Here is a 72,089-nt window from a genome sequence, read left to right on the forward strand (position 1 = left end):
GAATAATCATGAGTTGTATTACTCATACGGATAAAACTACACTTGGCATCTAAGGACATTTATGTAATTTCATCATAGAGGAAAATGTGAAATCACAGTTTTCATGTTGGGTCTGTTGTCATTCTTTTTTATTCCTTGAGTGCTCTTCTGATGACGTAGACTATGTCATCATCCCTTTTAACCTCAGCCAATGGATAGCGATTCTATAGGCTACGAATGCCTGCGACACTCACCTGGGCCCACGATACTTGTGACTTAGCCCTGAGCCAATGTTATCAATGAACTGTCCCTTGTCACTATTATTGTTGTTGTTGTTGATGTTAACATATAACTGACATCACGTTGCATTAATTTCAGGTGTACAATGGAATGGTTCAGTATTTGTATATATTGCAAACTGATCAGAGTAAGTTCAGTTAAATCCATCACAATATACAGTTACGAACTTCTTTCATGATGACAGTTGTGAAGCTCCCCTCTCCTAGCTACTTTCAAATCTACAACACAGTTTTGTTGGCTATAGTCACCATGCTGGACATGACAACCCTTTGACTTACTCATTTTATAACGGGAAATTTACAGCTTTTGTCACTTTTGCCCATTTCACCCACTCCCCACACCCTAGCTCAGACCGCTGCCCATCTGTTCTGCATATCCACAAGCTTGGTTTGGTTTGGTTTTGTCTTGTTTTTAAGATCCCACATATAAGTGAGATAATATGGGATTTGTGTCTCTTTGCCTGACTTATTTCACTGAGCACAATGCCTTCAAGGTCCACCCATTCTGTCACAAATGCCAAGATTTCATTCATTAGTATGGCTAAATTGTATACCATTACATATGTGTGTGTATAAATATGTGTATATATATAAATATGTGTATATATATATATATATATATATATATATATATATATATATATACATATGGCACAATTTCTTTTTTATTTTATTTTAATTCCAGTATAGTGAACATATGATGTTACATTACTTTCAGGTGTACAATGTAGGGATTCAACACTTCCATACATCACCCAGTGCAGCACACTTTCTTTATCCATTCATCCACTGATAAAAATCTAGGTTGTTTCCATGTTTTGACTATTGTAATTACGCTGCCATGAAATGGAGGTGTGCGTACCTTTTTGAACATGGGTTTTTGCTTTCTTCAGATAAATGCTTACAAGTAGAATTGCTGTATCATATGGTGGTTCTATTTTTAATGTGTCAAGAAACTTCCACACTGTTTCCACAGTGGCTGCAATTTCCATTTTCACCAACAATGCACAGGGTTCCCTTTTCTCCACATCCCACCAACACTTGCTGTTTCTTATCTTTTGGACCATTCCAAGAGGCGTGAAGTGATATCTCATTGTGGTTCTGATTTTCCCTGGTGAGTACTGACGTTGAGCATCTTTTCATGCACTTGTTGGCCATCTGTATGTCTTTGGCAAAACTTCTATTCAGATCATCTGTCCATTGTTTAGTCAGATGATTTGTTTGTTTGTTGCTATTGAGTTGTATGAGTTCTTTATATATTTGGAATATTTACCGCTTATCAGATATATGATGTGCAAATATTCTCTGCCATTCAGGAAGTTGACTTTTCCTTTTGTTGTTGGTTTCCTTTGGTGTGCAGAAGTTTTTAGTTTGAGGTAGACATGTTTATTTTTGCTTTTGTTTCCTTGCTTTTGGTGTCAAATTCTAAAACTCATTGCCAAGACCAATGTTTTCTTCTAGGAGTTTTATGGCTTCGGGTCCTACATTCAAGCCTTTAATCCATTTTGAGTTAATTTTTGCCTATGGTATAAGATAGTAGTCCTGTTTCATTCTTTTGCATATGGCTGTCCAGTTTACTCAATACCATTTATTGAAGACACCATTCTTTCCTTGTTGTATATTCTTGCCTCCTTTGTTGTAAGCTAATTAACCACATATCTTTGGGTTTATTCCTGGGTTCTCTATTCCGTTCCATTGATCTGTATGTTTTTTATGTCATTATCATACTGTTTTGATTACCATGGCTTTGTAATATACTTTGAAATCAAGGAGTATGGTGCCTCTAGCTTTATTCTTCTTTCTGTGATTGTTTTGTCTATTTGGGGTCTTTGTGATTCCATAAACGTTGTAGGAGTGTTTGTTCTATTTCTGTAAAAAATGCCACTGGAATTTTGATGGGGATTGCACTGAATCCACATATTTCTTTGGGTAGTATGGGCATTTTAATAGTATTCATTCCTCCAATCAACAAGCATGGCATATCTTTCCATTTCTTTGTGTCATCTTCAAATTTTTTCCAGAAACATCTGATAGTTTTCAGTGTACAGGTGTTTTGTCTCCTTGGTTAAATTTATTATTAGGTATTTTATTCCTGTTGTTGCAGTGGTAAATGGGATTGTTTCCTTAATTTCTCTTTCTGATTATTTGTTATTAGTGTATAGAGATGCAATCAATTTTTATATATTGACTTTATGTCCTGCTGCATTCATTAATTATAACAGATTTTTTTCTTTTAAACAATTTCTTGAAATACAATGACATACAATAAACTAAACAGATTTAAAACACAAAATTTTCTGATCATACAAAAATTAATAGTGCATATTGCAACAGTCCATTTATATATATGTCAAGACCAAAGTTTTTTTTCTTGTCTCTAACAATTACTTTATTTTTATTTTTTTAAATAATTTTTGTTTTGTTATATCAGGCACCATAGAGTACATCCCCAGTTTTTGATGCAATGTTCCATGATTCATTATTTGCATATAACATGCACAAAAGTTTTAAGAATTTGTTATGGAATTGTAAAAACTGTAATAAACCAGAAACCTCTGTTTTCTTATTTCTGATGGTGATGTGGGATAATAAGCCTAATTCAGGTGGATGTTGTTAGGAATAAATACAGTGTTTGGAAATAGTTGCTGTCTATTAAGTCTTTCATGGGTAAGGAGCAAATGTACATATATGTATGTGTGCATTTGTACATTATTTCATACAAATACACTCTTACACATGTATGAACAACACACACTCAGTAATCCCATCTTTTATGTTGAAAGGAAATTTGAAAGAAATTTGGAGAGGATAGAAATCAAAAGAGTGAATATTTAAATTAGCATGAAATTAAAAGGATGTAGAAAGTTAGACAAAAAGACTTAAGGTAGAATGGGCAAACGTAATTTAATTTTTGAAAGATTTCTTTATTTTAGAGAGAGAGAAAGCTCTAGTGGGAGGGGCAGAGGGAGAGGGAGAAAGAACTTCAAGCAGACTCCCTGCTGCACAAAGCCCTATGTGGGGCTCAATCCCACCACCTGAGATCATGATCTGAGCCAAAACCAAGAGTCTGATGCTTAACCCACTTCACCACTCAGTCGCCCCATGAACTTAATTTTAGTAATGAATTACTTTTTCTAATGTTAATGCACAAAGGGCTCAAAGTCAGAATTTATATTTGAAACTGAAGTCACAGGACCCCTAACTGGCTCAGTCAGTGGAGCATGCAACTCTTAACCTCAGGGTAGAAAATTCAAACCCCACATTGGACACAGAGATTACTTATTAAATAAATAAATAAATAAATAAATAAATAAATAAATAAATAAATAAAATCACATTTATATGTTAGCAATGGGGAATTCACTTTTTCTATTCCACTTAAGCAATGGAGCAGAAGCTCAAATTGAATCTACTTTGTTTTTTTTTTTCCTTCCATTTAAGCTTGAATTTCAACACAAAATGTCCTTACCCAAGAGAAGAGAAATGAATTAATTCGGAGACCAAAATTTGCTTTCCTCCAAAACAATTTTATTGCATAAATACCTGTATTTCATTCTTATTTCTGCTGTAACTAGAGGCTTCAAGAAACAAATTTATGCTCCTACAATTTTGGAGTTCAGAAGTCTGAAATAAGTCTCAATGGGCTAAAATGAAGCTGTCTGCAGGTCCTGGGTCCTTCTGAATGCTCCAAGAAAAACTCTGCTCTCTTGTCTATTGTAGTTTCTAGTGACAACAAGCATTCTTTGGCTCATTGCCCTTTTTCATCTTCAAAGGCAGCAATGTGCCATCTTCACATCTCTCTGATCCAACTATTCTGCCTTCCTCGCTCACATTCAGAGGACCATGATGATTACATTAGTTCCAAATGCATAATCTTGGCCAATCTTAGTTTAAGTTCAGATGGTTAGCAGCCTTATTCCATTTGCTACCTTAAACCTCTCTGTCTCTCTCTCCCTCTCTCTCTCTCTCTCTCTCTCTCTCTATATATATATATATATATATATATGTTTTTTTCTGTGCTACCCTGTGATGCCCTGTGGTTAGAAGCAATCCATGGCTACGGGATCATCTTTTTTCACATAGCCAGATAGACCTGACTTCTAGGACATGAAAGGAGCTAAGTTATAAAGCAAGTCCCAATTGCCTTCAGGTCTCCATACTCCATACTTCAGGTCTCTCTACTCCGTGGGTGTAGTATCAGCATTCAAAAAACACTTCTATCTTTGTGAAACAAACAAACACACAACACAGAATTTCTCACAACCCCTAGAATGACTGGATATACTAGTCATTCAACATTTTATGCAAACACAATTTTTTTTTGTGAAGAACACCTACAACCACCTGCACCTTACTCTATCACAGGACGACAGCTACTCAAAGAGTGGTGCACAGACCATGAGCTGCAACATCAACGTCACTCAGGAGCTTGTTAGAAATGCTGAACTCCTGGGCCCACCAGCACCTGCTAAAGCAGAATTTGCATTTGAGTTAGAATCCTAGGTGATCCACATGCACTTTGATGTTGGAGAAGTGCTGGCCTAGAGTGCATCATCTCACACTCTCAATTTGACCTATGAGGCAGAGTCTCTACTTGTTTTGGGAGCTGTCCTGCTCATTGGAGGTGTTTAACAGCATCTCTTAGATAGTGCCAGATATGCCCAGGGGAAAGGACCACCTCTGGTTGGGACGACTGGCACAGAGGTTGAAAACTGGGAGCATCCTGAGAGAATACAATTAGCAGCCATCCCTTTCTGCAGTGATAACTTTGAGAAGCTCACTAAATTCTTCAAGCCCCATTTCTCCATGGGGAATGGAGTTCACACTAGTGCTTCCTCACAGAATGAACTTTTATAAAAATTAAATAAGGCAACTCCTATAAGGCGCTAAACTTGGATCATAGCGCATAAAATATCTCTTACATTGAACAAATATTTTATTTTTTTTATTTTTTAAAGATTTATTTATTTATTTATTTATTTATTTATTTATTTATTTATTCGACAGAGATAGAGACAGCCAGAGAGAGAGGAAACACAAGCAGGGGGAGTGGGAGAGGAAGAAGCAGGCTCAGAGCAGAGGAGCCTGATGTGGGGCTCGATCCCATAACGCCGGGATCACGCCCTGTGCCGAAGGAAGATGCGTAACTGCTGTGCCACCCAGGCGCCCCTAAACAAGTATTTTATACTGATATTTTAAGTCATAGCCCAGAATTTGTGACAGAAGTCTGAAATTCCTAATTGTTTTGGCAAAATTGTCATGAAGCTACGGAGTGTAGAGTCCAGGGTTTTATATTAAAGGAATAAACATCATCCATTTTGAGAAAGGGAAAAGTAACTTTTTAGAGATATCAGGAGTTGTGTCTCCATCACACGTCAATGCTCTGAAGAACCCAAGGGATCTAGTCAAGACAGATTCCTCAGCCTTAAAAAGGAGAAGATGTTCATTGAGCATTACATCAAAAACAAATGATGTGCTATGTGTTGGCTAAATGAATTTAAATTTAAAAATTAAAACAAAAAAAAGAGAGAGAATATGTTCACTTGGGAGTGGGATAAGGGGCTGGGAGCTGAGATCTCTGAAAGGCAGACAGAGTCATAGAAAAAGAGTAAGAAAAACTGGCTTGTCACCTGGCTTGTCACCTGGTCTCCTAGGAAGAAATTCAACAGGAAAACGCTCCTTTCTGTCCACACTAGTGTCCCACAGGGAAATCATGTGCCTACAGGTGGGAGGAACAGAGGGAAATGTGCCTAATGAGCAGACTGAACCAGCTGTAAATACTCCTCTGTTGCAGTCCTGCAGCACAGGCAACCTCGGGCTGGACAAGACCTGGTCGTCTCTTGTGCAGTCCTGAGTCTGGATGGGGCACTGAAGTCTGAATCATTCCTGCTCTCTTGTCTGGGGACAGAGCTCCATCCTCCATCATCTTACCAACCAGACAGGTAGTTTGATGTCCATGTAGAGACCTTCCTCTCAGAGACCCCATCTAGATGAGTTTTACTGCCCAGTAGGGACTGCAGGAGAAGGTCAAGAGAATGAAAGTCAAGAGCATTTATCTGAGGTCACCTGAGGGCCAGTCCAGCCCAATCTAGAGCTGAGAGTTTGCTGTGGCTGTTTGCTGGCTTAAGAAATGTATTGATTGATTCATTTACGTATTTATGATGCTAAAAATAGAAGTGAATATTGAACTCAGAAATGCAAGGTTCAAACTTACCTACTAAATGATAATAATAGAAACCCAATTAGACAGGGGATGGGAAGCATGAAAGAAGAACATGAGACCAAGGATTTTTGCACTTAACCAGAGTAGAAAAGTCAAGTATTAGCTCTGGAGGGATATGCAGTCAAGTGAGGACAAGCCTTGTCTCTTTTAAGATGGGACATATTAGACTATATTTCCATACTGAGGAAAAACACAAGACGAAAGAATTCTCGCAGGTACTTCCTTGCAAGAGCAGTACATGAAACCTACGTATCACAGTGCCTCCTCTCCTTGAGTGTTCACATGAAATTTTTAAAATATATTATGTGAAAAGGGTGTGCTAATGAGCTTCCTTTCCTACTACCTCAGTACCTGTGAGCCTGAACATGGTCGGGGTTAGCTAGCCACACACTCTCTGTTGAAAATTGTCTGTGGGAGTCCTTGTGGTTTGCGTAGTGGGGTTGAAGTGGTTTTATTTCTGTTTTTTATTATGTTCTTCCAAAGAATTGCTGTTTATTTCACGAATTTAGCTACTTGCTATTTTGCTTTTTTATGTATGTGTAGAGAGAATGTGCGAGAGTGTATGAATTTTGTGGTAAAATCTGTGAGTTAGTCATAATATATTTCCTCCACTGATTTTCTAGAACTGAATGTCATCTTAATACCCTTTACTTGTGAATACCTGCTTTCCGAAACATAAAGTGAATGTCCTTCTTCATCCTTATTGTTCACAAATTGCCCATTATACATATTTCCAACTAGTGTCCACATCTCTGTAGTCCTTATTGTTCCTGTGGACTTTTATGATTGGATCTATTTCTAAAATACAAATGCCATCACTTGGAAAGGATTCTTCTTTACGTTTCACCAAGAATCACCTTTACCTTCCATAAACACACTGGTCCCATATCTCTTTATGTGACACGACACTAAAACTTTAGATACTGCTTCTCTCCACATTAAAAGACTTTTTCAAATTCTTTTATTCCCAAGTCCTTGGCAATCTTATTTGTTTTTGGACACATGTCAATTTCATTAAATTATTACTCTTTTAAATCTTTTTGTTCAGAATCTGGTTTTGGGTCTTCTTTCAAGTTCTTTTCAGACAGTCGTTTTGAGCCACTCTGCTTAACTTCAGTGCATTTTCACTGTTCTTTCTTCAAAAGGCTCCATTACTTTTAAAACTATTCTGTGTTATACACACTTACACATTCACGCACTTCCAATGGACTGTACGAAAAGACACCTGTGCATATCGTAAGTTCTCTTTACGTTCTGACACAATCTTTTCTAGCTCCCTGCCCCAGTCCTTCTGACTCAAGGACACCTTCTACATGTCCCTTTACTCAACCAGTGTGATGCTGACTCATTATTTCAGCACCTGCATGATATTACAGGGTGTGGCTGTGCCATTTACACTTCCGATGATCTTTCTTTTTTTCTTATTAAATTATGATTATATCAATGCTACAAAAATCTTCAAATAGTTAAAACTATGTTTCACAACCAGAGGTGATATTGCCACCAGGGAACATTGAGCAATGAAGACATTTTGGGCTGTCACTCCGGGAGGGGTGCGTGGAGGCCAGGGATGTTCTAAACATCCTACAATACACAGGACACAGCCCAGCACAGAGAAGGTTCTGGCCCAGAACATTCGTAGTTCAGAGACTGAGAAATTGGGAGTTAAAGAATATCTGTATTTTTTAATATTTTATTTTTTTAAGTAATCTCTACACCCAACATGGGGCTTGAATTTGACACCAAGCTCAAGAGTCCCATGCTTTACCGACTGAGCCAACCGGGTGCCCCAAAGATTATCTGTATTTTTAATATTTGTAATTGTCTTCAGAGCCTCCCCAAGACATTTTAACACTTCACAATTCTGACAAAAATTAGAAAGTACCCTTCTGCCATTTATTTAAAAGTTCCCACCCCAGTTGATGTGACAACCCTGTGAATGTTTTCTAAGTGATGGTGTGATAGAGATTTTTTGCTGAGTTTTTAAACTATTAGTGGGATCAGACGAAGATTCCTACATTTGATCACCATGTTTATTTGCCTATTATTATTATCTATAATTATCAGCATTTCAAATAATTGTTATGAATCACAGTTTCTCTAATGACTTTTAGCTAAATATTTTTGACTATCAACTACTTTTAAATTTTCATTAGTTAAATATATCTATCTTCTTACTTCTAAGATTTCTGCCTTAATTATGATGAATATCTACCATTTACATTGACATGGACAGAACTAGAGGGTATTATGCTGAGTAAAATAAGTCAAGCAAAGAAAGACAATTATCATATGGTTTCACTCATATGTGGAACATAAGGAATAGTGCAGAGGACAATAGGGGAAGGGAGGAAAGCTGAGGGGGAAGAAATCAGAGAGGGAGACAAACTATATGAGACTCTGGACTCCAGGAAACAAACTGAGGGTTGTGGAAGGGGAAGTGGGTGGCGGAATGGGGTAACCTGGTGATGGGCATCAAGGAGGGCACATGATGTAATGAACACTAAGTGTTATAAGCAACTAATGAATCATTGAACATTATATCAAAAACTAATTTGATACATTGGCTAATTGAATTTAAATAAAAAAGAAAAAAATTTTTTTTTAAAAAAAGAGTAAAATCATGGAATACTACATCAAAAACTAATGATGTACTGTATGTTGACTATCATAACCTAATAATAAAAAAAGAGTAAAATATAAATAAATAAATAAATAAATAAATAAATAAATAAATATAAATATCCATATATAATGAGACCTAATTCCTAATTCATTCAACAAATAATAAGGGCATCTGTTGTGTTCCAGAAATTTCTAAGAACGTTCTATGTTTTACTCTTCTATTTCAAAGTCTTGGGGAATTTTATCATTCATCCATGTTGATTTTGTGAAATTACTACTCCTGTAGATCCCGTTTCCGTAATTCTCTAAACTCCCTTCAATGTTGTTGAATATAATTGTACTGAAACTGCTTTCTTTAACCTGTTTTTATCTCCTCTGTCATTCTATGCATTTCATAATGTCTCATTTTCTTAAATTTGTTTCTATATAAGTGCACATACAGCCACACCCATAAAGAAAAAGATGAACAGCACAGGTGAAGTCCCTGCTCCTTTGGTCCTTGTGTCAGAGTGACAGACAAGAGAGCAGTGAGATAAACGTGAGTACAAGATAATGACTTGGATAAGTCACATGAAGAATATTCAGAGTAAAAAGGTGATTGACATGGGGTGTTTAGGATTTCACAGAGTCTATGGGGGGAGGCTTTCGCATGTTGGACAAGGACCAGACCATGAGTACTTGAGTTTGTCAGACTTGCCAAGAAAGTGACTAAAACACAAAGCCCATCCCATTCCCCCTGGTGATGGGTATTAAGGAGGGCACGGAATGGGATAGACTGGTGATGGGTAGTAAGGAGGGCACGTATTGCATGGTGCACTGGGTGTTATACACAACTAATGAATCATCGAACTTTGCATCAGAAACCAGGGATGTACTGTATGGTGACTAACATAATATAATAAAAAAAAACATTAAAAAAAAAAGGAGGGCACGTATTGCATGGTGCAGAGTGTTATACGCAAGTAATGAATCATGGAACTTTACATCAAAAACTAGGAATGTACTGTATGGTGACTAACACAATATTAAAAAAAAAAACAAACCCAAAGCCTAAGAATGTCAAATAAACAAAAAAACAAAAAAGATATCACATAAGAAAAATAATAAAAGGCTTCACCTCATCCTCTGTTGGACCAAATAAAAACCAATTGGTCAAATAAATATGGAATAGGCACAGAAAAAAACAGGTCTTCTGCTATCTGCTATCTGGTAATGAAAACACCTAATTTTGTGAAGTGTTGGTTGATTCTCTTTACTCATTTTTCTCTTGTGATGTTCAGTCCAGTCTGTAAGGTGTTTTACGTCATAGAGATGTCACTACTTTTGTCTTTTGGACAATTTATGTTTGCTCTTTTATTATTTTGGGTGGGTATAAATGGGATAAAGCCAGGATTGGATGCCACCAGCAGCATGGAAGTTTTCCTTCCTCATAGTCTCCAGGACAACTGAGCTTATTAGATCATTTTACTTTATGTCCATGTCATTTCTACCTCCCTCCATCTCTCTTTCCCTCTCTCTTTCTCTCCATTTATTGAACACAATTATTTATGTTTCCTTACGTGCAGATTGGAAAGTGGCCACCCCAAAATGGATCCCTAAGATGATTTGTCCCTGGGAAGGTATGAATAGGAATTTCTGGGTACTATTTCTACATTCCTTATGGGAAAGTTAATTTGATGTATATGCATTCATATCTTATACAGTGTGTTGGAGCAGATGGGGGAGAGGTGAGAAGGACATAGAAGTAACACACACAAAGAGGACATGGTGTGCTGTGTTCTGTGTATGTGACAGTGTGTGTGTGTGTGTGTGTGTGTGTGTGTGTGCGCGCGCGCACGCGCACATGCATGCATGCACCTTGATGAGTGAAAGCAGTCCTCAGAGTAGGGATACACAGCATCCTCTATTCTAAGGTACCCTTATAATACACAGTCCAGACTCAATCAACAGATGATACTAAGGAGGGATGTTCAATTGACAGGACATTATTGCAACCAGATTCATAAAGTGCAAGAGGTACATAGTGTGGACGAGGAAGTCCCTGTGTCTTGAACATTAAGCAGCTATGAGGTCACACGTTTCTACGAAATTCACTGCCACTACCTCCTATCACTCTCCTTCTTGTCCATTCCCCTCAACATGCTGGCTTCCTTCTGAACCCTGATTTTTTTTTTAAGATTTTATTTATTTATTTGACAGAGAGAGACAGCCAGCGAGAGAGGGAACACAAGCAGGGGGAGTGGGAGAAGAAGAAGCAGGCTCCTAGCGGAGAAGCCTGATGTGGGGCTCAATCCCAGGACTCTGGGATCACTCTGTGAGCTGAAGGCAGATGCTTAATGACTGCACCACGCAGGTGCCTCTGAGCCTTGATTTTCTGATAGAAGCTCTTCCTCATGACCTTTGAACCAGCGGTTCCCTCTGCGAGGAAGACCTCCTGTCTTCCACTCTCTCTTGCTTGAGGTCTCAGTTGAAATGTCACCTTCTTAGCCAACCTTGACTAAGACCCAACCTAACACCTTACCCACCCTCTCTTTTTACCTGCTTCTGTTTTCTTCATAATGTCTGTCCAGGGGACAGATATCTATATCCACTTCTATCCTATGATCATCATTGAAGTATAGGGACTTTGGCTCTTTAGCACCCTCTAATTTATGATGGAATTTCCAAAACAGGTCGACACTCTATATTTTCCTCAAATGCTTCAAATAACTTCTTATTCAAACTGTACAATGACTGATCTTTTGGGGATATATCTGATGTTGGGATGGAAATCGCTAAAAGGAGAGGACATAGGGATCCCCTCAAGGGGCCCATATCCATTCACAAAATATTGAAATGAGTTTCTTGACTGGAAAATATACATTGTGGCATTTCTAGAATCTGAGCAATGTGCATTTGTATGAAAATTTGTCCTGTTATTTTCCCCTGTGCTGGTAGTCACCTCCACCACATGGATGCAGGAAACTATACAAGAATTTCAGAGTTTCTTCTTCTGGGACTTTCAGAGGAAGCAGACCAGCAGCCCCTCATTTTTGGGATTTTCCTCTCCATGTACCTGATCATGCTGTTTGGAAACCTGCTCATCATCCTGGCTGTCAGCTCTGACTCCCACCTCCACACCCCCATGTACTTCTTCCTGGCCAATCTGTCCTTTGTAGACATCTGTTTCACCTCCACCACCGTCCCCAAGATGCTGTGGAACATCCAGACTCAGAGGAAAGTGATCACTTATGAAGACTGCATCAGCCAGATGTACTTTTTCATACTGTTTGCAGGATTAGACAACTTCCTTCTGGCTGCGATGGCTTATGACCACTTTGTGGCCATCTGTCACCCCCTGCACTACATGGTCATCATGAATCCCCAGATCTGCAAACTGTTGGTTTTGGTGTCCTGGACCATGAGTGCCCTCTATTCCTTGTTACACACCTCAATGGTGTTACGGCTGTCCTTCTGTACAGTCATAAAAATCCCCCATTTTTTTCTGTGAACTCAATCAGATGATACAACTCGCATGTTCTGACACCTTTCTCAATAACATAGTGATATATTTTGCAGCTGTGTTGCTGGCTGGTGGTCCCTTCCTTGGGATCCTTTACTCTTACTCTAAGATAGTTTCCTCCATCTTTGGGATCTCATCAGCTCAGGGCAAGTATAAAGCATTTTCCACCTGTGCGTCTCACCTCTCCGTTGTCTCCTTATTTTATTGTACGAGCCTGGAAGTGTACCTTAGCTTTGCCGCTACCCAGAGCTCCCACGCAAGTGCAGTGGCCTCGGTGATGTATACAGTGGTCATGCCCATGCTGAACCCCTTCATCTACAGCCTGAGGAACAAAGACATAAAGAGGGCTCTGATGAGATTCTCTGGGAGGGCATCTCTAAAAGGGCCAATTGTCCTGGGGCTGAAGATGTGCACAGGATTACAGAGCCCATAGCTTGAGCCAAATATTGACATTTTTTTTTTATCAGATTCTGGAAGTGGAACATGACTTTTCTATTTTTTTCTGGGAATTTCTATTTTTTATTATATTTCCCTCTCTGTATAATTTATGTAACTTACTTTATTAAGCTTTGTGATATCTCTGATATCCAAGAGATTTTCCCTTTCCCATTTTCCTGCTCTCAATGGTATTCCTAACCTCACATGTGAAATATTTGGAAATTCTCACTTATTCAAAGGACTACATGATCTGTTAAAAGTAATTTCTTCTTAAATAAAATACATTGTAGTATTATTTCTTAGGTTTGACTGAATATTACTCCTGTGGAAAATACACTCTAGGTCTCCACAACTATTTCGTAACAGAAAAATCTGAGGCTGTGCTTCACTCTTCTGAAGATCATTCCTCTGTCTATCGCTACCTTCACTGCTCTTCCTGAGAATGCAGACTTTGACGTACTGGTGGTTCTAGCGGATCATGGGGATTTTTCTACACATTAGGATTCTGTCGTTACACAGCTTGTGTCCACCATGACTGCTATAGTCACTGGCAAAAGAAATAATAATAAAATACATGTCTCCAAGTGGAATCTACACAGAAAGACAAATGTGGAAAATATTGATTGACATAATAAGACCTTAGAATCACACTTGACTTTAAGGATGATGAAGCAGAACATTAAATCATACATTTTTTTCTATGCAGAATATTTCTTTCTTAGCCACTTCATCTACTCATTGACTTATGGAATATCAGGATCCATTTGTAAGGTGTATTCATTAAGATGAAAGACTGGTGGCATGTTTGGGGTTTAGTTAAATTATTTTCTGGTTTCTGATTGAAAATTTCTAGTGCTACATACAAATATGATTCCTTCCATTTCTTTAAGCAAGATATCTCCAATTCTCCAAAAGTTTGCCATAACCACTAAAGGGGCAGCAAACGAACAAAATCAGTATCATCCACTGTATATGATCCTTATAACCACAGGATGACTCATCAGCAAACTTGGTATCCTGTTCAGGTGTGACTCAGACTCACAAGTTGTGGACACACATATATGTCTTTCCCAACTTTGCATGTTACCTCAAAGGGGCCTCAATGCAGTCATTATTTTTAAAGATTTTATTTATTCATTTGAGAGAGACAGAGGGCACAAGCAGGGGGATAGGCATAGGAAGAGGGAGAAGCAGACTCCCCACTGAGTGCGGAGCCTGATGCAGGGCTTGATCCCAGGACCTGGAGAATATGTGCTGAGTCGAAGGCATATATTTAACCATCTGAACCACCCAGGCACCCCCAATGGAGTCATTTTTAATACCGTTACATGAAATAAACTTCAAGGACAGAGCAATGATGAAGGATACCTTCAATTATCAGAATGAACACTTAGAATAAAAAAAATCAGATTATTACAGATGCTGTCAGTTCTGCCTTATATGATTATTACATCAGTTAGCTATTGCTGCATACAAAGCATCTTAAAATAAAATGGCTTAGTATAATCTCCTTATTACCTAAGGGGATCGCAGCGTAAGTATGGCAGGGGATTGTAGGGTAGACAGTTGTTCTAATCTCTGCCGAGAGATGTGCAAATCTCTACATTATGTTTGTAAAGCTCATTCACGAGGTGTGTGGTTGTAGTGCTTTTCTATCTTGAACAAATTTATGTCATTTTACTTCTTTTATATATGTAGGCTAATCTTTTAGTGAATGAAAAAAAATGATTTTATCAAATGTGAATTGTCTCAATTTAATTCCACTCTTTTAAAATCCACATGTGAATCTTTGCTTTTTCACAATTGGAAGAGATCTTTCCCAAATCTTTATGTGTGACTCAGCTAACTGTGCTTGGGATCTGACCCTGCGTCATGCACCACTAGAATATTTAAATTCTATTTATTTTAATGGAGGGACTGTTACATGCGATATACTGTACATATTTAAAGTATACAACTTTAGGACTTGAGTCATTGAAAAACCATGGGTACTGCCAGGTTCCATTTCCGTAGAACTCCAGAAGGCTCACGGTTAAGTTCTAACTGCTTCTTTATACAAATGTTAGGAAGAAAACCCTCCAGCCTTCTTTTCCTTCTGAAGGAAATGTGGAATCATAAATATAACTTCAGTGATGTTGTGAAGAAAGATGAAATGTGTGGAAATACTGTTTTGGGTCCAAAGAATGTTCAAGGGTTGCATATATGTAGATGTATATGTACTTACATACTTTTTCTTTCGAACAAAAACACTCATGTGCATATATGTACATGCACAAGACCCATAACCCTCATTGTAACTCGTTATAAACTATCTATGTGTTGAAAGAAAGTTTGAGAGAAACTTGGAGGGTAAAGAAATGAAAAGAATGAATATTTCAATTCACATGAAATTCTAGGAATGTAGAAGTTCAGATAAAAAAATTTAGAGTAGAATAGGTGGCCTTAATTTTAACAATGAATTGGTTTGCCCATCTCAATGCCCAGAGGCCTCAAAGACAGAACCACATTGACATTTATGCAAGGAGAAATTCTCTGTACCAGCTAAACGGGCTGAATATCCTCAAACTGACTTTAGATTTTTCTTCTACTTAAGGTAGTGTTTCAATACAAAATGCCCTTACTCAAGGAAGCTAAGTGAATGATTTGAAAATAAAATAATAAAATAATAAATAAAAGATTCTCCTTCCAGATGCCTCAGAGAGCAATTTCCTTCTTTGTAACTAAATGATTGATGGAGCTAAGAACTGTTGTATCACTGATGCTGTCTTCATGACATCCTTATGTAGATCCTGTTTTCCTATCGATGGACCTTTCCGGTGATATATTCATAATGATTTTCATCCTAGTACTGCATTTCTAATTTTTTGATGGGGACAGTTATTCTGGAAGGAGGTGACATTTGAAATGCAAATAGAAGACAGAGACATAGGAATATTTTTCTTCTTTTTTTCAGTTTTATTGGAATGTAATTGACATATAAAACTGTGGAAGTTTAAGCATACAACTTGGTGATTTCATATACATATACATTGTGAAATAATCACCATGATAGTTTTTGAATACATCCGTCACTTCACATAGTTACCATTTCTTTTTGTTGTAAAAACATTTACTGGGTACTGTTAGCAACATTGAAGTCCATAGCACAATATAGTTAAACATAATGACCATATTGTACCTTATGCTCCCAGAACTCATTCATCTTATAACGGAAGTTTTGTAGGCTTTCACCAATATCTTCTCATTTCTCCAAACCCAAGCCACAGGCAAACATCAAACTACTCTCTGTTTTTATTAGCTCAGATTTTTGTATTTCACATATAAGTGAGATCATACACTATTTGTCTCTCTCTGTTTAATTACTTCACTGAGCGTAATGCCCTTGGGGTCCATCCATATTTTAGCACTGGAAAAGATGTCTTCCCTTTTTATTTCTAAATTTCATTGTACAGATATGCCATCATTATTAATTCATCTGTCAATGGATACTGGGCTGTTTCCATGTCTTGGCTATTGTGAATAATGCTGCACAAATGCAAGGGCACAGATATCGGAGATATCATGTATTCACAAATATGTGAGAATTAAGCCACACACTCATAAACAGCCAAGGGGGAAAGAAGAAACCAAAAAGGAAATTTAAAAATATTGAATCAAATGAAAACCAAAACGCAGCCTATCAAAACTTATGGGATGTTGCAAAAGCAGCTCTAAGAGGATGTTTATAGCAATAAATGCTTACATTAAGAAAAATAAAAGGCCTTCATAACCTCACTCTATGATTCAAAGACCTAGAAAAAGAAGAACAAACTAAGTACAAATCAGCCTAGAAAAAGAAATAACAAATATCAGAGCATACATAAATGATATATGTACCAGAAAATCATGAGAAAAGATTAACAAAGCTCGGGGCCATTTTTTTTTAAAGCTAAGCAAAATTGACAATGCTTTTGTTAGAGTAAAGGAAAGGAGTGGGGAAGAAGACACAAATGAAATCAGCAGAAAAAGATGATACCTGACAACCAATACCATAAAAATACAAAGAATCATAGGAGACCACTATGGAGATTTTCACTCCAACAAATTGGACAACCTCGAAGACAAAGTTAAATCCATAGAAACATAAAACCTACCATGACTAAATCAGGAAGAAATAGGAAATATGAACTAACCCATAGTGAGTAAGGCTATTAAATCAGTAGTCAAATTCTCCGAGGAAAGAAAAGCTGAGGACCAGAGAGCTTCACAGGTGAATTCTACTAATCATTTAAAGAAGAATTAATGACAATCCTTCTCAAAAACTTCCAGAAATTTACAGAGGAGGACACATTCTCAACCTCATTTTACAAGGCCAGCATTACCCTGACACCAAAGCCAGAAAAGGTCGGTACAAAAAAACAAAACCATACAACAATATCCTGGATGAACAGGGATACAATATCTTTTCAGAAAATATTAGTAAACTGAATTGACCAGCACATTGAAGGAATTATATGCCATGATCAAGTGGGATTTATCCCTAAAAGACAAGGATGAGCAAAAGCAAATCAGTAAATGTGATACATCCCATTAATAGAACAAAATTTAACAAACATATGATCATCTCAATACATGCAGAAAAAGCTTCTGACAAAATACATCTTTTCATGATTAAAAAAAAAAAAAAAAAAAACCAAACACTTCAACCAACTGGGTATAGGAAGAACATACCTCATCGTAAAAGAAGACCCTATATGACATAACCACAATAACTTCATACTTAATGGTGAAAGGTTAGAAAACTTTTCCTCTGAAATCAGGAGCAAGACAAGGGTTTCCACTCTCACCACTCCTATTCAACATAATACTGTAGGTCTTGGCTAGAGCAATTCTGATGGGAGTGGCTGGGGCATGTCTTGCAGTCACAGCAAGAACCCAAGGGCTTGTGCAGCCACAGCAGAGGCTCTGGTCAGGGAAGCATCTGTGGGAATATCTACAAGCACAGGGCGCAGGGGGTGCCAGGGCTTTCCTAGCCTGAGCAGCCCTGTCAGGAGCCTGAGACTTAAACGGAACAGTGTTAGAGTCCACATTCTCAGGAAGAGGAGTGACAGTAGTGATGTAAAAAGATTGACAGTTTCTAGGTGAAAACTGGGATTTTGAATTCTCACTTACAATAAAGTAATGTGATGGGCTTAGTGGCCAAGTGTAATTTCTTCCACATGAAGAATACAACTCATGATTATTCTTTGGAAAATCGGGGAAAATTTTCCATGGCATGGAATAAGTCATATGAACCGAAATTAGTTTGTGTGTGTGTGTGTGTGTGTGTGTGTGTGTGTGTGTGTGTTAGTCACCATACAGTACATCATTAGTTTTTGATGTAGTGTTCCATGATTCATTATTTGCATATAACACCCAGTGCTCATCACAACAGGTGCCCTACTTAATACCCATCACTGGGCTAACCCAACCCCCTCCCCTCCCCTCTGAAACCCTCAGATTGCTTCCCAGAGTCTCTCATGATTTGTCTCCCCCTCAGATTTGCCCCCCTTCATTTTTCCTCTTTCCCCTAATGTTCTCTGTGCTATTCCTTATGTTCCACATAAGAGTGAAACCATATAATAATTGTCTTTTTCTGAAATGAAATTAGTTTAAGAAATCCAACATGTTCCATGTAAGATACAGAAATTTTCAGGCATTTGTGATCCAAAGTTAGGGAAAACATTGAGAACAGATGAAAATGGACAAAGGGGAAACTGTCTATTTTTCAGACAGAGCAAAAAGTTATTAAAGCGAGTTACTTAAATATATGGAGATGTTGAATTCAAGCAAATGGAAATTCTAGGAAATAAATAGAAGAAGGAGATTCTACTTTCATAGTCTGGTTAAAGAATAGCAGTTCCTGGCTCTGAGGTTATGAGCCCTGCAATCATGGGCATTTCTTCTGTCCCAGGACAATGGGCCCTTACATCACTGGAACCCCAACGATTCTTTTCAGAGCCCTCTTTATGTCTCTGTTCCTCAGGCTGTAGATGAAGGGGTTCAGCATGGGCGTGACCACCGTGTACATCACCAAGGCCACTGCACCTGCGTGGGAGCTCTGGGGAGCAGCAGAACAAAAGTACACTCCTAAGCTTGTACAAAAAAAAATAAGGAGACAACGGAGAGGTGAGATGCACAGGTGGAAAATGCTTTATACTTGCCCTGAGCTGATGATATTCCACATATGGTGGAAACTATCTTAGAATAAGAATAAAGGACCCCAGCAAAAGCACCACCACCCAGCACTACAATTGCAAAATACATCAACAAGTTATTAAGAAAGTTATTGGAACAGGCAAGTTGGACTATTTCATTGAGTTCACAAAAATAGTGGGGGATGTGCAATTGTATACAGAAGGAAAGCCGCAACATCATTAAGCTTTGTAAGAAGGAATTCAGGATACATGTGATCCAGGACAGAAGAACAAGCAGTCGACAGAGCTGAGGGCTCATTATTACCGGGTAGTTGAGGGGGTGGCAGATGGCTACGAATTGGTCATAGGCCATCACAGCCAGGAGAAAGACATCCAATACAGCAAAGAGTGTGAAAAAATACATCTGGGTGAGGCAGCCTTCAAAAGTTATGACTTTGGTCTCTGTCTGGATGTTCCACAGCATCTTGGGGACAGTGGTGGAGGTGAAACAGATGTCTACAAAGGACAGGTTGGCCAGGAAGAAGTACATGGGGGTGTGGAGGTGGGAGTCAGAGCTGACAGCCAGGATGATGAAGAGGTTTCTAAACACAACGATCAGGTACATGGAGAGGAAAAGCCAAAAAATGAGGGGCTGCAGTTCTGGTTCCTCTGATAATCCCAGAAGAAGAAATTCTGAAATTCGTGTATCATTTCCTGGGTCCATGTGGTGGAAGTGACTACCAGGGAACAAAAAATAACATGACTGATTTTCTCAATAATGAAAATTACAAATATCACTGAAATTCTATAACTTTTATTTTATATTCAAAAATTCAATATCCATAGTTTTTTTTTTTTTTAAAGATTTTATTTATTTATTTGACAGAGATAGAGACAGCCAGCGAGAGAGGGAACACAAGCAGGCGGAGTGGGAGAGGAAGAAGCAGGCTCATAGCGGAAGAGCCTGATGTGGGACTTGATCCCAGAACACCGGGATCACGCCCTGAGCCGAAGGCAGACGCTTAACCACTGTGCCACCCAGGCGCCCCAATATCCATAGTTTTTATATGGAATATGTCCTCTTTTGGACCCCACATTCTAGCATGAAAAGGAATGCCATCCCACATTTGGCCTTTTCCCCAAATATTCATGTATTCTATACTTTTAATGAGAAATTCTGGCACATGTTTAAGGAAATATCTTGAGTACTGACTAACTACCAGGCAAAGATAATAGGTGTCAAGTAAAGAGTGTCTGCACAGTTCAGTGATAGATAAGATAAACAAATAAAAGATCAGATAGAATATCTGTGTTGACGGGTGCTATGAAGAAAAACAAAACCAGTAAAAGGAAAGAGTGAATGGAGGTGTTATTTTTTCCTGGTTGCTCAGGTAAGCCACCACACATTTAAACAGAGTTCTCAAGGAGGAGACAGTAAGAGACAAAAAGTTATCCAGGGAGATGTGTGCCCATCAGTGAGAACAACCAATGCAAAGGCTCTGAGGAAAAAAACAAAAAACAAAAAACAAAAACAAAACAAAACAAAACAAACCTCTTTGTTTTTTTAATTAATTTTTAAAACTCGAGTGTTGTTGGAAGGGAAGGCAAGATGGTGGAAGGGTAGGGGACCTTGTTTCATCTGATAACTGTCAAATTATGAACACCTATGAACTCAACCTGAGATGTAAGAAAAGAATTGAGGGTTTTCTGAAGAGAAGGGCCTGCAATCTTTCAGCTCTAGAGCTGGAGACTGAGCACAGCCATTTTTTTTTTCGTCCTCTAAAGGGGCACGGAAAACCTTCAGGGAACGAAAGCCACATAGAGTAACCAGAAGCAGCTTACACTGAGCCTGGCCCCCTGGCAAGGGGCAGTGCAACTCCGCCCAGGAAAAGACACCTGAGAATCGGTGCAGTAGGCCCCTCCCCCAGAATACCAGCTGAAACAACAGGCAAATATTAAGTTTACAGAGCACACAGGACTGCAAAACTCCAGCGTAAGGGGAAAATAGTACATAGAATTCAAGGTTTTTTTCTAATGATTCATTTATCTTTCAATTTAAAATTTTCCTTTCCTTTTTTTTCTTTTTAAACTAGTTTCTTATTTTATCCACTCTTTTTTTAAGTCTTTTTATACTTTCATTTTTTACATTCACATTTTATAGATATATTCATTTTTGGCTTCCTTTCACTGTATTCAATTTTATTCTTTGTGTATATATAAGTTTTGCTTTCTTTAGAATTTGGGGATTTGGTGTCTTCTAGCACACAAACCAAAATGCACCCAGGACCACGTGGATCACCCTGTTTTATCCACCTGGGAGATTATATTCTCTACCCCCCCTTTTTGTTCCTTTTTCTGTCTTTTATTTATTTTCAGACCTCTTTGGATTTGTCTAGTGTGTTTTGTTTGGGTCGTGGTTGCAATTTTTTATTTTGTTCTCTCATTTATCCATTTTTCTCTGGGCAAAATGACTAGAAGGAGTAAGTCACAACAAAAGAAAGAACCAGAGGTAATCCTCCCTGCAACGGATCTAATCAATATGGATATAAGTAAAATGACAGAGTTGGAATTCAGGATAACGATTATATAAAGTTCCTAGCTGGGCTTGAAAAAAGCATAAAAGACACTACAGAATCTCTTAGTGCAGAAAAGAGATCTAATCAGAATGAAATTAAAAATGCTCTAACTGATATCGGGTCTAAATTGGGTGCTCTAACAGCTAGGGTAAATGAGACAGAAGAGAGAGTAAGTGACAAGTTGATGGAAAGGAAGGAAGCTGAGGAAAGGGAGAAAACCACCTAACAGACCATGAAGGGAGGCTTTGAGAAATCACCAATACCATAAAGTGAAACAATATTAGAATTGTTGGGGCCCCTAGGAAGAAGAAGGGGGGGGAAGGTATATTTGAACAAATCATAGCTGAGAACTTCCTTAATCTGGGGAATGAAACAGGCGTTCAAGTCAAAGAAGTAGAGTGGACCCCTCTCAAAATCAATAAGAATAAATCAACATCCCAACATTTAATAGTGAAGATTGCAAATTTCAGAGATAAAGAGAAAATCCTGAAAGCAGCTCAAGACGATAGGTTCTTAACCAACAGGGGTAGAAACATTAGGCTGCCAAAAGACCTAAACAGAAAATTGGCAAGCCTGAAAGGGTGGGCGCAATATATTCAAGATACTAAATGAGAAAAACATGCAGCCAAGAATACTTTATCCAGCAAGGCTGTCATTCAGAATGGAAGGAGAGATAAAGAGCTTCCAGGAAAAACAGAAGCTAAAAGAATTTGTGGTCACTAAAGCAGCCCTGAAGGAATATTAAAGGAGATCCTATAAATGAAGAGGGAACCCTAAAGGTACATAGACCAGAAAGAAACAGAGACAATCTATAGAAACAGAGCCTTCAAGGTAATACAATGGCATTAAATTCATATATTTCAATAATTATCCTGGCTGTAAATGGGATAAATGCTCCAATCAAAAGACACAAGGTATCAGATTGGATTTAAAAGCAAGAACCATGAGAGACCATGGACTCTGGGAAACAAACTGAAGGCTTTAAAGGGGAGGGGGTGGGGGATCGGGATAGGCTAGTGATGGGTATTAAGGAGGGCATGTATTGCATGGTGCATTGGGTGTTATACGCAAGTTATGAATCATGGAACTTTACATCAAAAACTTGGGATGTACTGTATGGTGACTAACATAATCATAATAAAATTATTATTTAAAAAAAGCAAGAACCATTGATTGGCTGTCTACAAGAGACTCATATCAGACCCAAATACACACCCACATTGAAAGTGAGGGGGTGAAGAATGATTTATAATGTTAATGGACTTCAAGAGAAAGCTGAGGTAGCAATTTTTATATCAGACAAATTAGATTTTAAACCAAGGTCTGTAATAAGAGATGAAGAGGAACACTATATCATACTTAAAGGGTCTACCCAACAGGCAGATCTAACAGTTGTATTTATGCTCTGAACTTGGGAGAAGCCAGTTATATCAACCAATTAATAACAAAATTAAAGAAAAACATAGATAATAACACAATAATAGTAGGAGACATTAACACCCCACTCACAGCAATGGACGAACCATCTAAGCAGATCAACAAGGAAACAAAGGCTTTGAATGACACACTGGACCAGATGGACTTCACAGATATATCCAAAGCATTCCATCCTAAAGCAAAAGAATACACATTCTTCTCAAGTGCACATAGAATATTCTTCAGAATAGATGAATACTGGGTCACAAATTAGGTCTCAACTAGTACCAAAAGATTGGGATTATTCCCTGCATATTTTCAGACCACAGTTCTTGACACTTGAACTCAATCACAAGAGGAAATTTGGAAGGTACTCAAACACTTAGAGGATAAAGAGCATCCTACCAAAGAATGAATGGGTCAACCAGGAAATTGAAGAATAATCTTAAAAATTAATGAAAACAAATAAAAATGAAAACACAACTGTTTCCCTGTCTGATTTCTTCCCATTCAGTTTTCCCTCCCTTCCCCTATGGTCCTCTGCACTATTCCTTATGTTCCACATATGAGTGAAACCATATGATAATTGACCATAATAATAATAAAAGAAAAGAAAACATAACTGTTCAAAACCTTTGGGATACAGCAAAGGCGGTCCTAAGAGGGAAGTACATAGCAATAAAAGCCTTTCTCAAAGAATTAGAAAAGTCTCAAGTACACAAGCCAAACATACATGTAAAGGACCTGGCGAAAGAACAGGAAATAAAGCCTAAACCTAGGAGGAGAAGAGAAATCGTAAACATGAGAGCAGGGACACCTGGGGGGCTAAGGTCATGATCTCAGGGTCCTGGGAATGAGTCTGGCATTGGGCTCCCTGCTCAGCAGGTAGTCTGCTTCTCCCTCTTCCTATGACCCTCCCCCTGCTCATGCTCTTTCTCTCTCTCTCTCTCTCTCAAATAATTAAATAAAATTTTTATTTAAAAAAAGTTTAGAGCCGAAATCACTGAAATAGAAATCAGAGGAACAGTAGAACAGATCAATGAAACTAGAAGCTGATTCTTTAAAAGAATTAATAAGATCGATAAGCCCTTGGCCAGAATTATCAAGAAGAAAAGAGAAAGGACCCAACTTCATAAAATAATGAATGAAAGAAGATAGATCATGACCAACAGCAATGAAATACAATTTTAAGAACATATGAGCAAGTATATGCAAATTAGACACTCTGGAAGAAATGGATGCATTCCTAGAGACATATAAACTACCAAAATTTAAACAGGAAGAAACAGAAAACCTGAACAGACCCATAACCAGCAAGGAAATGGAAACAGTAATAAAAAATCACCCAACAACAAGAGTCCAGGGCCAGAGAGCTTCACAGGGGAATTTGACCAAACATCTAAAGAAGAACTAACACCTATTCTTCTGAAGCTGTTTCAAAAATAGAAATGGAAGGAAAACTTCCAGACTCTCTATGAGGCCAGCATTACCTTGATCCCAAAACCAGAGAAATACTTCACCAAAAAGAATTACAGACCAATACCCCTGATGAACATGGACACAAAAATTCTCACCAAGATACTAGCCAATAGGATCCAACAGTACATTAAAATGATTATTCACCATGACCAAGTGGGATTTATTCCTGGGATGCAAGGGTGGTTCAACATTTGCCAATCAATCAACATGATACATCACATTAATAAAAGAAAGCACAAGAACCACATGATCCTCTCAATTGATGCAGAAAATGCATTTGACAAAATGCAGCATTCTTTCTTGATTAAAACTCTTCACAGTATAGAAATAGAGGGACCATATCTCAATATCATAAAAGCCATCTATGAAAATCCCACAAAGAATATCATTCCCAATGGGGAAAACCAAGAGCTTTTCCCCTAAGGTCAGGAACATGGCAAGGTTGCCCATGTTCACCACTGTTGTCCAACATAGTACTAGAAGTCTAGCCTCAGCAATAAGACAACAAAAAGAAGTAAAGGGCATTCAAATTGGCAAAGAAGTCAAACCCTCACTCTTTGCAAATGACATGATACTTTATGTAGAAAACCCAGAAGGCTTCACCCCAAAATTTCTAGAACTCATACAGGAATTCAGCACATGGCAGGATATAAAATCGATGCACAGCAATCAGTTGTGTTTCTACACACTAACAATGTAACTGAAGAAAGAGAAATTAAGGAATCAATTCTACTTACAATTGCACCAAAAACCGTAAGATACCTAGGAAAAAACCTACCAAAATGGTAAAGGATCTGTACTCTAAAAACTGCAGAACACTTATGAAAGAAATTGAGGAAGAGACAAAGAAATGGAAAAATATTCCTTGTTCATGTTTTGGAAGAAAAAAATATTGTTAAAATGCCTAGGCTACCCAGAGCAATGTATACATTCAATGCAATCCCTATCAAAATAGCATCGACGTTTTTCACAGAGCTGGAACAAGTGATCCTTAAACTAGTATGGAGTCAGAGAAGACCCAGAATAACCAGAGGAATTTGAAAAAGAAAACCAAAGCTGGGGGGCATTGTAATGCCAGACTTCAAGCTATATTACAAAACTGTAATTATCAAGACAGTATGGGACTGGCAGAAAAACAGACACATGGATCAATGGAACAGAATAGAGAGCCCAGCAAGGGACCTTCAAGTCTATAGTCAACTAATCCTCAACAAAGCAAGAAAGAATATCCAATTAAAAATGACAGTTTCTTCAATAAATGGTGTTGAGAAAATTGGACAGCCACATGTAGAAGAATGAAACTGGGCCATTCTCTTACACCACAGACAAAGATAAACTCTAAATGAATGAAAGACCTCAATGTGAGACAGGAATCCATCAAAATCCTGGAGGCGGTAATCTCTTCGACCTCAGCCTCTGCAACCTTTTTCAAGACACATCTCTAAAGACAAGGGAAACAAAAGTAAAAATGATCTATTGGGACTTCACCAAGATAAAAAGCTTCTGCACAGCAAAGGAAACAGTCAATAAAACTAAGAGGCAACCCACAAAATGGGAGAAGATATTTGCAAATGACATAATATAAAAAGGGCTATCCATGTATAATATAATATAAAAAGGATATCCAAGATCTAGAAAGAACTTCTCAAACTCAACACCGCAAAAACAAATAATCCAGTCAAGAAATGAGCAGAAGACATGGACACTTCTCCAAAGGAAACATACAAATGCCTAACAGACACATGAAAAAATGCTCCATATCACTTGTCATTAAGGAAATACAGATCAAAACCACAATGAGATACCACCTTACACCAGTTAGAATGACTAAAATTAACAAGACAGGGAACAACAATTGTTGGTGAGGATGTGGAGAAAGGGGAACCCTCTTACACTGTTGGTGGGAATGTAAGCTGGTGCAGACACACTGGAAAACAGTACGGAGGTTCCTCAACAAGTTGAAAATAGAGCTACCTTATGATCCAGCAATTGCACTACTGGGTATTTTCCCCAAAGATACAGATGTAATGACCCGAAAGGGCACATGCACCCCAATGTTCATAGCAACAATGTCCACAATAGCCAAACTGTGGAAAGAGCCCAGATGTCCATTGACAGATGAATGGATAAAGAAGATGTGATATATATATATATATATATATATATATATATATATATACACACACACACACACACACACACACACACACACACACACACACCAGGATATTACTCAGCCATCAGAAAGGATGAATACTAACCATTTACATTGACATGGATGGGACTGGAAGGTATTATGCTGAACAAAATAAGTCAAGCAGAGAAAGACAATTATCATATAGTTTCACTCATGTGGAATATAAGAAACAGTGCAGAGAACCATAGGGGAAGAGAGGGAAAACAGAATGGGAAGCCATCAGAGCAAGAGAAAAACAATGAGAGACCCTTAAGTATAGGAAATAAACAGGGTTTCTGTAGGGGAGATGGTTGGGGGGAATGGAGTAATTTGGATGATGGGCATTAAGGACAGTACATAATGTGATGAGCACTGGGTGTTATATGCAACTGATTATTTATTGAACACTATATCTGAAACTAATGATGAACTATATGTTGGCTAATTGAATTTAAAAAAATAAAAAGAAAGATCAGAGCACCTGGGTGGCTCAGTCAGTTGAACGTCTGCCTTTGGCTCAGGTCATGATCCTAGAGTCTTGGGTGCAAACAAAATGAATGAGTGTTCCATAGGAGAACTCTGAAGATACATGTGACAGAATTCCCCCTGACTAATCTCAGGCATCATCCAGAGAGTGCACATAAGGACTGGCCATCTGGTGCTCTGAGCCTGCCCTGGACATCAAAATGACCATGGTGTTTCTGAGACAGTAAAAGTATGGAGACAAGCCCTGGAGGTCACAGCCCAGGGAAGCCTCCTCCACAAGCAGCATGTACTTGCCCACAAATCCCTAGATGCCAGTTTGTACCCTTGACTATGGTTGAGCTACCTACAAGATTATTGCATGTTTCATTCAGGGCTAGTCCAGAGGAGGGGGACAGTTGGGTGCCAGGTGTGGGTCAGACTGGCTATTCCTGGCAGCCTGACTTTCTGACCTCTGAGGCTGTTAGGCCACTCTCTCACCCTAGGATGGGTCACCAAGGGACACCTTGGCTAAGGGACAGGGAGGTGATATGTCAGGATGCCCTTATAGGCACGATTTTCTAACATGTCCAGGAACATACCAGAATCGCAAGATGGGAAAGAGCACATCCTTTGTGGGGACTCCTCTGGACTGTGTACTGCGAAACTGAGTAACTACCCCTTGTAAAAGTTTTCTAGTGTTTTCCATGAGTTAAAAACAGCAGGTTCTTCAAGTCAAGGTAAAATCAGGTGTGACCTTTGCACTGCGACCTCCCAGGCATGGTCTCATCTTTATTCCCTAGGACTCTCCCTTGGGGCGCCTTTTAACCCACTGGAAACAATTTGGATTGCAAAATTGAGGAAAGGACCGTGCTGCAGTAACACTGCATGGCCTCAGTGGGATCTGTCAGCCAGAGCTCTTCTGCAGAAAACAGGGCTCTACATCAGGACCCTTACCTAAGGACCTTTACTAGAATATGTTTGCCCGAGCATGTCTTGTGAGTAAACTCCTTCCCGACATTTTGGGTGATAATTATTCAAATAGGCCTCCTCAGAATAAACCCAGTTTGCTGGAGGAAACACAGGCCCTCCCTAGCAAAGGGGACACTGACTCTTTCTCACTGCTCTTCCTAATAGATGTGGGGGCTTCTCCCTCATTTGTTTCTGTGATTAATGGCTATAATTGGAACCCATTGTCTCTGGTTAGTCTACCTTGGGACAGGGACTTTTCAGAATATTCCCGAGCAGTGGCTGAAACTCCCTTTGTTTCCCCGTCTTTTCTGGCTCAACATGGACTCCCTAATTCCACTTTGGTGGAAACACAAATGAACAAAAATCTGCATCTCCTCATCTGTCCAAGCTGACAGGCTTTAGAACTTGGAATCTTCTTTCTCTGCTTTCTAGCAGCACTCTGCCTCTTCTGCCTCCCCTTCCTCCTCCTCCTGTTTCTGCACCAACTTGGGCGGGACCTGTGGACACCACTCACTTCAAGTTTCCCCACCAGTGTTGCTGGTAAAAATTGGCAGTGTGGAACAAAACTGATTGACTTCTAAAAGGAATGAACCATGAGAGATGATGGACTCTGGGAAACAAACTGAGGACTTCAGAGGGGAGGGAGGTGGGGGATTGGGATAGGCTGGTGATGGGTATTAAGGAGGGCACGTATTGCATGGTGCGCTGGGTGTTATATGCAAGTAATGAATCATGGAACTTTACATAAAAAACTAGGCATGTACTGTATGGTGACTAACATAATATAATAAAAAGTTATTATAAAAAATAAAATAAAATAAAAAAATAAAAGACAATCCAGGTGGAATATAATTCAGCATTTATGTGAATTTAAGTTTGTTGGTTTAATTAAGATAGAGACGCCTTTAAAGTTATCAGCATTAAGTGTGAAACTCTTATTCTACCAAGATATACTGAAGGTAAATGATCTCTCTTGCAATTTGTCAGCAAAAATGATCTCTGTTGCAATTGTCAGCAAAAATGATCTCTGTTGCAATTTGTCAGCAAAAATGATCTCTGTTGCAATTGTCAGCAAAAATGATCTCTGTTGCAATTTGTCAGCAAAAATATGGCTTAAAATGATGGTTAAATTTCTGTCTCAAAGTCATGGTAATTGTTAATATAGCTTTCATTCAAAGTCTTTAGTGACCTGAAACTTTAAAGTTTTGCTTGGATGATAAATTGGGATTAAATTCATTGGACATCTAGGTCTTCTACAAATAATATAAAGTGCTAAAACATTGATTATTGGATATAGGTTTCTGCTTTTGCTTCTTACTGCAAATAAACTAAGAATATTTGGGTCTGTTGGTGAACATACTTTGACTAATGAATCATGGAACTTTACATCAAAAACCAGGGATGTACTGTATGGTGACTAACATAATATAATAAAAAATATTATTATAAAAATAATAATAATATGGAAGACCTTAAAAATGTGAATAGCAGTCACTCTGTGAAATTGACATTAGCATTGAATAGATTAATTAGTTAATTAATCAAATACAAATAAAGTTCTGGGCTGTGTTGAATTGGCTCTCAGGTGGTGATGGGTCAATGTTCTTGGCTTCCATTCTCTCTGACCCTGTCATCCATGGTCCACTGGGGTGTTGGACTCACCTGGCTGGGGTGTCTGACAGGAAGCTGTCCTTGTGGAAGTCTGAATTCCTCTCTGGACAACAGATGATACGGACTGAAGCTCTGTCCTTAGCCAAGGCAGCAGGAAGAAGTGAAGCTTCGGCCCCAGCCAGAATTAGGAGTTAGAACAAACAGACGAAAAGCATGGACCTTCCCATCCAAGGTTGCACAGGCTGAGAGACGGGAGGATGTATTGACAGCTCTCTGTATCTGCTCATTAGGTGTATTTCCCTCTTGTGACTCCAGCATTATTCCCGGTGGAAAACTGGCACACAAAGGACATTTCTCTAATGAATCTCTGTTTCCAAAAGACCCGTTTAAAAACAGTGAATCCAGGGGCACCTGGGTGGCTCAGTCATTAAGTGTCTGCCTTTGGCCCAGGGCCTGATCCCAGGGTCCTGGGATCGAGCCCCACATCAGGGAGCCTGCTTCTTCCTCTCCCACTCCCCCTGCTTGTGTTCCCTCTCTCGCTGGATGTCTCTCTCTCTGTCAAATAAATAAATAAAATCTAAAAAAAAAAAAAAAAAACAACAGTGAAACCAGTTGGGGGTTTTCATTCCCTTCCCCTGAACTTGCCCCCTTTGTGATATGTGGATCTCCTAGCATTTTATCTCAGCTCCAAGTTATACTTTTCTCCAAGTCTATGACCAAGGAACCTACCTGGATTAGGTCTCTTTATCTTCAAAGCATTGACACGCGGTGGGGACTCACCCTGCTATCTCCAGATGGGGTCTATTCTTCTTTTCAGTATGGTGGAGAAGTGGGTTTTTCTGATAATAAACCTCTTTGTCTGCAAGAGACTTGTGCAATTACAATTAATATTTCTTACGTCGGGGGTGCCTGAGTCCCTCAGTTGGTTAGGCAGCTAGCTCTTGATTTTGACTCAGGTCATGGTCTCACGGTCCTGGGATTGAGCCCAGCACTGGGCTCTGTGCTTATCTGGGAGTCATCTTAAGGGTTCTCTCTCTCCCTGTCCCTCTGTCCCTTCCCCACTCATGTGAGCTCTGTCTCTCTAAAATAAATAAATAAATCTTAAAAAAAAGAATCACTTCATTTCAAATTAAAAGCTGTCACTTAGTCACTTGTTATAAAATATTTGCTAATTATAAGACATATACTTAGGTTTTTGTATGTACTATCACTTGTCCTGAGCACCCTAGATGGATTGTTGGATTTAATTTTTGTAAACATGTTATTCCTGAGAAGTACATTGCCTGACTCCATTCTCCATGCAGAAATGACTCTTGGTGGTGTCTAGTGATCTGCCTGAAGTTAATAGCTGAGTATGTGGTAGGGATTGAGTGTGATTCTCTCAGGAAGCTTCTAGTTCTCAAGCTCTGGGGCAGTGGTTCTCAACCAGGAATGAATTTTACTCTGCAGATGTCTGGTAAGGTCTCATGCTCTGAACACCTACATCCACAAGAAAGCACCCTCACAAAATAGAATTACACTGTCACATATGTCAAAGGAAACAAGTGAGAAGACCTGTTCTAGACCAGCACTTCTCCAACTTCAAATTGTCTACAAGGTGTCCATGAATCCACACGGATCCCACTACAAATGCAGAATCTGACCACAGGTCTGAGTAGCCCAGAGATTCTGCGTTTCTAGCAAGCTCGCAGTTGCTGTTGATGTTCAGTCCTGGTCTGTGGACCACTCTTTGCTTAGCAAGGCTGTGATCCTGTGTTAGAGTTAGGTGTAGGGTGTTTTAGGTCTTCTGCACCAAAAATTATCGCTGCATGTAATTTTGAAGAAATCATGTATTCACTCATTATAGAGGCTATGTAAATTTTGTGTTTGTTTCTTTTATGTACAGGTCCTTGAGTGACACAAATTAATACACTTCTGAAAAGAACTTTTTAGAAAGCAGAATAAGGGCCTCCCAAATACATGTCCATCCTCATCCCCAGTACTTACGCACATGTTATTGTTTGTAGCAAGGGAGAATTAAGTTTACAGATTGAACAGGGTTGTCAATCAACTTACCTTCAGATAAAAAGATTAGTGAGGGTTGGAAAAATTGGGACCCTTGTGTACTGTTGGTGAAAATGCATATTGGTGAAGCCACTGTGGAACACGGTATTAATTAAAAATAGAATTAACATATGATTCTGTAATTGTGCTACTGGATGTTTACCCAAAGAAAACAAAAACATTAATTGGAAAAGATATACGCACCCTTATGTTTATTCATAGCATTATTTACAATATCCTAGATATTGTAAGTGTCCATCAATAGATGAATGGATAAAGAAGATGTGGTACATATGTATACAATGGGATATATATATTCAGTCACCAAAAAGAATAAGTTCTTCCCATTTGCATCAACATGGATGGACCTAGAGGGTATAATGCTAAGTGAAATAAATCAGTCAGAGAAAGACAAATACCATAGGATTTCACTGATAACTAGTATTTAAGAAACAAAACAAACAAGCAGGGGAAAAAAGAGAAAAACAAAAGAAAGAAATCCTTAAATATAGAGAACAAATGATGGTTGCCAGAGAAGAGATGTGCAGGGGGATGGGGAAAATAGACAAAGTGGATTAAGGGGACATTTATCTTTGTTTCTTTTATGAAGTCCAAACAGGTTATTTTTACTTTTGTCTCCTTTGCCTCAGAAGACATATCTAGTAAGAAGCTGCTAGGGTCGATGTTGAAGTGGTTGCTGCCTGTGTTCTCTAGGATTTTGATGCGATTCCTGTCTCACATTTAGGTCTTTCATCCATTTTGAGTTTATTTTTGTGTATGCTGTCAGAAAGTGGTCGAGTTTCATTCTTCTGCATGTGGTTCTCCAGTTTCCCCAACACTATGTGTTGAAGCGATTGTCTTTTTTTCCTTTGGATATTCTTCCTGCTTTGACAAAGATTAGTTGACCATGTAGTTGTGGGTCCATTTTTGGTTTCCTATTCTGTTCCATTGATCAATGTGTCTATTTTTGCGCCAGGACCATACTGTTTTGATCACTACAGCTTTGTAATATAACTTAAAGTCTGTAATTGTGATACCTCTAACCTCATTCCAACACAAGAAACAACAGGTATTGGCAAGGATGTGGGGAAAGGGAAACCCTGGAGCACTGTTGGTGGGAATGCAAACTGGTACAGCCACTCTGAAAAACAACATGGAGTTTCCTCAAAAAGTTAAAAATAGAAGTGCCCTATGACCCAGCAATTGCACTACTAGGTATTTACCCAAAGAATACAAAAATACTGTTCAGTCATCTTATCTTATTTTTTAAAGAAAGAAAATTCTTTACTTAGTAACTTAAAAAATTTAACAGCATTTTATTATTTAGGAACCTGCCTCAAGTTTTGCCCACGCACACATATCGTAGGTACCTTATTCACAGTTCCGTTTCTGTGGGTAGAGTTGCTTCACTTCATATTGTGGTCCCAGGTCTCAGTGTTTGAATTCCCTCAGAATGCACCTTAAAATTTCACTAGATGTAAGCATGCAGGAGTTTATTTATGAAAGGCTCTCGGAATTCAAACACATGCATCTATGCTTCTTTATCTTCTGTGTAGCTAATGACCAGAGAAGTCTTGGCTTTGACATAGTTTGTAAATGAATATATAAAATTCTACTATTTAAAGAAAACAATTGTCATTTTCGAAAGAGGCTCACGCTTAGGTAATCTGCACTCCTTGGTACATGAAAGTCTGGCTTATATAGATTATTATTTAACATTTGCTTTTCGTACCCTTTTCAACTTTAGATTTAGTTGTTTATATTTTGCGAGACTAACATATTGTGTGTTGTAGCTCTGAATGCTTTCTTCTGATCCTCTTTGACTGCATTAAATTGTTGGCAATTGCATACTAGCTTTCAAGTTAGTAATTAAATAACATTTGTTGATACTTAGAAAATAAAAAAAAATAAAGATGTAAATGCGCAAAAAAAGAATACTTCCCTACAAAACATGTATCAGCTAATATTCTTCATGAAATAATTTTCTAAGTATTAATGAATGTTATTTAATTACTAACTTGAAAGTTATCTTTTGACATTTTAATTTTTTAATTGTTTCTTTAATTTTTTTTTTTAATTTTTTATTATGTTGTGTTAATCACCATACAGTACATCCCTGGTTTTTGATGTAAAGTTTGATGATTCATTAGTTGAGCATAACACCCAGTGCACCATGCAATATGTGCCCTCCTTACTACCCATCACCAGCCTATCCCACACCCCCACACCCCTCCATGAGAGACTATGGACTCTGAGAATTAATTAATTTTTAAAAAAGATAAAATGCTTACTTATGATTGTCCAGGTGGGATGAAGGTAATGACAACAGTCCTGCAAATGTTGGCGAGAGCAACAAAAGAGTTTGTGTCAGAGAGACTTTGAAAATGCTGCCCTGATGTCTCTGAAGGTGGAAGAAGGGCCATGTGCCCAGGAATGCAGGCGGCCAGCAAGAGAGACTGGAATTGAAGAGCAAACAACAGATCCTCCCTTGAGCCTGTAGAAGGAGCTCAGCCTGCAGACATCTTGCTATTAGCCCGATGAGGCTCCTTCCAAGCTTCTGACTCCGCAACTGTAAGAGCACATGTGTGTTTGTTTTTAGCAACAAGTGTGGGGATATTTTACCGCAGCAGGAGGATTCTCATATGGGCATAGTCAACACAATTATTTGAGGTAATGGAGTTTAAGCCTCTCAATTCACTCATCAGCTTACCTTGGATAAGGACAACTTACATTAAAAACTCACAGTAGGTAGAAAATAAATTTTAAATTGATTTGGAGATATTCGACACCATCACTTGGTGCAGTGAGTTCCTTGTGGCACCTGACTATGGGACCTTTGAGACAGTGACATAGGAAAGAAACTCATGATCAAAATTAAGGTCAGCCACTGTAGTTTAAATCTTTGTCTGTATTTCTGCATCGTTTTATTTCACATAAATTTAAAAGTTCATTCTTCTCAGTGCTATCCTCTCCAGCTTTCTCAAGATTCCTTTCAACATAAAAGATGAGATCATAAATGCATCTGTGTGTGAACACATGTGATGAGCTTATTTGAAAGAAAATGTATGGAAACACACACGTATCCAAGACACAACCATTACCCTCAAATGTTTTCTTTGAAATAAAAAAGGAAGTTCCACACATTTTATTCATGCCCCACAATGGCCTTATGAAGTCATGTTTAGAATCCCATGTTACCTTCAGAAATAGGGAATATGATGCTCGGGATGCTTAAATGTTTAGTAATTACCTCCCAAAGCAGTTAAAACTTATGTACAGTCTTAAGTCATAGACAAATAGAAACTTGCAGCATGTACTCTTCATTTTTGTGGAGCTCCTTTAATTCACCAATGTGTACATTTCACATATGCAGGTTATTGTTGTAATTGTACACCAATGATTGATTCAGCGGAACAAACCTAATGGTGCCTCGCTGCGGGTACGATCTAGAGCACAGGTAGCTGACACTCACTTAGGAGGGGTAAAAAAACACATTTCTAATGGGGAAGAAAGCCAGGTGTTCACTATGGATATATGAACAACGGAATTAAATTTAAGTAATTCACATTATAAACTAATTTTTCTATGAATACAAGATTAACCTACATATGGAAATGTAGAAATAAGAGGCAATATTACCTGAAGACAGAAGAACACCACAACCACAAACAACATCATGGATGAGCCTTAGAAACCAATGTAGATGGGCACCTGGGTGGCTCATTCAGTTGAGCATCTGACTTTTGATTTCAGCTCAGGTCATGATCCTAAGGTCCTGGGATTGATCCCTGTGTCAGGCTCCCTGCTCAGTGGAGAGCCTGATTCTCCTCCTCCCTCTGCACCTCCCCCACTCATACTCTCTCTCTCTCTCACTTGCTCTTACTCTCTCTATCTCAAATAAATAAATATTTAGAAAAATAAACACAACACAGAGATTCACTCCTGACTCCAGACCCATGAGGACCCAGCAGAGATCAGAAACGCTCCCCAGCACATAATTCCATTTGATTGTTAAGGTATTATGTTATCCCATTTGACAAAGACAGTCTGTTACACAGCAAGAGCTGACTGACACAATCATCCAAGTGAAAAGATCTGAAGCAATTAGAACATGTGCTGCTTTTTACTTGTGGCACATGATCTGACATTAAGGAGAAGAGTCATGATCTTTCTGTTACTCACGTTCATTTCCGATGACTTGATGAACAAGTGACTATATGTGGGCTCCCTTCCAGGTCACTTCGAGAGTACAAAAGACATGCACGTTTGTGCAGAAGAACCGGTGACTCTGAACCACAGGACTAGCAGGACATCCAGCTCTTGTGTGAAGCGTCCTCTGGACATGCAGGGGGAAGAGATTTCTGAGGAGGAAGAAGGTGCACAATGGACACTACTGATATTGCTCATTCTCTATCCCTTAGCATTTGTTAGAAATACTAGGAATAGAGTGTTATTTCATGGAACAATAGAGAGAGGCATATTAGCAGGTAGCAGTGGAAGTTTTCAAGTAGAAACAGTAAGATAACTGTGATAAAACATAGAAGAAACTAAGCAATCCTTCACCTCAATGAATAAACCCCTTCAGGTGTGGACACTAATCTTCCATGCTTCCCAATACATGCACAGCATGAAAAAGAAATATTTTGGATCATAATAAAATGGGTGGTGTGAAATGTTGCACGCTTTTATTTCTTAAGTTTTTTATTATTTTAATTCCAGTGTAATTAACATACAGTTTTATACTAGCTTCCGATGTGCAATACAGTGATTCAGCAATTCTCTACATTACTCAGTGCTCAACACGATAAGTGTACTCTTAATCCCCATCACCTATGCCACCCATTCTCCCACCCATCTCCCCTCCGGCAACCACCACTTTCTTCTCCATATTAAAGAGTCTGTTCTTTTGTTTGTCTCTTTTTTCTTTATTTGTTTGTTTTGCTTCCTAAATAGTACATATGAGTGAAATCACACAGTATTTGTTTTTCTGTGACTGACCGATTTTACCTAGCATTATACCCTCTATAACCAACTATGTTACAAATGGCTACATCAAAATTAAAAGCTTTTCCACAGTGAAGGAAGCAATCAACAAACAAAAAGATAACCTACTGAATGAGAGAAGGTATTTGTGAGTGATATAGCCAACAAGGGGTTAATATCCAAAATATATAAAGAACTTATACAACTCAACACTAAAAAAGTAAATATATAATAATTCAATTTAAAAGTGGCCAGAAGACATGAAAACATTTCTCCCAAGAAGACACACAAATGGCCAACAGACACGTGAAAAGATGTTCAACATCACTCATCATCAGGGAAATGGATTCAAAAACACAATGAGATATCACCTCACATCTGTCAGAATGGCTAAAGTGAAAGCCACAAGGAACAATAAGTGTTGCTGGGGATGTGGAGTAAGAGAAACCCTTGCACACTGTTGGTGGGAATGCAAACTGGAGAAGCCAATGTGGAAAACAGAATAGAAGTTCCTCAAAAAACTGAAAATAGAAGTACCATATGATCCAGTAATTACACTACTGGGCATTAACCCAAATAAAATGCATCCTCATGTTTACGGTCATCTCTGACACTGACACATATGAGGTCACGCTATTTATTCACATTTGTATTTCCATGTAGACTGCACTGGGAGATACATACTTGCTAACAGGTTTTGCCAGTGGCTATGGTGGGCATTCTGGACACACAGGACATAGAATAAAACAAGACTAGTTAGAAACACGGTACCATGTTTGTAGAGTAAGTGCCTGACATTAAGCTTGAGTTCTGAGGCATCCATTTTAAGGACGACCATGCCGAATAAACATATTGTCAGGTGTGGGACACTATCAGCCAGGCAGCTCCAGCCATGAAGCACCTCCTCAGAAAGCGTAACCTCAATACTGACATATGAGTGACCCCGCTTTCCCTTTCCAAGCCAGAATTTCACTCCTATGTTTTAAAATCATAAATAGAGAGGGAACCTGCAAACTTCCAGGCACCCTCCCATGGACCCCAGTAAAGGCAGGACCCCAGGTCTGGCCTTCATCTCTCTCTGAAACTCTGCACTCCCTCTCCCCCCAGAGTTTTCTGCCTCTGCCCTCCAGGACCTGTGAGTACTAAACCTGGTTTTGTTAGAATCTCTGATGTGTGCTGCAGAAGCCTGTCTTGCAGTCACAGTAAGAACCCAAGGGCTGGTGCAGCCACAGCAGAGGCTCTGGTCAGGGAAGCATCTGTGGGAATGTCCACAAGCACAGGGGTGCAGGGGGTGCCTGGGCTTTCCTAACCTAACCATCCCTGTGAGGAGACTGAGACTTAAAGGGGACAGTATTAGAGTCCACGTTATCAGGAAGAGGAATGATGGTAGGGATGTAACAAGATTGACAAACCCTAGGTGAAAACTGGGGTTTTTTATTCTCCTCTACAATGAAGTTATATAAAGGGCTTAGTGGCCAAGTGTAGATTCTTCCATATGGAGAATGCAACTCATGATTATTATTAGGGGAAATCTAGGGAAAATGTACTTGGCATGATATAAGTCATTTGAAGTGAAATTACTTTAAGAAATCCAACATGTCCCATGTAAGTAAGATACAGAAAGTTCCAGGCATTTGTGACACAAAGTTGGGGACAATATTGGGAACAGCCAAAAATGGACAAAGGGGAAACTGTGTATTAGACAGAGTGAAACCTTAATAAAGTGAGTTACCTAAGTGTGTGGAGAAAATGAATTCAAACAAATGGAAATTCCAGGAAATAAATAGAAGGAATAGATTCTATTTTCATAGTCTGATCAAAAATAATAGTTCCTGCCTCCAAGTCTGTAAGCCCTGCAATCATGGGCACTTATTACAACATTGGAACCCCAATGATTCTTTTCAGAGCCCCTTTTATGTCTCTGTTCCTCAGGCTGTAGATGAAGGGGTTCAGCATGGGTGTGACCACTGTGTACATCACCGAGGCCACTGCACTTGCGTGGGAGCTCTGGGTAGCAGCAGAGCTCAGGTACACTCCTAGGATTGTACAATAGAATAAGGAGACAAGTGAGAGGTGAGATGCACAGGTGGAAAATGCTTTATACTTGCCCTGAATTGATGATATTCGGCATATAGAGGAAACGATCTTAGAGTAAGAATAAAGAATCCCAGCCAGGGAAGCACCACCCAACAATCCAGCTGCAAAATGCATCACCGTGTCATTAAGAAACTTGTCAGAACAAGCAAGTTGGACCACCTGATTGATTTCACAGAAAAAGTGGGAGATTTCCACCAATCTACAGAAAGACAGCCATGACACCATTAAACTTTGTATTAAGGAATTCAGGGCACTCATCGTCCAGGACACCAGAACCAACAGTACACAGTAGGTGGGTTTCATGATGACCATGTAGTGCAGGGGGTGACAGATGGCCACAAAGCGATCATAAGCCATCACAGCCAGAAGAAAGTTGTCCAATCCAGCCAAGAGCAGGAAAAAGTATATCTGAGTGATGCAACCTTCATAGGTTATGACTTGTCTCTGAGTCTGGATGTTCCACAGCATCTTGGGGACGGTGGTGGAGGTGAAACAGATGTCTACAAAGGACAGGTTGGCCAGGAAGAAGTACATGGGGTTGTGGAGGTGGGAGTCAGAACTGACAGCCAGGATGAGGAGCAGGTTTCCAAACACAGTGATCAGGTACATGGAGAGGAAAAGCCCAAATATGAGGGGCTGCAGTTCTGGTTCCCCTGATAATCCCAGAAGAAGAAACACTGACATTTGTGTATCATTTCCTGGTTCCATGTGGTGGAGGTCACTACCGGGGAACAAAAAATAACTTGACTAATTTTCTCTATAATGAACATTACAAATATCATTGAAATTCCACAACTTTTATTTTACATTCACAAAGCCAATTTCCATAGGTTTTATATGAAATCTGTCCCCTCTCAAGACCTTCCCAGCTCTGAATAGGAACGTGCATCCCACCCTTGGCCTTTCCCCCAAGTACTCATATATTTTATACTTTCAATGAGAAATTCTGTCACACGTTTGAGGAATAAACTTGAGTACTGACTGACCCCCAGGCAAAGAGTACAGGTGTCAGGAAACAAGTGTCTGCACATTCAGTGGTGGAGAAGATAAGCAGATAAAGATCAGATAGAATATCAGAAGGTGACAGGTGCTATGAGGAAATACAAAGTGGGATAAAAAGAAAGAGTGGATGGAGGTGTTAGTTTCCACAGGTTGCTCGGGCAGGCCAGCCCATGTTTACACAAGGTCTCCTTCACGGAGGAGACAGCAGGAGACACCAAGTTATCTGGGGAAATGTGTGCCCATCAGAGAGAACAACCAGTACAAAGGCTCTGAGAAAATACTTGAGTTTTTTAAGTTAATTTTTAAGTCCTGTGTGGTTGACATACAATGTTACATTGGTTTTGGGTGTACAACACAGTGACTCAACAATTTAAACGTTACACCCTGCTCAACACATGTGGAGCTGCCATCTGTCACCACACAACACTATGACAATATCACTGACTATAGTCCCTAGGCTGTGCCTTTTATTCCCATGACTCATTCATTCTTTAACTGGAAGCCTGTATCTCTCACTACCCTTAACCATTCTGCTTTACATTTGTTCATTTATTGGTTCAAAAATCACTACCAGGGTATTGTCACCTCCACCACAATAATTAGGCAAACAGTGACACATGGCAAGCTGCAGATAGCCAATTGTCTTTCTCCTAAAAATGTCAAACAGCATACAAATTCCAGGAGTTTAATCTCCCATGAGCCTGTAATCATGGGTCTCCATTTTAATAGGATCATTTTGTGTCCAGTATTTAAATAAACATAAAAGGGGCACCTGTGTGCCTCAGTTGGTTAAACATCTGCATTCAGCTCAGGTCATGATCCTTGGATCCTGGGTTCAAGCCACACATTAGCAGGGAGTCTGATTCTCCCTCTCCCACTCCCCCTGCTTGTGATCTCTTCTATCTCCCCCTCTTCTTCTCTCTTAAATAAATAAATAAATAAATAAATAAATAAATAAATATAAAGAAACAAAAAAATCAGTTGCAAAAATTTTGAGGAAGGAAAGTGGGGAGAAAGATATAATAAGCTCAGGGGGCCCCTAGATATGGTGAGGAGGAGCAAAGGTCCTTGGTTCTGGCAACATTCCAACCCCAGTTACAGCTCCTAGATGGCCAGAACAATGAAGCAGCAAAAGGCGATTTTACCAAAAGAAAGAGTAGAGAGGATTTTACACTATCAGGTCATCTGACCCACTGAACATCCCACCAGAATAACAAGCAAGGGGAAGACACTCACAACTCACAAAAGGAAATACACACAGTACAACAAAAATGGGGGATGTTGAAAGATTATTTGCTAAAAGAACTTTTCTAAATGATACAAAATGCAAAACTTTTATAATCAGAAACTCAGATTTTTATTTTAGATCTCTGCATATTTTCTATTTGAACTTGGAGGGCCAAACTGTTCTAAATGTTAATATCACCCCTCCAAAATAGTAGAGCTAGAGGTGTCCGTCATCTCAAGGTGGTTGACAGAATTAGGAAATATAAGTAAAGAGCTTAGCATAGTTCCCTCTTGTTGATAATGAGTGCTCATCACTGGCGATGAGATTTGGCTGAGTTTTTTCTTCTTTCCAATGTCCCCATTGCTCCCTCACGTCTGGGTGTCCAGTTCCACAGCCTTCTTTCAGCTCCTTGTTGGCTCTCTACCTACCACAGGCTGGCACCCTCTAGCCAATATTCACATTTACCCGGAGATATATTTCTATATTGCATTTAAGTTACTGTCTACCTCCCCACCTTAACCCCTTCCTCGTGACTCCCCGCTGGAGACTGAACCCCAAATTCCCGCTCATGCTGCCTCGCCCACATCCATGTCACAAACACTGAACTTGAGTTGTAGCTTCACCTGAAGCCCCAGTCTCCAGGCTCAGAGACTCCATGTACCTGCTGCCTTCTGCTTGGAGTCGCTCACTGGTCTCTTAGGGATTATTCACCTCCTTTCTATCTTCACAATCCCTTCACCTCTTTCAGACTGCAAGGAGTCATCTCCTTCACGAATGTTTGTTTTGTTTTCTTTTGTTTTGTTTTCACATTTCCACAAGAAAGGACACTTTCTCTTGCAGTAATTTACATGTGGGAGTTATCGCTGTGTAACTTTTATTTAATTCTATGTATGTTTCCCTGCTAAACTCTGAGTGCCCTGGGGTGTGTTATACAGACTCTTGACTACCCCCTGACATAGTTTGGTTGGGAACAGTAGGAATAAATACATATTGCATGAAGGAATGAGAGAATCTGTGCTCACAGAACTTGCCAGTGATGAGAGAACAGAAGTAGGGAGCCACTAGCACAGGGATGGAGGACATGGGAGAGAAATGTGGTTTGTATGAGTAGGTAAATGGATAAAGAATATAAAGAATTATATATATAGGAATATTACTGAGCCATCAAGGAGAATGAAATCTTACCATTTGCAATGACATGGATGGAACTAGAAGGTATTATGCTAAGCGAAATAAATCAATCAGAGAAAGACAATTATCATATGATTTCAGTCATGTGGAATTTAAGAAACAAAACAGAAGGGGGAATGAACCATGAGAGACTATGGACTCTGGGAAACAAACTGAGGGCTTCAGAGGGGTAGGGGGTGGGGGATGGGATAGGCCGGTGATGGCTATTAAGGAGGGCACATATTGCATGGAGCACTGGGTCTTACACGCAAGTAATGAATCATGGAACTTTACATAAAAAACTAGGGTTGTACTGTATGGTGACTAACATAACGCAATAAAAAATTATGGTAAAAAACAAGAACAACAGAGGATCATAGAGGGAGGGAGTGGAAAATGAAATAAGAGGAAATCAGAGAGGTAGACAAACCATAAAAGATGGTGAACTCCAGGAAACAAACTGGGGGTTGCTGGGGGCAAGGACGGTAGGGGGATGGGGTAACTGGGTGATGAGCATTAAGGAGGGCACTGAAGTAATGAGCACTGGGTGTTGTATGCAAATGATGAATCACTAAACTCTACTCTGAAACTAACAATAGACTAGTTAATTAATTGAATTTAAATAAACAATTTTTAAAAAGAATAGAATAGAATAAAGCACAATAGAAAATATCAGAGTGCATTGTACATAGTCAGGGTGCATAGCAAATCATTTTCATGCTAAGTTCAACAGACATTTCTTTTTTTAATATATTAAATAAGTTGACTATAAATGAATGAGTTCACCACACCAAAAAAAACAAAAACAAAAACAAAAAAAAAAAATGAACAAACCACAAACACAATGGTCTTTTGGCCCCAGGCTTCACTGGTTAGACAGTCAGGTGACCTCAGGTAAAAGCTTTCAGCTTCTATTCTCTCTGACCCTTTCCTGACATAACTGCTGAGCTCTGAGACTCACCTGGATGGGGTATCTGAGAGGGAGGTCTCCATGTGGAGGTCCAAATTCCTCCCTGGATGGTTGATGATGGAGAACAATGCTCTGTTCCCAGACAGGACAGCAGGAAGGAGTGAAGCATGGGTCCCCCAGCAGACTTAGGACTCCAAATGCAAAAACTATGTTTCCGCCAGCTCAAGGTTGAACATGCCCAGGGGCTGTAGCAGAGGGGATATTTACAACTCCTGTGTTTGCTGTATCTGTTCCCTATACCTGCTCATTAGACACATTTACCATTATTACTCCAACCCCTGAGCACATCTCCCCATGGGAACTTATCTGGACAGAATGGAATTTTTTCCTATAGATTCTCTGTTCCCAAGAGACCAGGTTAGAATTCAGGTGCATCCAATGTTTACTACTCCTTCCTGAACTTCTCTAGCTTCCAGAGCTCCAACACTGAAACCTTCCACAGACCTGAGTGAAAGTTTTTTTTTTTTTTCCAAATCTAAGACTGAGGAACTTTTCTTGACTATGTTTCTGGGTCTGTAAAACATTGACTTGTGGTGGGAGAACACCTCCTCATAGCCTTAGAAAATTGGTCTTCCTTCTCCAACAAGCAAAAGTGAGTTCTTTTGATATAAAACCATGGGCACAACAACCCTTGGATTCATAATTCTTTTGACAAATCAATTAAGAGTTTGCTGTTTTTCATACAGATTAAAATATGACATTTAGTCCTTCACTTATAAAACATTTGATGTTATAAAGATCTCTTTAGACCATTTAATGCACTGGGTTGAGCTCATAAGCTCATAAGCATATATGGATTGTCTCATTTATATTTTGCAAAAGGACCATAAAATGATGAGCCTCATTCCACATTTGTAGAAATGTGACTTGAAAGGGTTGAGTGAACAACCCAGAATTATGAACTGGGTCATTATGAATGGATGTGCTTTGACTTGAATGCAATGAGATGGGCCAGTGGTTCTCAACCAGGGATGATTTTGCCTCCAGATGACTTGAAAATGTCTGGATAAATTATTGACTGTTATAACTTGGGAAGTGCTGTTACTAATTTGGCATGTCAAGTGTGACCCAGAGAGTCTGCGTTTGTAACTAGCTCCCAGTCATTGATGCTGCCTGTCTTGGTCTGTACAAATGTTTGTGTGTTAAGGCTGTGGTCCAGTGTCAGAGTCAGGTGCGTTCTTCTTCCCCCAGAATCCTCCCACCTCAGGTCTGACCTTAGATGGTCAGACAAGTTTGCATGTGTCTCTTATCCCTCAGGAAAGGAAATGAACCTTGGAAGCCTTTGTTCCCTAACCTGTAAACTGGAGGTTTACATCTAAAGATTTGGTCTGAGAACTTAGTAAAATTTTAGAGCTCACAGGAAATTCCCTGGCACAGAGCAGGCTCTCCCTCAGGAACTACTGTGACCATCTTTCCTAAGCTCATGATGACACCATTTATTTTCTGATAGTTCTGGAAGTCAGAAGTCTGAAATAAGTCTCCCTGGGCTAAAATCACTCTGTCTGCAGAGAAGAGCTCAGTCTGGAGGTCTGGGGAGAACAGGTTTTCTTGCCTATTCCAGCTTTAGAGCCACCTGTACTCCCTGCCTCATGTGCCCTCCCTTTATCTTCAAGGCCAGCAACATAGCATCTCGAGATCTCTCTCTGACTCCAAGTCTTCTGCCTCCCTCTTCCACATCTGAAGTCCCTTCTGATCTATTGAGCTCACCTGGATCATCAGAATAACTTTATCCTAGGTCAGCTGACCAGCAATGTTAATACTATTTGCAACCTTAATTCTCCCTTGAATACACAAGACATACCCAGAGATTCTGTCGATTAAGATGTGGAAATATCTAGGGGACATTATTCTTCCTACTAAAGTCTTTGTCAGAGGTATTTTTGATATCAGTTCAGGGGCCCTCCCTTTGAAGGAACAAACACAGAATTTATTTCAGACTTTAAGGTGGATACTTGGACTTTTCTTTCAAAACCAAACATGAAAAAGATCACATGGCTTATTTATTAACATCACCCCAAAGCTATAAATAGTAAAGCAAACCCTCAACTAAAACAATTCAATATCATCTCAAGGTTAAGGGAAAGTGCAAGGAGGTTAGATCTCTGGAAGGCAGGCAAGTTCATGAGAAGGAGGAATGCAAACTGGATTCACCTGACTTCTACTCTGGTCTCCCAGGAACAGAGTCTCAGCAGGAAAAGTTTCCTTCCTATCCAGACCAGTGGCCCACAGGGAATGCAGTGCTCTGAGGAGGGAGTAACAATGGAAACAGCGCCTAGTGAGCAGACACAGGGAGCTGTAAATATCTCCTCTGCTTCAGAACTTCAGCATGTGAATCCTTGGACTGGCCGGGACATGGTTGTTGCTTTTGGGTTCCTAAGTCTGGCTGGGGGACCCGCGCTTCACTGCTTCCTGCTGTCCTGTCTGGGAACAGAACTTTGGTCTCCATTATCAACCATCAAGGGAGAAATTGGGACCTTGAGATGGAGACCTTCATCTTATAGACCCCACCCAGGTGAGTCTGAGAGCTCAGCAGGTATTTCAGGAAAGGATTGGAGAGAATGGAATCTGAGAAGTTTTACATGAGGTCACCTGAGACTAGGTAGACTCATTAATTAATTTATGTAATGTGTTCAAAAGAGAAGTGTCCACTGGTCTCAGCAATACAGACATCACTGTTGACAACACGTGGTGGGAATGGAAACACAGTTGGATGAGGAGGGGGAAGGAACTGGAAGACCTAAAGTGGTTCCAGGGAAATTAGAACATATCCAAGAAGTTTGTGGCTAAGGGAAGCAGGAAAACAGAGTATTGGAATGGAGATGTGAGCTGTGAACTTTCTAAGATGTGTGTTTTTGAGCGTGTTCCGTATTTATGGAAAGCCCCAGACCCATGCAGGCAGCTATTTCCTTGCAACAGCAGTTCTCTATTTACATCCACTTCTCAGCATCTTCTGTCAAGGTGAGTATTCCCATAAAATTGTGTTTCATATGCAAAAAGGGGTAAGCTAACTAGCTTCACTTTGTAATGCTTCATTACCAAGAGGTGTGGAAACTATGGGAATATGTATGAGGTGGAAGAAAAAACTCAGCCAAATCTCTTCACTTGTGTGATAATCACTCATTTACTTACAGGAAAGAACTATATGGTAAGCTTTTTACACATACTAACGACCGCTGTCTGTCACCCTAGGAGACAGATGCTGCTATCCCCACTAGTTCAGTAAAGATATTCACATTTGGAACGGATTGCTTGTCTCTCCCAAGTTCAAACAGCTTATATGTGGTAGATCTGACATTCAAAACCTGGTTGTCTGATTCCAAAAGTTTTGCATTTAAAATCATTTGGAAAATCTCTTATTATTTCATCTTTTAAAAAAAAAAACAACCCTTCTATTATCCTATATTGTGTACTTTCTGTTGTAAATTGAAGGTTTATTCCCTTTGCACATTTTTCTACAGGGATATTCAATGACTAAAATATCTTGATATCATAAAAATATCACTCCTTTCTTGTTTGATGCATTGGTTTTTTTTTTCCTTCTTTGTTAATTATTCTGGGCATCAGGGGATGTGAAATGGGGCTGGAATGCTGCCAGAACCAGGGAAGATTTCTGCTGATCACCGTCTCTCAGGGACCACCTGAGCTTATTAGATCTCTGCCCTCCTGTGTCCTTTTCTTTCCTCTCTGTGTTTCTGGAATTGCTTTTTTATGTTTCTTTAATATAGGACACAAGATGATTGTATTAACATGGAGTGCATGTTTCCATGTTCTTGGGAGGCTTACTAACTAGAATTTAAGTGCTATTTACACTGTCTTCAGAGTAAAGGTAATCTGATGTTGACTGCTTGCCTTCTTCTTTTTTTTAATAATAATATTTTTTTATTTTATTATGTTAGTCACCATACAGTACATCCCTAGTTTTTGATGTAAAGTTCCATGATTCATTACTTGCATATAACACCCAGTGCACCATGCAATATGTGCCCTCCTTACTACCCATCACCAGCCTATCACATTCCCCCATCCCCCTCCCCTTTGAAGCCCTCAGTTTGTTTCCCAGAGTCCATAGTCTCTCATGTTTCATTCCCCCTTCTGTTTTCTTGACTGCTTGCCTTCTATCATTCTTTCAACATTATTGTGGCTGGGGTGAGAAAAGCATGATAGTAACACAGTGCCAGGAGATCAGAATGCACTCTGTGCATCTGTGTGTGAGTGTGTGTGAGTGTGTGTGTGTGTGCGTGTGTGTGTGCGTGTGTGTTGTGGGGCATGAGCAGTCCTCAGGACAATGGTACCCGAATTCATATATTCCAATATGTGACCCTTAAGTGCCAGAATGTTCACCAACAATGGAAATAAGGAAGGGATCTATCTCCATTCCCACAACTCCTAGGAATACAAGTAATAGAATGCAAAGAACACCATATAAAGGAAGGACTCCCTGTGTCTTGAAGTCCCATCAGTGGCAGGAAAGCCACCTCGGTCCTCAACATTCTCTGCCACCACCTCTCATCTCTCTCCTCTTGCCAATTCCCTCACGGCACTGACTGCATGTTGAGATCTGCAGATCTGCAGTAAGTGCCTTCTGCAGGGCCTTTGCTCTGCTTTCCCTGCAGGGCACACACCTCCCCCAGATATCCTCCTGCTCCCTGCTTCATCTTTCTTGAAGCCTCTGTTAAAATGTCACCTTCTTTGCAGGTCTTCCTGAACTCCTATTAAAACTTAGCACCCTCCCCATCCACTCGTTTTTATACCGACTTTTTTTTTCCTTTAAACCACCTGTCACTGTCTGACATGGCACATGATTTTATTTTTATAAAAATTATATCTATCTTCTTTCTTCATCATTGGATTGTATAGACTTTTCTTTTTTCTCCATGTTTTTCTTTAAATTCCAGTTAGTAAAGATACGGAGCAATATTAGTGTCAGATGTAGAATTTAGTGATTCGACACTTCCATACAACACCTGGTGCTCATCACCACAAGTGCCCTCCTTCACCCCCATCAACTATTTCACCCATCCCCCCACCCACCTCTCTCCAACACCCCTCAGTTTGTTCTCTATAGTTAAGGGTTGGCTTCCTTGTTTTTCTCTCCTTTTTTCCCTCTCTATGTTCATTTGCTTTGTTTCTAAAATTCCACACACAAGTGAAATTATATAGTATTTGTCTTTCTCTGGCTGACTAATTTAACTCACCATAATACTTTCTAACTCCATCCAGGTCATTGTAAATGGCAAGATTTCATTCCTTTAGGTGGCTGAGTATTATTCCTTTATATATATGCACCACATCTCCTTTATCCATTCATCAGTTGATGGACATTTGGGCTCTCTCCATAGATGGGCTATTGTTGATACCACTGCTATAAACATCAGGGTGCATGAACCCCTTTGATTAGTATTTTTGTATCCTTTGGGTAAATACCTAGCAGTGCAACCTGCAGTAATGGGAAAAGTTATTTGCAAATGACATATCTGATAAAGGGTTAGTATCCAAAATCTATAAAGAAGTTTCGAAACTCAACACCCAAAGCACAAATAATCCAGTTAAGAAATGTGCAGAAGACATGAATAGACACTTTTCCAAAGAAGACATACAGATGGACAACAGACACGTGAAAAGATGCTCAAGATCTCTCATCATCAGGGAAACACAAATCAAAACTGCAATGACATAACACCTCACACCTGTCACCATGGCTGAAATTAACAACACAGGAAACAAGAGGTGTTGGAGCGGATGTGGACAAGAGGAACCCTCTTGCACTGTTGGTAGGAATTCAGACTAGGGCAGGTGGTCCAGAAAACAGTATGGAATTTCCTCAGAAAGTTAAAAATAGAACAACCCTATGATCCAGCAATTGCACTGCTAGGTATTTACCCAAGAATACAAAAACACTAATTCAAATGGGATGCATGCTCCCCATTATAGCAGCACTCTCTGTAATAGCCAAACCATGGAAGCAACCCAGGTGTCCAGGATAGAGGAAAGGATAAAGAATAAGTGGTATATACATAGAAAATGGAATAGTATTCAGCCTAAAAGAGAATGAAATTTTGCCATTTGCAATAACACAGATGGCGCTAGAGAGTAGTGTGCTAAGTGAAATAAGTCAGTCAGAGAAAGACAAGTGACACATGATTTCAGTCATCTGTGGAATTTAAGAAACAAAGCAAATAAGCAAAGGGAAAAAGAAAGAGAGAGAGGCAAACCAAGACACAGACTCTCAATCACAGAGACACACTCCTGGTTACCAGAGGAGAGATGGTGGAGGATGGGGGAAATAGGTGATGGAGATCGAGGAGGGCACTTGTAGTGAGCGCCGGGTGTTATATGGTTGTATTGAATCACTGTTTTGTGCACCTAAAACTAAAAGTACACTTTCTGCTAACTAACTGGAATTTAAATAAAAACCTACAAATAAAAAAAATAAATGTAATAAATAAATAAATGAAGCCTATTTGCAAAAATTATTGTGTTATTTTTTTTTCCTGGTAGTCACCTCCATGGGACCAGGAAATGATACACAAATTTCAGAGTTTCTTCTTCTGGGATTTTCAGAGAAACCAGAACTGCAGCCCCTCCTATTTGGGCTTTTCCTCTCCATGTACCTGATCACTGTGCTTGGAAACCTGCTCCTCATCCTGGCCGTCAGCTCTGACTCCCACCTCCACACCCCCATGTACTTCTTCCTGGCCAACCTGTCCCTTGTAGACATATGTGTCACCTCCACAACCGTCCCCAAGATGCTGTGGAACATCCAGACTCAGAGCAAGGCTGTAACCTATGAAGGCTGCCTCAGCCAGATATTTTTTTTCGTTGTGTTTGGATGCCTGGACAATTTACTCCTGAGTGTGATGGCCTATGACTGCTTTGTGGCCATCTGTCACCCCCTGCACTACATGGTCATCATGAACCCCTGGCTCTGTGGACTCCTGGTTCTGGTGTCCTGGATCATCAGTGTTCTGAATTCCTCGTTACAGAGCTCAATGCTGTTGCGGCTGTCCTTCTGTACAGAGGTGGAAATTCCCCATTTTTTCTGTGAACTCAATCAGATCATCCAACTTGCCTGTTCAGACCCCTTTCTTAATGACATGTTGATGTATTTTCTAATTGTGCTTCTGGGTGGTGGTCCCCTAGCTGGGATCTTTTACTCTTACTCTAAGATAGTTTCCTCCATACTTGGGATCTCAACAGCTCAGGGCAAGTATAAAGCATTTTCCACCTGTGCATCTCACCTCTCAGTTGTCTCCTTATTTTATTGTACAAGCCTAGGAGTGTACCTTAGCTCTGCTGCTACCCAGAGCTCCCAGCAGGTGCAGTGGCCTCAGTGATGTACACGGTGGTCACCCCCATGCTGAACCCCTTCATCTACAGCCTGAGGAACAGAGATATAAAAATAGCTCTGAAAAGAATCATTGGGGTTCCACTGATGTAAAGGTCAATGGTCCTGTGGCTGAAGAAGTGCCCATGATTGCAGGGCTCACAGCCTCAAAGCTGGAACTGCTATTCATCAAACAGCCTGTGGAAATAGAATCTGCTCCTTCTATTTATTTCCTGGAAATTCCATTTGTTTGAATTCAACTTCTCCATACATTTAAGTAATTCACTTAATTAAGCTTCTGCTCTGTCTTATACACACACAGTTAACTCTTTGTCCAGTTTCATATATTCCTAATGTTTTCCCCAATCTTGAATCACAAATGCCTGGAAATCTCTGTATCTTACATGGGACATCTTGGATTTCTTAAAAATACTTTCATTCCAAATGACTTATACCATGCCAAGTAACTTTTCCCTAGATTTCCCAAAAGAACAATCATGAGTTGTATGCTTCATATGGAAGAATCTACAGTTGGCCACTAAGCCCTTCACATGACTTTATTGTAGATGAAAACACAAAACCCCCGTTTTCACCTAGAGTCTGTCCATCTTTTTACATCACTACCTTCACTCCTCTTCCTGAGAATGTGTACTCTAACACTGTTCCTTTTAAGTCTCAGGCTCCTGACAGGGATGTTCAGGCTAGAAAAGCCCGGGCACCCCCTGCGCCCTGTGCTTGTGGACATTCCCACAGATGCTTCCCTGACCAGAGCCTCTGCTGTGGCTGCACCAGCCCTTGGGTTCTCATTGTGATCGCAAGACAGGCCTCAGCAGCACCCATCAGAGACTCTAACAAAACCAGGTTTAGTACTAACAGGTCCTCGAGGGCACAGGAGTTGCCCTAAGGCCTTCTGGAGAGGTTTCAGAACGGGGGAGACGCATTAAGAGGGATGGAGAGAGTGAGCTGCCCTGAAGGATCTGTGTTTATTAGGGTCCATGGCCAGAATGGTTAGGGGATTGTGGGTTCAGGATTTATTGGAGAATTTAAATGAGCAGAAATTGGATGCTGAAGGGGAAAGCAGGGTCACTCATGTGTCCGCATGGAGGTGACCCAGGGCTTTCTGAGGTCGTACTTCATGGCTTGAGCAGGCTGAGTGCTTCCCTGGTAATTGTGTCCCAATTGACAATGTGTTTATTCACCATGGTTGTCTTTGAAATGGATGCCTCAGAAATCCAAAGCTTCATGTCAGGCACTTATTCCATAAACATCCTCCTGTGCTTCCTAACTGGTCTCCTGCTTTTACACTCTTGAGTCAGCTCCAGGAAAAAAGCTTCCACAGCCCCTGGCAAGGACTGATTAGCAAACATCGCTCTCCCAGTGGAGTCTCCATGGAAAGACAAATTTGAATAAACAGATCCACCTGATATGGTCTTAGTGCCAAATGACCATAAATATGACCAAGCAAAATTTCAAAACATGCATTTTATTACTACTCAAAATAGTTCTTTCTTTTCTTAAAAAAACATATTGTTCAAACAGAAGGGGGAATGAACCATGAGAGACTATGGACTCTGGGAAACAAACTGAGGGCTTCAGAGGAGAGGGGGGTGGGGGACTGGGATAGGCCCGTGATCTGTATTAAGGAGGGCACGTATTGCATGGTGCACTGGGTGTTATACGCAACTAATGAATCATGGAACTGTACATCAAAAACTAGGAATGTACTGTATGGTGACTAACATAATATAATAAAAAAAATATTAAAAGAATAAATAAATAAATAAATAAATACTCTGAGGGGAAAAAATAAATGTATAGTTCATACTGTGCGTTTACTTATTGAAACATGGAAGATTAGTGTCCACAACTGAGGGGCTTTATTCACCCATTGAGGTGAAGGGTTGGTTAGAGTCTTCTATGTTTTATCACTGAATTAGGTCTTTCATCCAATATGAATTTATTTGTGTATATGGTGTAAGAAAGTGGTCCAGTTTCTTTCTTCTGCAGGTTGCTGTTCAGTTTTCCAAACACAATTTCTTAAAGAGACTATCTTTTTTTTTTCCTTTGGATTTTCTTCCTGCTTTGCCAAAGATTAACCATGTAGTTGTATGTCCATTTTTGGGTTTTCTATTCTGTTCCATTGATCTATGTGTCTGTTTTTGTGTCGGTACCATTCTGTCTTAATTACTACATCTCTGAATCATGATGCCTCCAGCTTTGCTTTTCTTTTTCAGGATTGCTTTGGCTATTCAGGGCCTTTTGTGGTTCCAAACATATTTTGGGATAGTTTGTTTCTGCTTGATGAAAAATGTTGATGGTAATTTGATAAGGATTGCATTAAATGTGTAGATTTCTTTGGGTATATAGACCTTTTAACAAATGAAGCATGAGAGACTGTGGACTCTGGGAAACAAGCTGAGGGCTTCAGAGGGGAGGCAGTTGGGGGAATGGGATAGGCTGGTGATGGGTGTAAAGGAGGGCACGTATTGCATGGTGCACTGGGTGTAATACGCAAGTAATGAATCATGGAACATTACATCAAAAACTAAAGATATACTATATGGTGACTAACACAACAAAATAAAAATTATTATAAAAAATAAATAAAATGTCTTCTCTTTACCACCACCACTTAAAACCACATTAAATAAATATTAACAAAAGTGAAATACTAAAACAGACAAAAAAGACAAAAAAACAAAACAAAACAAAAACAATGTTTGTTCTTCCAATCCATAAGCATGGAATGCTTTTCCATTTCTTTGTGTCCTCTTCGATTTCTTTCATAAGTGTTCTATAGTTTTCAGAGTACAGATCCTTTACCTCTTCAGTTAGGTTTATTTCCAGCTATCTTATGGTTTTGGTGCAATTATAAATGGGATCAATTCCTTGATTGTTCCTTCTGCTGCTTTGTTACTGATGTATAGAAATGCAACAGATTTCTGTGTTGATTTTTTAAAAATTTTTCATTATATCAGTTAGCCAACATATAGTAAATTATAAGTTTTTGTTGTAGTGTTCAACAATTCATTAGTTGCATATAACACCCAGTACTCATCATATCTTGTGCCCTTGTTCTCTTTTTTGAGGTGAGTTTTTCCGTCTTGTCATTCTGTCCAGAGAAGAATAGATTAACAAGAGAACAAAATACTAAAACGGCAACAATGACCCCACAGAAATATACACTAAACAAATCAGAAGAGACCCAAACCCGAAAAAATAAAAATTTAAATTTAAAAAGAGAGAGAGAGTGAATATGATCAAACATGTGAACAGAACAGAGCAATACGCCAGATCCCGTGTGTATTTTGGTCTGTTTGTTAGAAAACTAGATCCCAAAATTGTAAAGAAAGAAAAACTTATATAATAATAATAATAATAATAATAATAAAAACACACACAAAAATAAAATTAAATACAATGAAAGGTTAGAATGTAACAGTAAATGAAAATTAAAAGAAAAAAATATATATAAACAAACAGGTGAACAGAATAGAGCAATACAGTCTATCCTGGGTGTATTTTGGTCTGTTTGTTAGAAGAAACTATATCCCAAAATTATAAAGAAAGAAATATATAGATATAGATATATAGTTTTGCATATATATATGCAAAAATAAAGTTAAATACAATGAAAGGATAGAATGTAAAGATAAAAATTTAAAAAGACTTTAAAAAAAGAGAGTGAATATAATCAGACAGGTGGGGAGAAGAGAGCAATACACTAGATTCTGGGTGTAATTTGGTCTGTTTGGTAGAAGAAATTGCATCCTATAATTGTAAAAAAAGAAAAACTTATATACACACAAAAATAAAATTAAATACCCTGAAAGGATAGAATGTAGCTATAAAAATGAAAATTAAAAAAGACTGAAAAAGGGTTGATAAGAAATTGGTTGAAAAGGAAAGAGAAAAAACATTAAAATCGAAAGAATAAAGAACCATGAAAAAAAACCATGAATTCTATATACTGTTTTCCCCCAGTGCTGGAGTTTTGCAGTGTTGTGTGATCTGTAAACTTGGTCTTAGCTGGATGTTCTTGCTGACCTTCTGGGGGAGGGGCCTGTTGTGCTGATTCTCAGGTGTCTTTGCCCAGAGGAGCTGTGCTGCCCTTGACCCTGGGCCAAGCTAAGTAATCTGCTCTGGATCGCTCTCTGTGGTTTTTGTTCCCCAAAGGCTTTCTGTGCAGTTTTAGGGGATGGGAATGAAAATGGCAGCCTCCCAATCTCCAGCCCCAGAGCCAGAAGTTTGCAGCACCCACTCCTCAGTGCACCCTCAGAAAAAACTGTCAGTCACTCCTGTCTCCCTGGTCTCCATCTGCACTCCGCACTCACCCAGCCTGTGACCGAGCATTTCTATCTCAAGCACTAGACCCCACTTGGAGTCTCCAAACCCTGCAGACTCCTGGGCAGCACACCTGCACCACTCCTGCCAGGGGGAAGAAGGGAGTTCTCGCTGTGGTTCTGCTGCTCACTGGTCCCCTGCTCCGAGTGCGGTCTCCGGATTCTGCTGCGGTTCCTAATTTATGGCGTGAGTAATCTGAAAGCCCAATCCTGGGCTCCCTGATTGCAGCCTGCTTCCCCTCTCAGATGCCTGGGAACTCTGCCTCCCTCAGGCTCCCCTGTTCTTTCTGTGACCTCGGGGATCCTGAGACCACTCTGTCCCACCTGGGATCCCACCCTACTTCACCACCTGAGCGCCTTTTAGGTAGGGACATCCCTCACAGGGGCAGACTTCTAGAGAACTGACTTTGCACTCGGCTGCTATTTCACTTTCTGGTAGCCGGTTTACAGAGGTCCTCCCCCCGCAGTTTATCTTCTGATAGATTACCTTGGATTCCCTTCTCGGCACCTCCTACCTTGCAGAAAGGGCTCGCTTCTCTACTTGTAGAATTGCCACAGTTCTTGTCTTAGATCTCTGGTGGAGTTTGCAGGTGTTCAGAATGACTGGATAGGTATCTAGCTGAATTCCCGGGACCAGACAAAGCTAAGGTCTCCTTTTCCTCTGCCATCTGGGAAAGTCCCAGGAGCTTATGGTTCTTACCCTTTATTTTATTAATGTGGTGAATCACGTGGATTGATGTACGGATACTGAACCGCTCCTGCTGGCCTCACTCCTGCTAACTTTGATTATTGAGTCAGTTAGCTATTGCTACATAACCAGCCAACCTAAAAGAAAACGATTTAACATAACGCCTTCGTTATCAAGGGATACGTACACTGACGAGTTGTTCTGAGCTGCGCTCTTCTCCTTGTGGGTCTGCAGTCAGCTGTGGGTCTCTCCATTGTGTTTCTGCGGCTCCTTCATGATGTCGTGTGTGTAGCCTTGGTGCTTTTCTCTCCTGAGCCGTATATGATCAGTCAACCCTATTTCTGCGTGGATTTTTATATTCTATTTTGCAGGGGAGAAAAGAGTATCAAAAATGAATTGTTTTAACTTACTTCTCCTGTTCCAGTGTCCATATATGACCATTTGCTTTCTTCCTAGTTGGAAGAGATTTCTCCTGCCCCTACTCCGTGTGAATCAGCTGCCTGTGCTCTACTCTCATGCTCATGCACCATTAGACCTTTTTCCTTCTAACCGATTTATTGGAGTGTAATAATATACTATAAACTGCATCTATTTAGAATGTAAGATTTGATGAATTAAGGGAGACATACAAAAATTAGAGTACATACTACATGTTTCTACTTGGTGTTTTCAAGAAAATGCACAATAAACTTTAATGGCTTTTTAATGTAATTGTTAAAATGTCATCTCCCTGAGTCTCAACTTCTTTATTTCTTTTTTTAAAAGATTTTATTTGTTTATTTGAGAAGGCATGAGAGAGATCAATCACAAGCAGGGAGGAAGGGTAGGAGAAGAAGCAGACTCCCTGCTGAGCAGGGAGCCCAACATGGAACTGGATCCCAGGAGTCTGGGATCAAGACCTGAGCCAAAGGCAGAAGCTTAACTGACTGTGTCACCCAGGCACCCCTCAGCTTCTTTATTTCTGAAAGTAATATGGGATAGTAAACATAACTTCAAATGACTGTTGTAAGAAGTAAATAAAATGGGTGGGCATATTTTGTTGACTCCAAAGGAAATGTTCAGTTACAAAGGTGTATGCATATCTACGCACGTATTTATTTGTATACATTTTTATTTCAAATAAACACACATGTGCATAAACCCAGACTCATTTTTATTTTTGGATTTTTTAATCTTTTTATTATTGAGTACAATATTTAATATTTTTATTAATAGACTATATTTTTTAGAACAGCTGTAGATTTCTAGAAAAACTGAGCCAATAGAACAGAGAATTTCCATATATTCCCACCTCCCCTTCCAGTTTCCTCTATTATTAATACTTTACCTTAACATAATAATTCTGTTACCATTAATAAGGAAATATTGATATGTTAATATTCACTAAAGCCCATCATTTATTTGGATTTCTTTTTTATTATTTTTTACCTAATCTCTCCAATTTTTGACATTAAAATTAAAGTAACGTTTTCAACCATTTCTTCTCCTGCTATTTTCCCACAACTTCATCATAAAGAAGGGAGCAGAAGGTATTTCTGAAGATAATAATGTCAACAGGACTTTTAATGTACTTGAAAGTAGACCTATAACGAATGAAGTTTAAGCATTTTTAAATTTTTAAAAATTTCTTACCTTTTGTTTTTTATTTAAATTCAATTAGCCAATATATAGTACAACATAGGTTTTTGATATAATGTTCAATGATTCATTACTTGCGTATAACACCCAGTGCTCGTCACATCATGTGCCCTCCTTAATGCCCAACACCTAGTTACCCCATCCCCCCTACTTCCCTATCCACAACCCTGTTTCTTTCCTGGAGTCAAGAGTCTCATATGGTTTGTCTTCCTCTCTGATTTCTCCCCCTTCAGTTTTCCCTCCCTTCCCCTATTGTCCTCTGCGCTATTCCTTATGTTCCACATATGAGCAAAACCATATGATAATTGTCTTTCTCTGATTGATTTATTTCACTTATCATAATAGCACAGACTCATTTTTTAAAATAATTTTCTTATTTGAGTATAGTTGGCACACGATGACACACTAGTTTCAAGTGTGCGACATAGTGATTCAACCTCTCTATATATTATGAGGTGTTCACCACAAGTGTAGTTACTGTCTGTCACCACGCAACACTATTATAATATCATCGACAATATTCCACATGATGCACCTTTTACTCCCATGACTCATTCATTCCATAACTGGAAACTTGTACTTCCCACTCCCCCTCACCCTTTCTGCCCATCCACCTACCTCCCTTCTGGCAACCATGAGTTTGTTCTCTATATTTATAGGACTGGTTCTGTTTTGTTTTGTTTTTTTAAAGATTTAATTTATTGCTGATAGAGTGCAGGGGGAGGGAGAGAAGCAGACTCTCCTTTGAGGGCAGAGCCCGACAAGGGGTTCGATCTCATGACCCTGAGTTCACAACCTGAGCCAAAATCAAGAGTTGGACATTCAACCAACTGAGCCACCCAGGCGCCCCTGCTTCTCCCTTTTTTGTGTGTTTGTTGATTCGTTTGTTTTTTTTTTTCATATTCATGATCCATGTTTCTTTGATGAAAACTTTATTTTTTATTATGTTTATTTAGCCACCATTTTGATTCATTTTAAACAGGCTATTTTATAATCTCTTCCTTTATGTTGAAAGAAAGCTTGAGAGAAAGTTGAAGAGTGTAGATATAAAAGAATAAATGTTTGAATTATGAAATTAAAAGAATGTAGTCATGCAGACACAAAGATTTAACATAAATGATAGAATACATTTAAATGATGGGTTACTTTTCCTATCTTAATGCCTCAAAGACATCAAAATGTAAAGCACATTTGTATTTGTTCCCTGAGAAGTTCTCTACCAGCTAAAGAGGATGAATATCTCTAAGTCGATTTTAAAGTTCTTCCTCTACTTAAAGGTGTAATATAACACAAAATGTTTTTACCCAGGGGAAGCTCAGCGACTGAATGTAAAAGCTTAATCTCAGGTTTCTCAACACAAGTTTGTTGGATAAATATTTGTATTCAAGCCTTAATGTCAATGTAAAATGACAACATTAGTGTTTTAAAACAAGTTTATGCTCTTAGAATTCTATGGGTCAGAACCCTGAAGTGGTTCTCATTGAGCTAAAATGAAGATCTTTTCAAGGCTTGGTTCGTTCTGGAGGCTACAGGGAATAATCTACTTCTCTATTCCAAACTCATAATATAATGCAACAAATCTAAATATATTTCTTTATGTTTTTAAAGATTTTATTTATTTGTGAGAGAGAGAGAGAGAGAGAGAGCTTGCGTGAGAAGGGGGAGTAGTAGAGGAGGAGGCAGAGGGACAAAGAGACTCCATGCAGAGCCTGGGACCCCACAGGGTTGATCCCAGAACACAGAGTCAATGACCTGAACTAAAACCAAGAGTGGGATGCTCAACGGACTGAGCCACCCAGGCGCCCTTAAATTTGTTTCTTATAATTAACAAATGCTTCACAATGAGGGACTAAATGACAGCTCTGAATTTATAACTATGAAAATCCTAATTGTTTGTTAAATGTGTCAAGAAGCTGAGGTATGTCTTCCTCAAGGTTTCTATCAAAGGAACTTAGTTCTCCTTGTTGAAAAGAAAAACAACAATTGTCTGTAGATAGCAGGGCAATGTCTGCACCACAAGTCAACATTTTGGAGACCCAAGTGATCTAATCCAGAGAGATTGCTCAGTCCTAGACTTTGGGGAATAGTTGAAGTCAGGGTTGGGTAAGGTGCCAGGAGGTCTGAACTCTGGGAGCAGTGGAGTTCCCCAGGAAGGAGTAATTAACTCTGGATTCACTTGGTTATAAGCTGGTGTGTTGGGAACACACAATCTTCAGGATACTTTCCTTTGTGTCCACACCAGTGCCCCACAAGGAAATCACGTGCTTGGAGGTTGGGAGAGCAGGAAGGAAACGTGCCTGATGAACAGACAGAGGAAGCTCTAAATATCTCCTGTGCTGCAATCCCTCTGCCTGTGCCACCTTGGCCTGGATGGGACCTGCTTATTGCTTCTGGAATCCTAAGCTTGGCTGGGAGACTGACAGCAACCTCCTTCCTGCCATCTTGTGTGGGGACAGAGTTTAGTCACCAACATCCCCACCCAGGAGGAATTCAGACTGCCACACGGGGACCCCTTCCTCAGAGTTCCCACACAGGTGAGTCTGAGAGCCCAGCAAATCCTGCGGGAAAGGGTCAGACACAGTCCAAGCCAGGTGCATTTACCTGAGGTCAGCTGGCTGTCGCCATCCTAGCCCAGAACCTAGAACTCTCTATGCTCATTTGCTGGCCAGATGAACTGATTAATGGATTCACTGACGATGTTAAAGAAAGAAGTGGACATTGGTTCTCTGTATTGTACATTGTCTCTACCAGGTCTTTGGGGAATTTTTTGTTTTTGTTTTTGTTTTTGTTTTAGTTATTAATCTTATTTTTTAATTTAAATTCAATTAGCCAACATATAGTACATCATTTGTTTTCGATGTAGTGTTCAATGGTTCATTAGTTGCGTATAACATCCAGTGCTCATCACCACACATGCCCTTCTGAATGCCCATCACCCAGTTACCCCATCCCCCCACCCACCTCCCTTTCCACAACCCTCAAATGCAGATTTGTCTCCCTCTCTGGTTTCTTCCCATTTGTTTTTCCCTCCCTTCCCCTATGATCTCAAGATTTGTCTCCCTCTCTGGTTTCTTCCCATTCGTTTTTCCCTCCTTTCCCCTATGATCCTCTGCTCTATTCCTTATACTCCACATATGAGTGAAACCATATTATAATTGTCTCTCTCTGCTTGACTTATTCCACTTAACATAATCCCCTCCAGTTCCATCCATGTTGATGTAAATGGTAGGTATTCATCCTTTCTGATGGCTGAGTAATATTCTATTGTATATGCAAAACACATCTTTATTTTGTGAGAGCCATTAACATTATTTTATTCATGAAATTTCAATATTAGATACATGGAATACACTATTGTTAGAATAAATTTAGATGTCTCAGTAATTATCACCTTTGATTGCACTTAGAATAAGCATTGGAAAGATGAATGAAGGAGATGACATAATGGCAAAATCTTTGCAATTTGTTTTAGTAATGGTTGGTAAACCAGGGGTAATGTTAAGTAAAACAGATTTACATTAATCATACAAAGGGTGATTTTTCACAGTTATTATCAATTAAAATAATAATATGGACTCTGAGAAACAAACGGAGGGCTTCAGAGGGGAGGAGGGTGGGGGAATGGGATAGGCTGGTGATGGGTAGTAAGGAGGGCACGTATTGCATGGTGCACTGGGTGTTATACGCAACTAATGAATCATCGAACTTTACATCAAAAACCAGGGATGTACTGTATGGTGACTAATGTAACATAATAAAAAATATTATTAAATTTTAAAAATAAATAAATAAATAAATAAATAAATAAATAAATAAGTGAAAAATAATAATAATTTCCAAAAATCTCATAGCTGCTTCTTATGAAGTGCTGTGTATGTAGTTTCACACACAGTAGTCAACATATCAGCACCCTTTATTATTTTATATAGGTAATAAAAATGCTTGCTGGTTACCTGAAGTGACTATAGCTGAATTCAGCTTTAACTGAATCCTCCTCCAGCTCCTCCTCTTTCTCCTGCTCCTCCTCCTTCTCCTCCTCCTCCTCTCCTCCTCTTCCTCTTAATGGAGGAGAAATGGAAGGGGGAAGAATTGGTAAACTAAGAGCAGTTCTAATAACTAAATTTTGTCTTATGGGTTTTCCAAATGGGCTGTCAGACTCTTTTTTTAAGTAATAATTTTTATCATTATTCATATATATATTCATATAAATTCATATAAATTTTATTATGTTATGTTAGTCACCATACAGTACATCCTTAGTTTTTGATGTAAAGTTCCATGATTCATTATCTGTGTATAACACCCCGTGCTCCATGCAATATGTGCCCTCCTTAATACCCATCACAGCCCTAGCCCAATCCCCCACTCCCCTCCCCTCTGAAACCCTCAATTTGTTTCCCTGGGTGCATAGTCTCTCATGGTTTGTCTCCCCCTCTGATTTCCCTTCTTTTCCCTTCCTTCTCCTAATGTCCTCCATGCTATTCTTTATGTTCCACAAATAAGTGAAACCATATGATAATTGTCTTTCTCTGCTTGACTTATTTCACTTAGCATAATGTCCTCCAGTTCCATCCATGTTGGTGCAAATGTTGGGTATTCATCCTTTCTGATGGCTGAGTAATATTCCATCATATATATGGACCACATCTTCTTTATCCATTAGTCTGTTGAAGGGCATCTTGGCTCCTTCCATAGTTTGGCTATTGTGGGCATCGCTGCTATGAACATTGGGTAGCAGTTCCCCCAGTTGTTCTAAACTTTGAAGCAGTGACCCCTTTGAAAATTTGCTGCAAACTGTGGACTCTTGTGCCTGAAAAGTGCATTTATACACATGCATATATTTAAGTTCAGAAACCTCCTGTTCCCTCAGTATCCCGTGTATGCTAGTTAAGGATTCTTGCTCAAAAGTGCAGTTAAATTTTCAGATCAAGTCTGCATCGAGAGGACTGTGTACTCAGACCACACTGTTTTGCTTCACCTGATTACGTTGCTTTTATTGAATTGAGCATTGTTACGCTTCACCTGATATTGAGGAATATTTTGAGAAACAGCTCTGTGAAATTCACTCATGTTTTCATCGTAGTACTAATGGAGACTTTGTCCCTATCTCAGTGTTTTACACAGCATGAGACTACAGTCCATTACTGGGATGTGAAATCAATTTCATGGTCTCAACCGCCAAATATTTCTTGGTTTTGTACTGTTTATTTTGCTTTCTGTGTGTGTGATATTTAATACTAATAAATGTTTGATTTTAATGTTACTCTTTCCTTTATAATAAGTTTAAGTAAGTATTGTTTCATGAAAATTTTAGTTTTTTATATGTGTGTACTGGATTGCTGTACAAAATGTGTTTCTTAAATAACTATATTTTGGGGTCAAAAATGCTTGAAACTACTGTACTCTATCATACTTCTCTTAACATGGACTCAGAGGAGAAAATGCTTCCCTTTATTTTCCTCTGTAAAATGGGAATAATAGGTGCTACTTCACAGGGTTATCATGAAGAGGAAATGCATATAAAGTGCTTAGAACAGTGCTTTCCTAGCACATAGCAGGTGCTCAATAAACACTAACTGTTAGTACCAGGAAATGGCATCTTCAGAGCTAATGCTTTGATTTTATCTTACACACATCAAAAAGCAAATGATGTCCTTTATTTTGGCTGTTAAAAAATGAGAAACTCAGAGATAAATTTGTGACAAAAGCACTCTGGAAAACAATATGGAGGTTTCTCAAGAAGTTGAAAATAGAGCTACCCTACGACCAGCAATTGCACTACTAGGTATTTACCTCAAAGATACAGATCTACCAGGTCTTTGTATTTCTACAGTAGGGTCAGGGGGTTGGGGGTTATTCCCGTTTTTTATTGCATTCTTTCAAACAAGGAATTGGAGGGGGGGTGTTTCTTTTTACCAACTTGGCTGCTTGCACTGAGTTCTATTCATGTATGTATAGACACGTATGTGGGGAATTGTGTTTATTAGTAGTATGGGTTCAAGTCTGTACTCAGTTGTATGGTGTTCTCTACATTGCTTTTTTTGATTTTATTATCCTTGCTGAAAAAATTGAGCTGTCACTGATCTTCTTCACTTGCCAATCCTTGCAATACATGAAGTAGAAAATAAATGGCATTTTATACATTCAGTGCTAATAAATCACCTCTAGATACATTCCCACCTTTTTCCACATCTCTGTCACTCCCCAGGGGTCCTTCTGGCTGTGTGTGATGAGATCCATTTCTAACAGTTGCATCGTCTTTGACCAGCATCTCTTCTTTACATGTGACTGAAGATATCACCTTTAGCTTCCAAAAGCTTATTTGATTCCGTATATCTTTATGTAAGAAAAACGTTTTCAATTACATGCTGCTTCCTCCCCAGTTGTAAAGTTCATTCTATCATGTCCTTTTATTCCAAGTCTTTGAACATTTAATCTGGAATGAGTGTCCCATCTTTGTAGCACAAAATTACTATTTTATTTTTTTAATACTTTTTTTTATTTTATTATGTTAGTCACCATACAGTACATCCCTGGTTTCTGATGTAAAGTTCGATGATTCATTAGTTGCGTATAACACCCAGTGCACCATGCTATACGTGCCCTCCTTACTACCCATCACCAGCCTATCCCAGTCCCCCACACCCCTCCCCTCTGAAGCCCTCAGTTTGTTTCCCAGAGTCCATAGTCTCTCATGCTTCATTCCCCCTTCTGATTACCCCCTTTCTTTATCCCTTTCTTCTCCTACCGATCTTCCTACTTCTTATGTTCCATAAATGAATGAAACCATATGATAATTGTCTTTATATACGATAGTTTTAGATTCTCATAGAATTTTGTTTCACAGAGTTGTTTTGGAAAACACTACACTTGACCTAATTTCATTCCTCCTGACAATCTTTCTTCCTTAAGTTCTTAGTGTCTAAAACTTCTCTTCCTAGATGATGCACACATACCCATTCATCCACCGTACAAATGATGAGAGGTATCCTGTGCTCCTCATAAATGCTCTTAGTTTCTTAAATGCTCGTCATAAATGCTCTTAGTTTCATAAATGCTCTTAGGCAGTCTTTTTTCCTACCTGTGTCCATTCTTCCTTCTTTCTCAATAATACCTCATGGACTTGCCTCCAGTCTACTAGAGAAGTGCTGATTCTTTATTTCAGGGTCTGCATCATATTTCGCAAAGTGGCCATGCTGCTCACACTGTGAAAGCTTTTTCTATTCTTCCTCAAAGCATTGCTATTAAAACAATTCTACAAAAATATTTGGCGATTCTTATGTTAAAAATCTGGTTCTCATCACCAGCCTATCCCATCCCCCCCCCCGAAGCCTTCAGTTTGCTTCCCAGAGGCCGTAGTCTTTCATGGTTCATTCCCCCTTCTGTTCACCCCCCCTTTCTTTTTCCCTTTCTTCTCCTACCGATGGCATGGTGCACTGGGTGTTATATGCAAGTAATGAATCATGGAACTTTACATCAAAAACTAGGGATGTACTGTATGGTGACTAGCATAATATAATAAAAAAATATTATTATATTAAAAAAAAAAGGCACTGGCAGATTTAAGGTGTGGTGAGGCCGGGCTTCCTGGCCCACAGATGGCTGTATTCTCACTGTGTCCTCACCTGGCAGGAAGGGGAGGAGGCTCTCTGGGGTCACTTTTATAAAGGCACTAATCCCATTCAGGAGGGCTCCACCCTCAAGACCTAAACGCCTTCCAAAAGCTCCACCTCCTAATATCATCGCACTGGGGGTTAGGGTTTCAACATATAAATTTTGGGGAGACACAAATATTTAGTCTACAGAGGGTAGCATAGTGTGTTCATTTGCTAGGAAAACATGGCCTAGTGTAAGTCCTGTGCCCTGTTTTGCTCTTGTATTTCATATTTTTGTATTTTCTCCAGAGAAACAAAATCAATAGACTATACAATAGTCCCCGTTATCTGTGAAGGATGTGTTCCAAGACCCCCAGTGGATGCCCGAAACCACAGATAGTACTAAACCCTATATATATCATGCTTCTTTCCCCCAAATATACATACCATGATTAAGTTTAGTTTACAAATTAGGCACAGTCAAGAAGTTAACAATGATAATAAATAGAACAATTATAACAATATACTATAATAAAAGTTCTATGAATGTGAAAAAAAAATCTGGTTCTCCTCTAGAGAAAATATTGTTCCCTAGGGGGACACTGAGCAATTTGGAGTCATATGGGAGGTTTCAGGAGAGGCCAGGGATGCTCTAAACATCCTATAAACCCAGGACACAGGCCACCACAGAGAACAGTCTGGACCAGAATGTCAATGTGCTGAGATTAAGAATCCCTTAGCTAAAGAATATCTGTATTTTCATATTTATAGCTGTCCTCAGGTTGTTTTCCTAACATTGTAACAGTTCACATTTCTGCCAGCAAAAGTAGAGAATCTTCTTTTGCTACCCGGCTAAAAATTCCAAGCCAATCAGCATGAAAGATCTTTACATTGTCTTAGAGGCTGATGCGTGTGAAGAGATCTCTTGTTGTTTTCTTAAACTATTACTAAATTTGACAAATATTTATATATTGGAGCACCACGTTCATTGTTAGGTGTCTATTATTATGATACGTCTATAAACTCCATGCCTATTGTGTAGCTCGCAGCATTATCGTTCATTGACTTTTGGTTGGATACATTATCCAGAAAAAGTTTTAAATTTTATACAGTTAAATATGTCTCTCTTCTTCCTTTTGATTTTCTTGCCTTAATTACAATGGTTTTGTTCCCCTGCAGCTTGTATCTGTAGTATTTTACACCTACACCTGAATGAGCAGTTCCCATTCACATGGAGGTCTGTTATCCCTCTGAATTGTTTTTGATGTGCGAGATCGGGAACCAATTTATTTTCTTCCAGATGCATAGCTTGTATGCCAGCTTGTATGGAACAACATTTAGCAAGTAAATCGAAATGCAACCTTGGCCTATAGGAAATGTTCATATGCACTGAAACCTAGCTCCTGATTTGACGGACCAATACGAACAGAGCATCTGCTCAGACGAGACTGTTCTAGGGACTTCCTATGCTATATTGTCTTATGTCAAGGTCTTTGCTAAATTAATTACTGATCCATGTTGATGTTGTTCAATTACTACTATTGCACATCATATCTCAGTTCATTTCAATGCTCCATTCGGTTTTGTCTAACACAGTTGCATGAGTAACTCCGTTACTGATTTCGGTGCTGCTGCCAGTCCTTATAGGTCAGAACTTCTCATTTTCTCAAATTTGTTTCCATATGAGTGTATATATGCTCACATCCCATTTTGAAAATCTACAGTGAACAATATTGGTGAAGGCCCTGATCTTTGGTGCTCGCGTAATGATGGTGAAGTCATGGTACGATGACACATGTGTGTCATGTGACAGCCTCAGGCATGAATCTTATCAAGACAATTATTTAGAGCCAGAGGACAGATTGTCACAAATTGGGCAGAATTTTGCACAGCAAGGTCTGAACAGGCCTTTGGATGTTTTCCAAAGACCAGAAACAGGTCTAGAGTGTGCCCATTGCATTTGTCAAAAAGAGATCAGAACGTGAAGCCCAGGAAAAAACAAGAAAGGATGCCACATAAGGAAAGGGAGAGGGGCTTACCCCACCCCCTTGAAGATCCCAGGAAACCCATTTGATCAAATAAATATGAGACAGGCACACACGAAGCAAGTGTCCTTCTGCTCATCCTGCCATGCCCAGCACGCTGTGCTTGGCCTGTTTCCTCTGCTGAAGTGCTGGTTTCTCCCCTTAGCACCCTTTTCTCTAGGCACACTCACTCACGGGGAATGAAACCATGAAGATACCACTACTTTTGTCTTCTGACCAAATTTAATTTTGCCTTTCTACTATTTTGCAGGACATCAGGGAGATAATAAGAGTTGGAATGTTGTCAGAACCAGGGGTGCTTTCTTCGTCTTGGTCCCTAAGATTTCAGTGACCGCCTGAACCATTAGATCTTTTTGTCACTTCTGTTTAATTTCCTTCTTTCGCTCCTCTGTCTCTCTCTCTCTCTCTCTTTCTCACTCTCTCTGGTTTTTGAGCAGATTCTTTGTGTTTCCTTAAAAATACAGGACAGAAAATGAGCATGCCAGTCTAACTTGTCAATTTTATTTATCCATGGGAAATTTGCTAATTGCAATACCAGGTAGCATTTTACATTGTTTAGGGGAATGATAATTGATCTGGCCAGCCTGAGTTACAGCCACTCCTGCTTCATCGTTGGGGCTGGGGGTGAGGAGTCATGGTAAGAACACAGCCCAAGGAGAAATGAACTCTGTGTGTGTGTGTGTGTGTGTGTGTGTGTGTGTGTGTGTGTACCTTGTGGAGTAAGAAGGGTCCACAGAGCTCGCGTTGACAGTCTAACATATTCCAAGTTGACTCTTAAAATAGAGAGGCCAGAACTCAATCACCAAATGGTACTCGGGAGGGGCTCTATTTCAATCTACAGGACACCATTTCAAGTAGATTATAAAATACAAGAAGTGTATAGTGTGAGCGAGTGACTTCTTTTTCTTGGAATTTAACTGCAGTGCAGTCACTATTTCTTTGAAATTACCTGACACCATCTCTGACCGCTCTCCTGCTTATTCCCCTTCCCACACTTGTTTCCTTTTTTGGACTCAAATAGCTCAAAATGGTATAATTCTCAGGCCCTCTGCAGAGGCCATTCCCTCTGCCACCACACGCTTCCCCAGACATGCTTGCAGCTCTTGCCCTCTCTTCCCTGAGGTATCTGTTCAAATGTCACCTTATTTACTGGTCTTGACTGAACACCAATTACCAAATGACAGTCTTATCCTCTCTCCTTGACACCCACCCTTGTTCTCTTCATAGCACTTGTCACCTGCCAATGTATTATTGATATTTTTGTTTCTGTTCTCTTTGCATCATTGGATCATAGTGGCTTTTGGTTTTCAGGATCCTGTACTCATTGCCTGGAGTATATTTGACATTCAATACGTATTCCTCAAATGCACAAAAGGCATTTCTAATAAAAACGTAGAATGGATGAACTCTGTGGGGGGACAGTGGGAAAATGAGACCAAATGCCTAATCAGAGATGAAACAGAAGGGAATCTCTTAAAGGGGAAAATCCCTTCACAAGATAATGAAATTTATTTCTTTATTTTTTAAGGTCATATTTGTTTTTTGAAAGATAGCACAAGCAGGGGGAAGGGGCAGAGGGAGAAAGAGAAGCAGATTCCCCACTGAGCAGGGAGCCTCACAACTCTGGGCCCCATCCCAGGACCCTGATATCATGATCTGAGCTGAAGGCAGATGCTTAATCAACTGAGCCACACACGTGTCCCCCGAAAATAATTTCATGACTGCAAAATACAAATTGTCCCAGGTCAAACATGTGAGCAATGCCCTTCATGTGAAAATTAATGATCTTTCTTCCTCTTTCCTGGTAGTTAATGCAAGCACATGCAACCAGGCAATGATACGAGCATATCAGAATTCCTTCTTCTGGGACTGTCAGAGGAACCAGAGCTGCAGCCCCTCCTATTCGGGCTTTTCCTCTCCATGTACCTGATCACTGTGTGTGGAAACCTGCTCCTCATCCTGGCCGTCAGCTCTGACTCCCACCTCCACACTCCCATGTACTTCTTCTTGGCCAACCTGTCCTTTGTAGACATATGTGTCACCTCCACCACCGTCCCCAAGATGCTGCTGAACATCCAGACGCAGAGCAGAGTCATAACCTATGCAGGCTGCATCACCCAGATGTACTTCTTCATAATCTTTTCAGGGTTGGACATTTATCTCCTGACTGTGATGGCCTATGACCGATTCGTGGCCATCTGTCACCCCCTGCACTACACAGTCATCATGAACCCCCGGCTCTGTGGGCTGCTGGTTCTGGTGTCCTGGATCATGAATGTCTTGCATTCCTTGTTACAGACCTCAATTTTGTTGCAGCTGTCCTTCCGAAGAGAGGTAGATATCACCCACTTTTTCTGTGAACTCAATCAGATGATCCACCTTGCGTGTTCTGACACCTTTCTTAATAACTTGGTGATGTATTTGGCAGCTGTCTTGATGGGTGTTGGTCCTTTTGCTGGGATCCTTTACTCTTACTCTAAGATCGTTTCCTCCATACTCGGGATCTCATCAGCTCAGGGCAAGTACAAAGCATTTTCCACCTGTGCATCTCACCTCTCCGTTGTCTCCTTATTTTATTGTACGGGCCTAGGAGTGTACCTTAGCTCTGCTGCTACCCAGAGCTCCCACACAAGTGCAGTGGCCTCGGTGATGTACACGGTGGTCACCCCCATGCTGAACCCCTTCATCTACAGCCTGAGGAACAGAGACATAAAGGGGGCTCTGAAAAGAATCACTGGAGTTCCAGTGATGTAAGGGCCATTTGTCCTGGGGCTGAAGAAGTGCCCATGATCGCAGGGCTCACAGCCTCAGAGCCAGGAACTGCTATTCTTTGATCAGGCTTTGGAAGTAGAATCTGCCCCTTCTATTTATTTCCTGGAATTTCCATTTGTTTGAATTCAACTTCTCCATACATTTACATAACTCAGCTTATTAAGCTTCTGCTCTGTCTGATATACAGTTTTCTCCTTTGTCCATTTTCATGTGTCCCCGGTGTTTTCCCCAACCTTGGATCGCAAATGCCTGGAAATTCCTGATCTTACATGGGGTAAGTTGGATTTCTTAAAAATACTTCCAATCCAAATGACTTATATCATACCAGGTAAATTTTCCCTAGATTTCCCACAGGTATAATCATGAGTTATATTCTTCATATGGAAGAAACTACATTGGCCACTAAGCCCTTCACGTAACTTTATTGCAGAGGAGAATACAAAACCCCACTTTTTCTCCTGAGTCTGTCCATCTTTTTACATCACTACCTTCACTCCTCTTTCTGAAAATGGACTCCAACACTGTCCCCTTTACATCTCAGGCTCCTGACAGGGATGCTCAGGCTAGGAAAGTCCGGGCACCCCCCTGTGCCCTGTGCTTGTGGACATTCCCACAGATGCTTCCCTGACCAGAGCCTCTGCTGTGGCTGCACCAGCCCTTGGGTTCTCACTGTGACTGCAAGACAGGCCTCAGCAGCACCATCAGAGAACTCTAACAAAACCAGGTCTATTCCTCACAGGTCCTGGAGGGCACATGGAATGCCCAAAGGCTATTCTATGAGGTCTCAGAGTGGGGGAGAGGCACTTAGAAGGAGAGAGAGAGAGACAGTGCCTCTGAGGGATCTAACTTTATTAGGGTTCATGGCCAGAGTGCTTAGGGGTTTGCGTTTTAACACTTTATTGGAGAATTTTATATGAGTAGAATTCAGCTGCTCAAGGGGAAAAAGCAGTCACTCATGTGTCAGTATGGAGGCTACCCAGGGCTTTCTGAAGAGGTACTTCATGGCTAGGGCAACCTGAGTACTTATCTGATAATTTTGTCCCACACCTGACAATGTATGATTCAACATGGCTGTCCTTGAATTGCATGCCTCAGAAATCAAAAGGTTCATGTCAGGCACTTTCTCTATAAACATGCTCCTGTGTTTCCTAACCGGTCTCCTGATTTTACTCTGTGATTCAACTGAGTGTCCAGAAAGCCCACCGTAGCCACAGCAAACACTGATTAGCAAGTATCTCTCTCCCAGTGGAGTCTCCATGGAAAGACACATTTGAATAAACAGATCAACCTGATATGTTCTTCGTGTCAGGATGACCATGAATATGCAAAATTTCAAAACATTCATTTTCTTACCACACAAAATATTTCTTTTTCTTCTTCCTTTTTTATTTCACAGTTCATGCTGTGCATCTCTTAGCTGAAGCATGGAACACTCGTGTCCACAACTGAGGGGGATATTCACTGAGGTGAAGGTTTGCTTAGTGTCGTGTATGTTTTATCACTGAACTGTCTTCCTGTTCTCAGTTCTGGTTTCTTTTATAATTGTATCTGTTCGCTGGGACTGCACACAAGCCATTCTGAAAACACGTGTCTTCATATAACGCCTTTATTGTCAAAAGAGATTGTCTGGTGGGGAGTCTTTCTCATTTGTTCTGCAGTACTTATCAGTCTCTACATTGTATTTCTAAAGGTCATGCACGGTGTTTTGCGGAGCTGTAGTTCACTGCTTTCTTCAATTAATACATTTGACTCCATTTATATATGAAGGTTAGTCTTACAGTTTATGAAAAAAATAATCTACCAAATATAAATTGCCTTAATTGAATTTCGCTATTTCTATACCCATATGTCACGCTTCGCCTTCTTTCCGGTTATGAGACGTTTCTCTGACCCCTGTCAGGTGGGATTCAGCTACATGTGCTTTTGGTCTGACATGGGTCATACACCATCAGAATTTAAATTTTCATTAACTTTTTGAAGTATAAGTGGAACATATATTAAATGTACATTTTGCTGAATTAAAGGTGTCATACTTGAATTAAACATACAAAATATATGGATGGGTCCATTTGTAAGAATTCAAGAAGAGGCACAGGAAGTTTTACCTACATTTTTATGTTATTGTTAAAAATGTAATTCACCTGGACATCCATTTCGTTATTTCTGAAGAAAATCTGCAACTTGAAATGAGTGCTGTGAGGACAAATACAGGGTTGACTACACTTTGTGGAGTCCACAGAAAATACTTGAGAGTGAGGAGTGTGTGTGTGTACGTGAG

General features: G+C 39.6%; 3 protein-coding genes and 1 pseudogene across 3 annotated transcripts; 3 read left to right on the plus strand and 1 right to left on the minus strand.

The window, feature by feature from the left end:
- The first annotated feature begins 12,244 nt into the window (after nt 1–12,244).
- On the plus strand, nt 12,245–12,950 carry LOC125283733 (olfactory receptor-like protein OLF4; annotated as a pseudogene).
- A 25,861-nt stretch (nt 12,951–38,811) lies between these two features.
- Nucleotides 38,812–39,744, minus strand: LOC125280938 (olfactory receptor 7A5-like). The gene has a single exon (XM_048211714.1). It carries the CDS (start codon nt 39,742–39,744, stop codon nt 38,812–38,814), a length of 933 nt encoding a protein of 310 aa, XP_048067671.1.
- Nucleotides 39,745–49,912: 10,168 nt separating this feature from the next.
- On the plus strand, nt 49,913–50,740 carry LOC125283803 (olfactory receptor 7A5-like). The gene has a single exon (XM_048227223.1). It carries the CDS (start codon nt 49,913–49,915, stop codon nt 50,738–50,740), a length of 828 nt encoding a protein of 275 aa, XP_048083180.1.
- Nucleotides 50,741–68,860: 18,120 nt separating this feature from the next.
- On the plus strand, nt 68,861–69,793 carry LOC125283779 (olfactory receptor-like protein OLF4). The gene has a single exon (XM_048227104.1). It carries the CDS (start codon nt 68,861–68,863, stop codon nt 69,791–69,793), a length of 933 nt encoding a protein of 310 aa, XP_048083061.1.
- Nucleotides 69,794–72,089: the final 2,296 nt, after the last annotated feature.

This window comes from Ursus arctos, unplaced genomic scaffold (assembly GCF_023065955.2).
Source record: "Ursus arctos isolate Adak ecotype North America unplaced genomic scaffold, UrsArc2.0 scaffold_14, whole genome shotgun sequence".
Taxonomy (NCBI): domain Eukaryota; kingdom Metazoa; phylum Chordata; class Mammalia; order Carnivora; family Ursidae; genus Ursus; species Ursus arctos.

What these genes read in the sequence shown, in the direction of transcription:
- LOC125280938 (XM_048211714.1), bottom strand. Translation starts at nt 39,744, where the DNA reads ATGGAACCAGGAAATGATACACAAATGTCAGTGTTTCTTCTTCTGGGA.
- LOC125283803 (XM_048227223.1), top strand. Translation starts at nt 49,913, where the DNA reads ATGGGACCAGGAAATGATACACAAATTTCAGAGTTTCTTCTTCTGGGA.
- LOC125283779 (XM_048227104.1), top strand. Translation starts at nt 68,861, where the DNA reads ATGCAACCAGGCAATGATACGAGCATATCAGAATTCCTTCTTCTGGGA.